The 72,089-nt window shown below is 45.6% G+C and overlaps 1 long non-coding RNA gene across 1 annotated transcript; it reads left to right on the top strand.

Moving 5' to 3' along the window:
- Window positions 1–37,056: 37,056 nt before the first annotated feature.
- LOC130360606 (uncharacterized) lies at window positions 37,057–63,535 on the top strand. The gene is made up of 3 exons (XR_008890728.1): window positions 37,057–37,195; window positions 55,458–55,542; window positions 63,443–63,535. It is a non-coding gene; the product is annotated as an uncharacterized LOC130360606 (long non-coding RNA).
- The last annotated feature ends 8,554 nt before the right edge of the window (window positions 63,536–72,089 follow it).

Below are 72,089 nucleotides of genomic sequence, written 5' to 3'. Positions count from 1 at the left end.
CCTTTAATATGATTTTTATTGTTTTGTTTAGATATTAGTACAGCAAATTAATGCAACAAATTAGCACTGCGAATCAAGGTGCCATATTTCATACACATCATATATCATCACATAGATACTTGTGTTACATGTGAATATAGTGTTAAAATATATATGCATGATTGAAATGTGATAGGCAGTAAGTATAATTTCTTTAATATCCATATTATTGCTTCTTGAATATGGCCACCTAGAAAAAACAAACAACTTTAAACATGTGTATTTCAATGGCAATCGGGAAAGTTCTCGGTAAGTTTTCTAAAACAAACAAAGAACTATAACCGTTTACAAAGGGTTTCTGTTGGTGATAAATAATTGAGTAGCAATAGAAATAGAAGTGAGCAATAATCACACTATCATGTTTAACATCTGTAAATATAAATTTCTTCGATCTTTCGATGTACACTGCCCCACAATTCATGCTGAAGCAGCGTACCATTCATCAGCAGGGGAAATCGGAAGAGAACTTGCAATTTTCACACAGACATGGGGGATTTCAGGGGAACAGAGCAGATGAGCTGGGTTAATTGCCAAGTTAATTGTTTTTAACATTATATTTTAATGGAAAATCCTTTTTTTTATTGGACAACCCCATTAATGATTGAATGTAATTTCTAAATATAAACATGTGAAAGAGCTTGAGATCTGCAAACATACCCTGCTGTTAAGGCAGTGACACTATTATGTAACGTAAGTGTAATATAGTGTAATAGATCCAGAGAAGGTAGAAACAGATCAGGCACTGCTCATAAAACGCTATCCCGGTTAGGGCTCCAGTTACACTGGTACACAATGCTAGTAGCTGTATTCTTGGGTGCAGACTTTGAAAAGTGAAATAGCATAAATGATACGTATTGGAAGAATGGAAAAGATGTCACACTCCCCCGAATATATCTACAGCATCACATAGTTATTTATTCCGAAACATAAAGCAGTAGAGAAAGGAAATCACAGTTCCATGGCAGGGAGCGAGAGCCAGTAAGCTCTCAGACGCGGGCACACCACTGATTCACGTCACCTGTGGACTTTTCTTCCGGAGTACACCTTGGCCGGAAGATGCGTCTGCAGGTGACGTGAAAATAGTGTGCCCTGCGTCTCAGAGCTTGCCGGCTCTCGCTCCCTGCAATGGAACTATGATTTCCTTTTTCTACTGCTTTATGTGTCGGAATAAATAACTACAGTATATACTCGAGTATAAGCTGAGTTTTTCAGCATGATTTTTCATGCTGAAAACACCCTCCTCGGCTTATACTCGAGTGAACTCTTGCGGAGAAGAGGCTCCCCAGTGAAGATGGACAGCCCGGAACGACTATCCCTCCCCACCGGATGGACCCTGCAACACAGATGGCCCGGACCAGTGCACCCTAATGTCCCGCCGAGCGGAGGTGAGTACAAAACTAAAGGGGGTGAGAGGGTGGGGGGGCTGCCCGGGCTTGCTGGGAGTTGTAGTTTTGAAACATCTGGAGGTCCGCAGGTTGAAGACCACTGTTAAATCAGACATTGACAAGCGGTGATGATGAAGGGGGGGGGTGGGCTGATGACATGTGGTGATGATGAAGGGGGATGGGATGATGACAAGGGGATGATGAAGGGGGGTGTGGGATGATGGCAAGGGGATGATGACAGGCGGTGATGATGAAGGGGGGTGTGGGATGATGACAGGCAGTGATGATGAGGGGGGGGATGATGACAGTCGGTGATGATGAAGGGGGGATGATGAAGGGGGGGATGATGACAGGCGGTGATGATGAAAGGGGGATGATGACAGGGTGGTGATGATGAGGGTGTTAATGACTGGGGTCTGAATGATGACAGGGGGGATGATGTATTTCCCACCCTAGGCTTATAGTCAAGTAAATAACTTTTCCAGGGTTTTTGGGGTAAAATTAGGGGCCTCGGCTTATATTCGGGTCGGCTTATACTAGAGTATATACGGTATGTGATGCTGAAGATATATACGGGTAAGTGCGACTTCTTTTCTATTCTTCCAATACGTAATATAGTGTAATACAGTAATATATATTGTTGGATCCTAAAGGATTTTAAATTGGTTTACACATTTTTTTAAAAACTTAGTTTTTTTTCAAGTATTTGCTGCCTTGTATATGTAGTACATTGAACAAAAGCAAAGCCTAAAGAATGCTGGCAAATAGCAGCACTCCACAGTGAAGAACAGGAAACACTTTTTTGTTGGAAACAAGTATACACTACCACTATATAAGAGCTAGTTCAACCAAAAATACGACCATATAGTGGTGAGAAACCAGTTCTACATAGGCAGTCTACAAATTATTTTAACAGTGCTGCTGACTATATAGCAATGATCACACCAAGTCACAGGCAGACTACATGAAATACGTATATGAAAATGAACCTCTTGATGTAAAACAAGCAGTACATCTATATGTTGATAGTACAGAGCACAGTACATGTATGGCACAGGGATGGTGCAGGCTTAGGCCCCTGTCACACAACATAATTACTCCGTTTTCGAAGTTCAGTCTGAAAATCAGCTGAAAACGGCAGTTACAAAATCCTATACAGCCGTTGGAAAATCCCATTATAGTCTATGGGATTTTTCTAATAACCGTTTTAACCTGTTATAGCCCGTTATTAATAACGGCTGTTATTTTGTGACGGAAGATTGTAACAGGAGAAATGGTTCATGAGTTATACCATCCTCTTGATTGGAGGATGGTATAACCTCAAATGCGGAGCCCAACTTTATTTTATCTCTTGTTTTGGAATAGGATGTCCAGTAAGCTAACATACTAGAGGTGTGACGTCAAGTGTCCACACACTATTGGTGTGTAAAATTTCAAATGCTATATAATCCATATCCCAGCAGGATTCAGACTACTTTATTTTATAGCTATTAGTGTTAATATGCTAAAAGATAATTCCATGAAAGGAAACAGAAAAATAAACCATAAAAAAGTCATGATACAGTAAAATAAAAGGAAAGATGATGTAATGTAAATTATAATACAGCTGCGCATGTAAGCCTGTAATCTTTAATACCACATCATTCAGTTACATTATAGAGTAGTATGTTATTTTTTTCCTAGGTCACTGTGCACTTATACAGTAAACCCACCAAAAATTAATGGCAATTATAAAAGTAACTTATATCTTGTAATGTCTTTGAAGCTTAGACCACCATAAGAGCTAAAGAAGTAGAAATGATATTATAGATGCTTTGTCAGCCATGGCACCAATATAACAAATGCAAAGCAAAATAAAATAAGATGAGTGCGTACTAACTCTGGACCAATACCTGGAGTTAGGCACAATGAACGCCAGCCATACTATCCTGGTTTTATCATTGCTTTTCCTCTATGAGCAATCATGTCATCATACATGACATGACCCTTTCATGGATCTAATGTAGGATTTTACACTTGTGTCCAGTGGCATAACTTAAAGATGCTGGGCTCCAATACAAAAACTTTTTCAGGGCCACCAGTTGTAAAGCTTCATTTATAGCACTGATCTACTCCAATGGAAAAAAAAAAAGACCTTATTGGCCCTTCAGGCTCCTAGTGCCCTCTGCTCCCACCATAATTACATCCATGCTTGTGTCTAGCATAAAGCAAAAATGCTGTGTTTATTTATATCTTAGGCTAAATTAACAATACATTAATAGAATGACATTTGGCAGACCCATGTAAGACTATTGAATTTGTAGGTAGACCAATCAATATTGAGTGTCATTAAATGAAAATATTGTGTAATGTATATTTTTTATGCAACTGTATTGAAAGTAAAAAAATGTGGAGGGTAGATAGAGAGATAGGAACGCACCGCGGTCACCCACAATATCCGGGAGTGTGTACACTGTGACAGGGGATGTCAGAGGTATGGAGCGGGGTGGTGCAAAAAAGCAGGAGAGAACAATGTCCAAAATAGCAAAATGAGAAAAAGGTTGCTTCTGCACTCACCCTTCTTGCGCTGCTTCACTGTGTCGCTGAGTTAATCCATGTACGGCCGGCCGCTGTACGGGAGATGATACGGAGAGATCGCTACAGCCGGAGCTGAGCGGTGACAGCTACGAGCTCGTTTCGAGGTTAAAACCGCTTCTTCGGGCCTCACCTCGTGTCTGTCCGAGCGCATCCTTTATCTGGGCGCTCCTATGACGTCATCCTCGGTAGGAGGAGACTAGTGTTACTTGTTCAGGTACGTGATTGACATTCATAAAAAATATTTTTAAAGTGAATAAAAACAATGAAGATGCAATATAAATATAGTAGTGTACAAGGGGGGAGTTAGATAAATTTAAACAAAGGGGGAAATTATATGTACACGTGGATTGCAGAATCAGTTCATGTCAGTGTACGGGGCATCATACACTTGAGCTCACAGAAATACTGTACGCTCATTGCGATCATTAAGCCCCAAAATGCCCATAGCATCGGTCTTAATGATCCAATGTGCCTCTCGCTGTCGGAGGACTTTCTCTCTGGCTGTACCCCCGGTGGCTATTTTTTCTAAGACGCAGAAAATCAGTGTTTTTTCATCACTGTTGTGTTGAGCCTTCATATGCTCGATTAGTCTGGCCGAGCCGATCCCTGTTTTAAGGGACCGTTTGTGCTCCCTGAATCTGGAAAAAAGGCAGCGTTTAGTAGACCCTATATAATACCTTTTACAGGGACATAGAATCGCATATATGACCCATTCTGATCTGCAGAAAATGAAGTCATGTATAGAAATGTCACAGTTTCCCAATTTGATGTAGGCGCCTCTGTACATCTGGGGGCAGTGAATACATGTCCCACATTTGCAGTTTCCTTTTAATTCATTTTTCGCCATCCAGTTCTCGCCAGGTTTTTTGCTGGAGAAAGAGGAGGAGACTAATTGGTTTTTCAGACTTTCGCTCCTGCGGAAAGTGACCAGCGGTTTTTTCATTGCGGCTTTTTGTAAGACAGGATTTCTTTCGAGAATGCGCCAATTATTGAGAAGAGCTTTTCTGATGACAGTGGCAAGAGGGTTATATTGAAAGGAAAAAACAAATCTTTGCTCTTCAATGTCTTTATCCGTTTTTGCAGACATGGCATGTTTTTTATTTTTCTTATATTTTTTGTTGATCAAGTCACTGCGGGGGATCTTTTTCACTCTCTCCAGAGCTTCTTTTAGTAACCTGGGAGGATAGCCTCTTTCTTGGAATCTGCTGGTGAGTTCATCAGCTTGTTTTATGAAACCTTCTTCTGTACTATTAATCTTTTTTATCCAGAGATATTGGCTGTATGGTAGAGCATTTTTTGTGTGCTGAGGATGATAACTTTGGTAGTGGAGATCCGAGTTGGTGGCTGTCTCCTTTCTGTATCCTGTGGTTGTTATTGTCACGATGCCGGCTGGCAGGTAGTGGATCCTCTGTGCCAGAGAGGGATTGGCGTGGACCGTGCTAGTGGACCGGTTCTAAGCCACTACTGGTTTTCACCAGAGCCCGCCGCAAAGCGGGATGGTCTTGCTGCGGCGGTAGTGACCAGGTCGTATCCACTAGCAACGGCTCACCTCTCTGGCTGCTGAAGATAGGCGCGGTACAAGGGAGTAGACAGAAGCAAGGTCGGACGTAGCAGAAGGTCGGGGCAGGCAGCAAGGATCGTAGTCAGGGGCAACGGCAGAAGGTCTGGAAACACAGGCAAGGAACACACAAGGAACGCTTTCACTGGCACTAAGGCAACAAGATCCGGCGAGGGAGTGAAGGGGAAGTGAGGTGATATAGGGAAGTGCACAGGTGTAAACACTAATTGGAACCACTGCGCCAATCAGCGGCGCAGTGGCCCTTTAAATCGCAGAGACCCGGCGCGCGCGCGCCCTAGGGAGCGGGGCCGCGCGCGCCGGGACAGAACAGACGGAGAGCGAGTCAGGTAGGGGAGCCGGGGTGCGCATCGCGAGCGGGCGCTACCCGCATCGCGAATCGCATCCCGGCTGGCAGCGGAATCGCAGCGCCCCGGGTCAGAGGACGTGACCGGAGCGCTGCCGCGGGGAGAGTGAAGCGAGCGCTCCGGGGAGGAGCGGGGACCCGGAGCGCTCGGCGTAACAGTACCCCCCCCCTTGGGTCTCCCCCTCTTCTTAGAGCCTGAGAACCTGAGGAGCAGACTTTTGTCTAGGATGTTGTCCTCAGGTTCCCAGGATCTCTCTTCAGGACCACAACCCTCCCAGTCCACTAAAAAAAAATTTTTCCCTCTGACCTTTTTGGCAGCTAAAATTTCTTTGACCGAGAAGATGTCCGAGGAGCCGGAAACAGGAGTGGGAGGAACAGACTTGGGAGAAAAACGGTTGAGGATGAGTGGTTTGAGAAGAGAGACGTGAAAGGCATTAGGGATACGAAGAGAGGGAGGAAGAAGAAGTTTATAAGAGACAGGATTAATTTGACACAAAATTTTGAAAGGGCCAAGATAGCGTGGTCCCAACTTGTAGCTAGGGACACGGAAGCGGACATATTTAGCGGAGAGCCATACCTTGTCTCCAGGGGAAAAAACGGGGGGAGCTCTTCTTTTCTTATCCGCGAACTTCTTCATGCGTGATGAAGCCTGTAAGAGAGAATTTTGGGTCTCTCTCCATATGATGGAAAGGTCACGAGAAATTTCATCCACAGCGGGCAGACCAGAGGGCAAGGGAGTAGGGAGGGGGGGAAGAGGGTGACGGCCGTACACCACGAAAAATGGGGATTTGGAGGAAGACTCAGAGACCCTGAAGTTATACGAGAATTCGGCCCATGGGAGGAGATCTGCCCAGTCATCCTGGCGGGAGGAAACAAAATGTCGCAAATAATCACCCAAGATCTGGTTAATCCTTTCTACTTGTCCATTGGACTGGGGATGATATGCAGAAGAAAAATGTAATTTAATCTTGAGTTGTTTACAGAGAGCCCTCCAGAATTTAGACACGAATTGGACACCTCTATCCGAGACAATATGCGTAGGCAATCCGTGAAGACGAAAAATGTGTACAAAAAATTGTTTAGCCAACTGAGGTGCAGAAGGAAGACCAGGAAGAGGGATGAAATGTGCCATTTTGGAGAATCGATCAACGACCACCCAAATAACAGTGTTGCCACGGGAAGGGGGTAAATCAGTAATAAAATCCATACCAATCAGAGACCAAGGCTGTTCGGGGACAGGCAGAGGATGAAGAAAACCAGCGGGCTTCTGGCGAGGAGTCTTATCCCGGGCACAGATAGTGCAGGCACGCACAAAGTCCACAACATCCGTCTCCAGAGTCGGCCACCAATAGAAGCGGGAGATGAGTTGCACAGATTTCTTGATACCCGCATGACCTGCGAGATGGGAGGAGTGACCCCATTTGAGGATTCCGAGGCGTTGGCGAGGAGAAACAAAGGTCTTTCCTGGAGGAGTCTGCCTGATGGAGGCAGGAGAAGTGGAGATCAGGCAGTCAGGTGGAATGATGTGTTGCGGAGAGAGTTCAACTTCTGAGGCATCCGAGGAACGAGAGAGAGCATCGGCCCTAATGTTCTTATCGGCAGGACGAAAGTGAATCTCAAAATTAAATCGGGCAAAGAACAGAGACCACCGGGCCTGGCGAGGATTCAGCCGTTGGGCAGACTGGAGGTAGGAGAGGTTCTTGTGGTCGGTGTAGATAATAACAGGAGAACTTGATCCCTCCAGCAGATGTCTCCATTCCTCAAGTGCTAATTTAATGGCTAGAAGCTCTCGATCCCCGATGGAGTAGTTCCTCTCCGCTGGAGAGAAGGTCCTAGAGAAAAAACCACAAGTGACAGCATGCCCGGAAGAATTTTTTTGTAGAAGAACAGCTCCAGCTCCCACTGAGGAGGCATCAACCTCCAATAGGAAGGGTTTGGAAGGGTCAGGTCTGGAGAGGACGGGAGCCGAAGAAAAGGCAGACTTGAGTCGTTTAAAGGCGTCTTCTGCTTGAGGAGGCCAGGACTTGGGATCAGCATTTTTTTTGGTTAAAGCCACGATAGGAGCCACAATGGTAGAAAAATGTGGAATAAATTGCCTGTAATAATTGGCGAACCCCAAAAAGCGTTGGATAGCACGGAGTCCGGAGGGGCGTGGCCAATCTAAGACGGCAGAGAGTTTGTCTGGATTCATCTGTAGTCCCTGGCCAGAGACCAAATATCCTAGAAAAGGAAGAGATTGGCATTCAAACAGACATTTCTCAATTTTGGCATAGAGTTGGTTGTCACGAAGTCTCTGAAGAACCATACGGACATGCTGGCGGTGTTCTTCTAGATTGGCAGAAAAAATTAGGATATCGTCCAGATATACAACAACACAGGAGTATAACAGATCACGAAAAATTTCATTGACAAAGTCTTGGAAGACGGCAGGGGCGTTGCACAGTCCAAAGGGCATGACCAGATACTCAAAGTGTCCATCTCTGGTGTTAAATGCCGTTTTCCACTCGTCCCCCTCTCTGATGCGGATGAGGTTATAGGCGCCTCTTAAGTCCAATTTAGTGAAGATGTGGGCACCTTGGAGGCGATCAAAGAGTTCAGAGATGAGGGGTAAGGGGTAGCGGTTCTTAACCGTGATTTTATTAAGACCGCGGTAGTCAATGCAAGGACGTAGGGAGCCATCCTTTTTGGACACAAAGAAAAAACCGGCTCCGGCAGGAGAGGAGGATTTACGGATAAAGCCCTTTTTTAGATTCTCCTGGACGTATTCGGACATGGCAAGAGTCTCTGGGGCAGAGAGAGGATAAATTCTGCCCCGGGGTGGAGTAGTGCCCGGGAGGAGGTCGATAGGGCAATCATAAGGCCTGTGAGGAGGTAGAGTCTCAGCTTGTTTTTTGCAGAAAACATCCGCGAAGTCCATATAGGCCTTAGGGAGACCGGTTACTGGAGGAACCACAGAGTTACGGCAAGGGTTACTGGGAACCGGTTTTAGACAGTTCTTGGAACAAGAGGACCCCCAACTCTTGATCTCCCCAGTGGACCAATCCAGGGTAGGGGAATGAAGTTGAAGCCAGGGAAGTCCAAGGAGAATTTCCGAGGTGCAATTGGGGAGGACCAAAAGTTCAATCCTCTCATGATGAGATCCGATGCTCATAAGAAGGGGCTCCGTGCGGAAACGTATGGTACAGTCCAATCTTTCATTATTTACACAATTGATGTAGAGGGGTCTGGCGAGACTGGTCACCGGGATGTTGAACCTGTTGACGAGAGAGGCCAAAATAAAATTTCCTGCAGATCCAGAATCCAAGAAGGCCACTGTAGAGAAGGAGAAGGCAGAGGCAGACATCCGCACAGGCACAGTAAGACGTGGAGAAGCTGAGTAGACATCAAGGACTGTCTCACCTTTGTGCGGAGTCAGCGTACGTCTTTCCAGGCGGGGAGGACGGATAGGACAATCTCTCAGGAAGTGTTCGGTACTAGCACAGTACAGGCAGAGGTTCTCCATACGGCGTCGTGTCCTCTCTTGAGGTGTCAGGCGAGACCGGTCGACCTGCATAGCCTCCACGGCGGGAGGCACAGGAACAGATTGCAGGGGACCAGAGGAGAGAGGAGCCGAGGAGAAGAAACGCCTCGTGCGAACAGAGTCCATATCTTGGCGGAGTTCCTGACGCCTTTCGGAAAAACGCATGTCAATGCGAGTGGCTAGGTGAATAAGTTCATGTAGATTAGCAGGAATTTCTCGTGCGGCCAGAACATCTTTAATGTTGCTGGATAGGCCTTTTTTGAAGGTCGCGCAGAGGGCCTCATTATTCCAGGACAATTCTGAAGCAAGAGTACGGAATTGTACGGCATACTCGCCAACGGAAGAATTACCCTGGACCAGGTTCAACAGGGCAGTCTCAGCAGAAGAGGCTCGGGCAGGTTCCTCAAAGACACTTCGGATTTCCGAGAAGAAGGAGTGTACAGAGGCAGTGACGGGGTCATTGCGGTCCCAGAGCGGTGTGGCCCATGACAGGGCTTTTCCGGACAGAAGGCTGACTACGAAAGCCACCTTAGACCTTTCAGTGGGAAACAGGTCCGACATCATCTCCAGATGCAGGGAACATTGGGAAAGAAAGCCACGGCAAAACTTAGAGTCCCCATCAAATTTATCCGGCAAGGATAAGCGTATCCCAGGAGCGGCCACTCGCTGCGGAGGAGGTGCAGGAGCTGGCGGAGGAGATGACTGCTGAAGCTGTGGTAGTAACTGTTGTAGCATAACGGTCAGTTGAGACAGCTGTTGGCCTTGTTGCGCTATCTGTTGTGACTGCTGGGCGACCACCGTGGTGAGGTCAGCGACAACTGGCAGAGGAACTTCAGCGGGATCCATGGCCGGATCTACTGTCACGATGCCGGCTGGCAGGTAGTGGATCCTCTGTGCCAGAGAGGGATTGGCGTGGACCGTGCTAGTGGACCGGTTCTAAGCCACTACTGGTTTTCACCAGAGCCCGCCGCAAAGCGGGATGGTCTTGCTGCGGCGGTAGTGACCAGGTCGTATCCACTAGCAACGGCTCACCTCTCTGGCTGCTGAAGATAGGCGCGGTACAAGGGAGTAGACAGAAGCAAGGTCGGACGTAGCAGAAGGTCGGGGCAGGCAGCAAGGATCGTAGTCAGGGGCAACGGCAGAAGGTCTGGAAACACAGGCAAGGAACACACAAGGAACGCTTTCACTGGCACTAAGGCAACAAGATCCGGCGAGGGAGTGAAGGGGAAGTGAGGTGATATAGGGAAGTGCACAGGTGTAAACACTAATTGGAACCACTGCGCCAATCAGCGGCGCAGTGGCCCTTTAAATCGCAGAGACCCGGCGCGCGCGCGCCCTAGGGAGCGGGGCCGCGCGCGCCGGGACAGAACAGACGGAGAGCGAGTCAGGTAGGGGAGCCGGGGTGCGCATCGCGAGCGGGCGCTACCCGCATCACGAATCGCATCCCGGCTGGCAGCGGAATCGCAGCGCCCCGGGTCAGAGGACGTGACCGGAGCGCTGCCGCGGGGAGAGTGAAGCGAGCGCTCCGGGGAGGAGCGGGGACCCGGAGCGCTCGGCGTAACAGTTATGTTGCCATCTCCAATGTGGATCTCTACGTCCAGAAATAAAAAAATTTCAGCTGAAAATTTACTGGTGAAGAACATGTTCATCCTGTTATGATTATTTAGGTACTGCACAAACTCGTTGAATTCGGATTCTTCGCCTTCCCATGCAATAAAAACATCATCCACAAAACGACTGTACATTTTAATATGCCCGATATAAGGATTTTGTGAACTGTAGATAATCTTCTGCTCAAGTGCTGCCAAAAAGAGGTTTGCGAAGGTACATGCGACCGGGGTTCCCATCGCCGTACCTGTACGCTGGGAGTACCAAACCCCATCAAATGTGAAGCAATTGTTGGTGAGAATTAATTCCAAACCCTCTTTCACAAAGTTAGTGTAGGCTTCACTTTTTCCGGCGGTGATCAGGAAATCACCTATTACCCGGATCCCCAATTCTTGTGGGATCCGGGTATAGAGGCTCTCTACATCAATGGTAGCCAGTCTGTAGAAGTCAGACCATTGGGTGCTGTCTAGAGTTTTGAGGAAGCTGTCTGTGTCCTTCAGGTAAGAAGGTACACTCTCCAGTAAAGGTCTCAGTAGCCAGTCTAAATACTGGGAGAGGTATTCCAAGGGTGCCCCAATTCCTGCAACAATGGGTGTCCCCGGGGGAGATTCCAGGCTTTTATGAACCTTAGGTAAAAAATACCAGTGTGGTTTTTTTGCGCATTCTGGTATAAGCTTTTCAGCCTTCTTCTTGTCTAGAAGTCCTTTCTCCACATTTTTGTGCAAATATGTTCTCAGCCTGGAAATTATTTTATTTGTAGGATCCGTGGCAAGGGGCAGGTATACCTCCTGGTTCTTTAGTTGACGGTGCGCTTCCTTCAGGTAATACTCTTTTGACATCACCACTACACTCACACCTTTGTCGGCTTTTTTGATGACCAGGTCTTGTCTGGTGCGGAGCCATTTAAGTGCTTTTTGTTCTTTCAGGGATAAATTACTTATGGTACTGGGGTAGATGAGGGATTTGACATCTTTCATCACCTGAGCAGAAAATATATCGAGGCTACTCCCTGGTTGTATTTGGGGGGTAAAAGTGGACGGTACCCCTCCTTTAAATGTGTCAGGTGGGGGTATAATTTCCTCCTGCGATATGGGGTTGCTGTCTCTGCCCATATTCACCAGATCAAGAAGGCATTCTTGCTCTAATGGTGAAAAGGTTCCTGGTGCAAAAAATCCTAAAGGGCCAATGCTGGCTTGTAATTCTCATTCTTTAACCACAATGGGTTTACTAGTTTTATTGGTGGCTGTCTCAAAGAATTTATGCAGATTTATTCTCCTGATTCCTTTGAACAGGTCCACTTCAAAAGAAACAGGATGAAGGGGGCGGGGATACAGTAATTAAGTCCTTTGGATAATAATGTCAAGCAGTCATCATCCAAAGGGATGTCGGAAAGATTAAGTACTGTGGAGGCTTTTATGTTTTCTTGTTCCAGGTCACTTGTCTTCTGGGTCTTTGTGTTCTTCCTTTTTCTGCCCCGCCTGATGCGTTTTCTGGCGGGGCTCTTGCGTTTTTTGAAACCTCTTTTGTCTTGTCCTCCTCTCTGGTAACATTCTCTTCTGCAGAGCTGGAATCGGTATCCGATGTCCAGTATTCTCTGTTTTTTGTCCGCGGTTTTGTATATTTCTTCCTCGGTGCTCTTTTTTTCTGTTCTCTGTCCTGTTTCCATTCGAAAATGCGGTCATTTTCATAGTCCATCTTATCCCGCAGAAATTTGTCTTTTTTTCTTTCCTTAATTTCTGCTTGTATGGGGATAAGTCTTTTTTCTAATTTCTGCAGGAACTGTTGCGATTGTCCTTCGGTAAGTCTTTTCCTTAGTTCTGTCTTGCATTTCAATAATTCTGTGGTTACAGAATTATATTCTTCCTCATTTCTTTTTAAGATTAAGTTCATCATTTTCTCAGCAGTATCTAGTTGGATTTGTTTCCATTCTGCTTGAAACTGGGGGTCGGATTGGTACTGTGATGCCTCTCTAAAATGACGTAATCCTCTTGGTACTCTTTTGCTGCTTTGATATGATTTCAGAGATTTCACGGTCCAGAAAAGTCTGACTCCTTTTTCTGCTAGGTTACTAATTCTGTATTCCAAGTTCCGTGTACTGATGACCTGCGTGTCATCTTTAGTATTGCATTCTTCAAAAAATTCCTCAATGTTTTCTCTCCCTAAACTTAGGGCTTCGGCCTGGTGATCCATACTTGTTTCCCCTTCTTCATGCACTTCCATGTGCGACATCATCATATGATGGAAGAAAAGATCCCGGAGTCCGTGGGTATGTGAGTAGCGTGCAAAGTCCAAAAATGGGTACAGTACAAAAAATGTGGAGGGTAGATAGAGAGATAGGACCGCACCGCGGTCACCCACAATATCCGGGAGTGTGTACACTGTGACAGGGGATGTCAGAGGTATGGAGCGGGGTGGTGCTAAAAAGCAGGAGAGAACAATGTCCAAAATAGCAAAATGAGAAAAAGGTTGCTTCTGCACTCACCCTTCTTGCGCTGCTTCACTGTGTCGCTGAGTTAATCCATGTACGGCCGGCCGATGGTAAGGGAGATGATACGGAGAGATCGCTACAGCCGGAGCTGAGCGGTGACAGCTATGAGCTTGTTTCGCGGTTAAAACCGCTTCTTCGGGCCTCACCTCGTGTCTGTCCGAGCGCATCCTTTATCTGGGCGCTCCTATGACGTCATCCTCGGTAGGAGGAGACTAGTGTTACCTGTTCAGGTACGTGATTGACATTCACAAAAAATATTTTTAAAGTGAATAAAAACAATGAAGATGCAATATAAATATAGTAGTGTACAAGGGGGGAGTTAGATAAATCAGAGAATACTGGACATAGGATACCGATTCCAGCTCTGCAGAAGAGAATGTTACCAGAGAGACAAGACAATAGAGGTTTCAAAAAACGCAAGAGCCCCGCCAGAAAACATATCAGGCGGGGCAAAAAAAGGAAGAACACAAAGACCCAGAAGACAAGTGACCTGGAACAAGAAAACATAAAAACCTCCACAGTACTTAATCTTTCCGACATCCCTTTGGATGATGACTGTTTGACATTATTATCCAAAGGACTTAATTATTGTATCCCCGCCCCCTTCAATCCTGTTTCTTTTGAAGTGGACCTGTTCAAAGGAATCAGGAGAATAAATCTGCATAAATTCTTTGAGACAGCCACCAATAAAACTAGTAAACCCATTGTGGTTAAAGAAGGAGAAGTACAAGCCAGCATTGGCCCTTTAGGATTTTTCGCACCAGGAACCTTTTCACCATTAGAGCAAGAATGCCTTCTTGATCTGGTGAATATGGACAGAGACAGCAACCCCATATCGCAGGAGGAAATTATACCCCCACCTGACACATTTAAAGGAGGGGTACCGTCCCCTTTTACCCCCCAAATACAACCAGGGAGTAGCCTCGATATATTTTCTGCTCAGGTGATGAAAGATGTCAAATCCCTCATCTACCCCAGTACCATAAGTAATTTATCCCTGAAAGAACAAAAAGCACTTAAATGGCTCCGCACCAGACAAGACCTGGTCATCAAAAAAGCCGACAAAGGTGGGAGTGTAGTGGTGATGTCAAAAGAGTATTACCTGAAGGAAGCGCACCGTCAACTAAAGAACCAGGAGGTATACCTGCCCCTTGCCACGGATCCTACAAATAAAATAATTTCCAGGCTGAGAACATATTTGCACAAAAATTTGGAGAAAGGACTTCTAGACAAGAAGAAGGCTGAAAAGCTTATACCAGAATGCGCAAAAAAACCGCACTGGTATTTTTTACCTAAAGTTCATAAAAGCCTGGAATCTCCCCCGGGGAGACCCATTGTTGCAGGAATTGGGGCACCCTTGGAATACCTCTCCCAGTATTTAGACTGGCTACTGAGACCTTTACTGGAGAGTGTACCTTCTTACCTGAAGGACACAGACAGCTTCCTCAAAACTCTAGACAGCACCCAATTGTCTGACTCCTACAGACTGGCTACCATTGATGTAGAGAGCCTCTATACCCGGATCCCACAAGAATTGGGGATCCGGGTAAAAGGTGATTTCCTGATCACCGCCGGAAAAAGTGAAGCTTACACTAACTTTGTGAAAGAGGGTTTGGAATTAATTCTCACCAACAATTGCTTCACATTTGATGGGGTTTGGTACTCCCAGCGTACAGGTATGGCGATGGGAACCCCGGTCGCATGTACCTTCGCAAACCTCTTTTTGGCAGCACTTGAGCAGAAGATTATCTACAGTTCACAAAATCCTTATATTGGGCATATTAAATTGTACAGTCGTTTTGTGGATGATGTTTTTATTGCATGGGAAGGCGAAGAATCCGAATTCAACGAGTTTGTGCAGTACCTAAATAATCATAACAGGATGAACATGTTCTTCACCAGAAAATTTTCAGCTGAAAAAATTGAATTTCTGGACGTAGAGATCCACATTGGAGATGGCAACATAACAACCACAGGATACAGAAAGGAGACAGCCACCAACTCGTATCTTCACTACCAAAGTTATCATCCTCAGCACACAAAAAAATGCTCTACCATACAGCCAATATCTCCGGATAAAAAAGATTAATAGTACAGAAGAAGGTTTCATAAAACAAGCTGATGAACTCACCAGCAGATTCCAAGAAAGAGGCTATCCTCCCAGGTTACTAAAAGAAGCTCTGGAGAGAGTGAAAAAGATCCCCCGCAGTGACTTGATCAACAAAAAATATAAGAAAAATAAAAAACATGCCACGTCTGCAAAAACGGATAAAGACATTGAAGAGCAAAGATTTGTTTTTTCCTTTCAATATAACCCTCTTGCCACTGTCATCAGAAAAGCTCTTCTCAATAATTGGCACATTCTCGAAAGAGATCCTGTCTTACAAAAAGCCGCAATGAAAAAACCGCTGGTCACTTTCCGCAGGAGCGAAAGTCTGAAAAACCAGTTAGTCTCCTCCTCTTTCTCCAGCAAAAAACCTGGCGAGAACTGGATGGCGAAAAATGAATTAAAAGGAAACTACAAATGTGGGACATGTATTCACTGCCCCCAGATGTACAGAGGCACCTACATCAAATTGGGAAACTGTGACATTTCTATACATGACTTTATTTTCTGCAGATCAGAATGGGTCATATATGCGATTCTATGTCCCTGTAAAAGTTATTATATAGGGTCTACTAAACGCTGCCTTTTTTCCAGATTCAGGGAGCACAAACGGCCCCTTAAAACAGGGATCGGCTCGGCCAGACTAATCGAGCATATGAAGGCTCAACACAACAGTGATGAAAAAACACTGATTTTCTGCGTCTTAGAAAAAATAGCCACCGGGGGTGCAGCCAGAGAGAAAGTCCTCCGACAGCGAGAGGCACATTGGATCATTAAGACCGATGCTATGGGCATTTTGGGGCTTAATGATCGCAATGAGCTTACAGTATTTCTGTGAGCTCAAGTGTATGATGCCCCGTACACTGACATGAACTGATTCTGCAATCCACGTGTACATATAATTTCCCCCTTTGTTTGAATTTATCTAACTCCCCCCTTGTACACTACTATATTTATATTGCATCTTCATTGTTTTTATTCACTTTAAAAATATTTTTTGTGAATGTCAATCACGTACCTGAACAGGTAACACTAGTCTCCTCCTACCGAGGATGACGTCATAGGAGCGCCCAGGTAAAGGATGCGCTCGGACAGACACGAGGTGAGGCCCGAAGAAGCGGTTTTGACCGCGAAACGAGCTCGTAGCTGTCACCGCTCAGCTCCGGCTGTAGCGATTTCTCCGTATCATCTCCCGTACAGCGGCCGGCCGTACATGGATTAACTCAGCGACACAGTGAAGCAGCGCAAGAAGGGTGAGTGCAGAAGCAACCTTTTTCTCATTTTGCTGTATTGAAAGTCAGTTGCTGTTTATTTAAATAAAGTTTAGACAATTTGATATTAATGAACAGTGGCCAAATGGCTAACCCCTTTTTGGCATACTTTTGGCAATCAAAATCTATGGAAATCTTGTCATAGCTGTATCCAGATGTTCCTGGTGCATTCACAAACATTGCACTAATGTTGCAATAAGCCTCTGTTGGGAATTTTTGTCACTTTTGACCACAACATTTGCACAGCATGGAGAGCTATTTTTGGCCTTTAGAATGCCAGACACCTTACTGAAAGCAGAACTGATGACATTATTTGTTTATGGTGTCCATCAGTCACACCTGGATCCATTAGATTTGTCACAGGGTCATGGGTTCTATTGTCAACCAAAGCCATGATGCTAATGTGAATGTAGTTTTAACCTTAGAAATGTGTCAGAGGAGCCTACACCCTATTTAGCATAGGGGAAACTCATTTTTATAAACTGAAAAAATACGGAATATGATCTATGTTCTGAATTTTAAGAACGATCGCCTATGCGACAATTCTATAGTGTAAGAAATATACAGTGAGTGGTCATTGCTCAGATCTCTAGTAGTACAGATAAATAGTGTGTGCTTACTGTTAGTACCTTTTCAATCAATTTGATTTTTATAATTTTGTTTTAGCCATGTCTCCTTACACAAATCCTAAATATTGTTTTAAACAATAAGTTGTTACAGTTATGGGTATCGTGTGCCCAATAACAACACTAAAGCTGTTAAGTATAGCCGTCAGGAGCACCTCATCGACTTCACTGGAGCTGTAAAGTAAAATGATTTTACGAGCCCTGTGACAATGCTAAAAGCTTGAACTGCTCCGCACTTTCTAGCTGTAACTTTTAATTGGTTTTGGCCTTTGGTAACACAATCTATTACAAATGATACACATTCTAACAGTAGAAATTATGTTTCCAGTGCACACAGGATTGTTCACAACAATCAACTATTGTAAGAGAGCATGAACATCTGGCAACTCTGTATATACAACTGTGCAAATACTCAACACCGTGTAAGGGAATTACAAACAAAATTACTTTTGAGAATTTGACAAGATTGGAGATGAGCTCATGCCCATCAATAAGTTCAGAAGGTCAGTAGTAGGTTTTTGTAGCTTTAGAGGTCTAGTCATAGCTCTAAGTGTCATTTGCCTATTCACATATTGTAGCCAATGAGCCTACAAAATTGTGGAAAAAAACCTATCTAATAAACTTATAAACTATTAACCTATAAAATTAAAGCCATGTATTTATTTTTGTTTTAAAAGTACCAAAAAGCACCAAAACACTGCTAGTCCTTTATGGAGCTCACATTTTTCTATTTAAAGGGGTACTCCACCAAAGGATAGGGGATAAGATGTCTGATCGCGGAGGTCCCACAGCTGCACAGAGCGAGGATCGCTCTTTGGCTGATGACAGGCGATGCAGGGGACGGAGTATCATGACATCACGGCTCTGCTCCCTTGTGACGACATGCCCCACCCCTGAATGCAAGTCTATGGGAGGGGGCGAGGCCCTTTGTATAGGGAATAAGATGTCTAAGGGCGGAGTACCCCTTTAAGGTACATACGAGGGCCAATCAGTATTTTTTCAGAGTTTTGGGGGGAAAGGGGCAGGAGAAAAGCCTGTGTAACCATTGGGAGAACATACTGTACAAACTCCATTCATGTATTGTTTTAAGCTAGACTTAAACCTAAGCCACTAAAGCAAAGGGGTAGTAGTGCTCAACTGGGCATTGCACCCCTTTGTTTCTGTTTGGCTCTGCTCTACTTTGCTTGGAAAGCCAAGCCAGTTTTATATGCATTAAATTCATATACCAATGGCTCATCTTTCCGAGGAGAGACGAGCAGAAACAAAGGGGCACAGTGCTCAGCTGAGCACCTCTGCCCCTTTGTTCTAGCAATCGGTGGGGATCATAACTTCTGATATACTACTAGGACATGTCAGAGGTTTGTTAAAATGGCAGGTACAGGTTTAACTTTGTTTGTAAGTAGAATCTTTTACCATTACCATAGTATTAAGACAAACTTGACAGGACATATGACCTTTATTATTGTTGTATTGATGACTAGATTGGCCAACTGCTTGCTTTATGTTTAATTACAATATGTTGTAATAAAGCTACATGCGGGTAAAGGCTACACTACTGCCAGATTGTGGGAAGTCTATTGATTTGCAATCATCCCTATTGGTGTGAATAACACAAAGGGTTGTTTACCCAGCTGCATACTGAGATCTCAACACCCAACAAATGAAACTTGCGCGTACTTTGCTTTTGGGCTGTTTTGTTTTGTAAATGATAGTGCTAACCGGCACAAGAATGTGTGATGTTGATGTGTGCAATAAAACCATGAACACATGAAAAAAAGACCCTGAAAGGTCACCAACATAGACCTCCATACCACTTGTCCAATCTATGAGCAAGATTGCATGAGACACTTTCTTAGAACAAAGGTTTCTTTTGTGTCTAGCTATATACTGTACAAAAATGTGAAATCATTCTGTATAACAAATAGTGAAATTTCTTATGACTTTAACAGTGCTTGCATCTAGTTTTATTTCTTCAATTTCTCATGGATCTGGCATTTTATGGAGCCTATATAATAACACTAGACGTGTTATGTTATGTAATTGAGAAGTGGTAATCATTGCAAAGTGATACTATTCAGCCAACTCAACAACAAAACATTTTTCAACCAATCTCACCGTAACAGCACAGCAAAACTATTGTTGTGTAACAAAATGCTTAATATACAAATAAGCAGTAGTCAGAGTAGTGTAAAATAATGCTGTAGTTAATAACAGTCATACTACATGGACCATGGATGACATCATGAATAAATACTGAAAATATAAATATTTACCGTTGTTACGTTGCTGTATCAGGGTTCAGAGTTCAAATCTCACCATGGGCAACCATTTTAATGACTGTATTTTATAATTATTTTCTTATACTCAAGAAAGGATAAAAAAGTTGAAAGGATAAATCAGGATCTAATCTATGTCCAGGACTTAATATTAGAGAAATATTAAGTCCTGGAAATATTAGAAACTGATGGTTAAAAAGATATGTTAAATGATGATGTTTAATCTTCCATTGGGACTATTCATGTAGATATCAATGGTGATAGTAAGTAGTAATTCGTAATGAACATTTTCTGAGTAGACTTCCCATTGAGGAAAACTGAAAAAAAGCATAAACCTAAAACTGAACAATGACTTATGTAGAAAGTATCCAGAAACACACACTCTTACACACACAACCATACACAGTGGCCCTGATTTACTATTGTAAATCCAACCCTTTTTTGTTAGGATGTTTGCCAGAATTTGTGACAAAAATGTAAACACCCAACCAACTCTCCATTTAACTCAGAAAATCCTAAAAAAGAGGTGTGGCTGACGATATTTAACCCCTTAAGGACACATGACGTACTGGAACGTCATGTGTCCACTCCCGATCTATAACGCGGGGCCACGGCGTGGCCCCGTGTCATAGCGGGTCGGGCCCGGCCTCTAACAACGGCCGGGACCCGTGGCTAATAGCGCGCGGCATTGATCGCTGTGCCGCGCGCTATTAACCCTTTAGACGCGACGTTCAAAGTTGAACGCCGCGTCTAAAGTGAAACCGAAAGCATCCCGGCTAGCTCAGTGGGCTGTTCGGGATAGCCGCGGTGAAATCGCGGCATCTCGAACAGCTGACAGGACAGCGGGAGGGCCCCTTCCTGCCTCCTCGCTGTCCGATCGCCGAATGACTGCTCAGTGCCTGAGATCCAGGCATGAGCAGTCATCCGGCAGAATCGTTGATCACTGGTTTCTTATGAGAAACCAGTGATCAACATAGAAGATCAGTGTGTGCAGTGTTATAGGTCCCTATGGGACCTATAACACTGCAAAAAAAAAGTGAAAAAAAAAGTGAATAAAGATCATTTAACTCCTCCCCTATTAAAAGTTTGAATCACCCCCCTTTTCCAATAAAAAAAAAAACACAGTGTAAATAAAAATAAAAATAAACATATGTGGTATCACCGCGTGCGGAAATGTCCGAATTATAAAAATATATCATTAATTAAACCGCTCGGTCAATGGCGTGCGCGCAAAAAAATTCCAAAGTCCAAAATAGTGCATTTTTGGTCACTTTTTATATCATTTAAAAATGAATAAAAAGTGATCAATAAGTCCTATCAATGCAAAAATGGTACCGTTAAAAACTTCAGATCACGGCGCAAAAAATGAGCCCTCATACCGCCCCATACACGGAAAAATAAAAAAGTTATAGGGGTCAGAAGATGACAATTTTAAACGTATTAATTTTCCTGCATGTAGTTATGATTTTTTCCAGAAGTCCGACAAAATCAAACCTATATAAGTAGGGTATCATTTTAATCGTATGGACCTACAGAATACATATCAGGTGTCATTTTTACCGAAAAATGTACTACGTAGAAACGGAAGCCCCCAAAAGTTACAAAACAGCGTTTTTTTTTTCAATTTTGTCGCACAATGATTTTTTTTCCCGCTTCACCATAGATTTTTGGGCAAAATGACTGACGTCATTACAAAGTAAAATTGGTGGCGCAAAAAATAAGCCATCATATGGATTTTTAGGTGTAAATTTGAAAGAGTTATGATTTTTTAAAGGCAAGGAGCAAAAAACGAAAATGCAAAAACGGAAAAACCTCCGGTCCTTAAGGGGTTAAAAAAAATCCCAACAAGGATTCCACAGCAAATGTGGTGGATTTGAGCTCTGGAAAACACCACAGCTCAGAGCAGTTGTAAAAAAAGAAAAATGTAGAAAAACATAAGGGAAACATTAGTTAACACCATGAAAAAGACTTGAGAATTGAAACCCCACAAAGAAAATTACACTCCACTCTTAGTAAATCAGGGCCAGTGTGTATACCTGACTGCCTCACATGCTACACCATACCACCCAAGCAATGCTATCCATGTCTCACAATACTATGCAAGAGTGTGTGCTCATTGTGCACACTTATTTGAGAAGATGGTGCATTAAGTGAAGAAATTGAAAACCTTGTTTAATGTGTCATTGTTATTTAGAACAACTTTTGACATGTTACTCGGACATGTCAAAAGTTTAGACTGCACTGGGTCTCAGTCCTGAGACCTGATGCAATCAAGAGTTACAGCTGGGTGAAGTCTGTGGAATTGTGCACATCACTCCCTGGCTGTCATTCAAACCAAACCTTAGGAGGAGTGAAAAGTGAGATCTGCTGGCCTGCCAGGGAGTGGGTCGTACTACCGTGTACTTCTCTGGCTTATAATTAGTGTTGCTCGTGAATATTCGCAATGCGAATTTTATTCGCGAATATCGCGAATATAGCACTATATATTCGTAATTACGAATGTTTTATTATTATTTTTTTTCACAGTACACATCACAGTGATCATCCCTCTCTGCTTCCAGCTTGTGTGGTGTAAAGAAGGCTCTAATACTACTGTGCGAGACTGGCGTGCGGATTTTCGCTTATGCGAAAATTTGCATATGCGAATTTTCGCTTATGCTAATTCTTGTATATGCTAATTTTCGCATATGTTAATTTTCGCATACGCGCATTTTAGCATATGCGAAAATAAAACGAGAATATTATGAATATGCGAATTTAGCGACTATATGACGAATATTCGTCCATATATTCGTGAATATTCGCGAATTCGAATATGGCCTATGCCGCTCAACACTACTTATAATCTATTATTATTTAAATTAAAATGTGATCATTAGTCTTGGAGTTATCGCTTATTTATCAGGGCTTCTAACAAATGGGACACTATATTTATCTATCTATCTATCCACCTAAGCTTAAACCATTTGTCACCATAATTGGTTGGTCTTTTGGAGATCTTTTCTTATATTTTTTTCAAGTGAGTTTATTATAAAATCTTTCATTACGTTTTATGTAATACTTTGCTATGCTATGGACTATTCTAACTTGGGGAAGGAAGAACATGCTATGCGTTTGATAGTCCTAATACTCAATGAAATCAATTTGGAATTCAGACACAATCTCTCAGGACATTTAGCCACTTGACTTCTAAAAGAGGACCATACAAGGCCAGTCTTGGAGACCATTATATATGTATTCTAAATGTGCTTAACCCCTTAAGGACTCAGGGTTTTTCCGTTTTTGCACTTTCGTTTTTTCCTCCTTACCTTTTAAAAATCATAACCCTTTCAATTTTCCACCTAAAAATCCATATTATGGCTTATTTTTTGCGTCGCCAATTCTACTTTGCAGTGACATTAGTCATTTTACGGGAAAATGCACGGCGAAACAGAAAAAAAAATCATTGTGCGACAAAATCGAAAAAAAAACGCCATTTTGTAACTTTTGGGGGCTTCCGTTTCTACGCAGTGCATATTTCGGTAAAAATTACACCTTATCATTATTCTGTAGGTCCATACGGTTAAAATGATACCCTAATTATATAGACTTGATTTTGTCGCACTTCTGGAAAAAATCATAACTACATGCAGGAAAATTTATACGTTTAAAAATGTCATCTTCTGACCCCTATAAGTTTTTTATTTTTCCACGTACAGGGCGGTATGAGGACTCATTTTTTGCGCCGTGATCTGAAGTTTTTATCGGTGTGATTTTTGTTTTGATCGGACTTTTTTTTATCACTTTTTATTCATTTTTTAATGGTATAAAAAGTGACCAAAATACGCTTTTTGGACTTTGGAATTTTTTTGCGCGTACGCCATTGACCGTACGGCTTAATTAATGATATATTTTTATAGTTAGGACATTTACGCACGCGGCGATACCACATATGTTTATTTATTATTTTTTTTACACTGTTTTATTTTTTTTATGGGAAAATGGAGTGATTCAAACTTTTATTAGGGAAGGGGTTAAATGACCTTTATTAACACTTTTTTTAACTTTTTTTTTCCAGTGTTATAGGTCCCATAGGGACCTATAACACTGCACACACTGATCTCTTACACAGATCACAGGCGTGTATTAACACGCCTGTGATCAGTGTTATCGGCGCTTGACTGCTCCTGCCTGGATCTCAGGCACGGAGCAGTCATTCGCCGATCGGACACGGGAGAGGCAGGTAAGGGCCCTCCCGGTGTCCGATCAGCTGTTCGGGACGCCGCGATTTCACCGCGGCGGTCCCGAACAGCCCGACTGAGCAGCCGGGTCACTTTCAGTTTCACTTTAGAAGCGGCGGTTCTAAAGGGTTAATACCGCACATCGCCGCGATCGGCGATGTGTGGTATTAGCCGCGGGTCCCGGCCGTTGATTAGCGCCGGGACCGACGCGATATGATGCGGGATCGCGGCGCGATCCCGCTTCATATCGCGAGAGCCGGCGCAGGACGTAAATATACGTCCTGCGTCGTTAAGGGGTTAAAGGGGTTGCACAAGCATAGAAATACTGTAATGTAGTGGACAGGGATATGCAGCCCTGATCTCTATCCACACCCCTGTACCCAACTACTTGGAGTTCTCACCCCAAGACAGTGGTCTCAAACTGTGGCCTTCCAGATGTTGCAGGACTTAAAGGGGTACTCCGGTGAAAACCTTTTTTTTTTTAAATCAACTGGTGCCAGAAAGTTAAACAGATTTGTAAATTACTTGTATTAAAAAATCTTAATCCTTCCTGTACTTATTAGCTGCTGAATACTAGAGAGGAAATTCTTTTCTTTTTGAAACACAGAACTGTCTGCTGACATCATGAGCACAGTGCTCTCTGCTGACATCTCTGTCCATTTTATGAACTGTCCAGAACAGCATATGTTTGCTATGGGGATTTCCTTTTACCCTGGACAGTTCCTAAAAATGGACAGAGATGTCAGCAGAGAGCACTGTGCTTGTGATTCCGCAGACAGCTCTGTGTTTCAAACGGAAAATAATTTCCACTGTAGTATTCAGCAGCTAATAAGTACAGGAAGGATTAAGATGTTTTAATAGAAGTAATTTACAAATCTGTTTAACTTTCTGGCACCAGTTGATTTAAAAAAAAAAAAAAGTTGTTCAATGGAGTAACCCTTGATAAAAAAAAAAAAAGTTTTTCACCGGAGTACCCCTTTAACCCCTTAAGGACCACGGACGTATGAGTACATCCCTGCGCCCTGGGTCTTAAGGACCAGGGACGTACTCATACGTTCCAGCGAATTTCGCATCCCGTCGCGCGCCGGGCGGTTTGCGAAACCGGAAGGCATCCCAGGCAAACGCCGAGGGGGGTCCTGGGACCCCCACATGTCGACAATCGCCACTGATCGTCTGCAAAATCGCGCGGGCGATCTGCGGTGATTCCGGTCATTCGGGTCAGTGATGACCCGATGACCTGGAAATAAATGGTGATCGGCAGTGTACAATACACCGCCAATCACCTACCATTGCTGGAGAACGGTGGCAATGCTGTCACTGCCCCAGCAACGCTGCTATTGGCCGGCGATCGTCCAGCCAATACCAGAGCGGCAGAGTAGGGGTTAACGGCTCCTTCCCACTGCTGTACCTGCTCTCTGCGTTCAGTCAGCGGGTGCCGCAGTGAGGAGAAGCCGTGGATTCCCCCTCAGAGCCGGAGCCCCCTCAGGAGCCGTTACAATAGGGAGAGCAGTGAATAGGGACAGATAGGAGTAATAAAGTGAAAAAAGTGAAAAAAAAAGAAAAAAAAGTACCCCTCCGACCCCCTAATAGGTCCTCAAGGGTCCTATTAGGGTCTGATCCCTGACCCCGGGTCCTATTAGGGGTTCAGGGAGCTGCGTGCGCCACCTTCTTTTTTTTTGGGCCGCATCGTTTCCACGTACACCAAGCACCACATACACATTCCCCCCCCCCCCCCCCGCACACACACCCAAAACCAAGTGCTCATCATTACTGGAGCGGGGACGTCCTCTAACAGACCCCGCTTTACAGTATGGCGATGACACTGAGGCTGTTCGAGGCTATTCGGAAATGCCTGCATTATGCAGATAATGCGGCATGTCCGCCCCGAGGTGATCCCGCCTATGACCGGCTTTACAAAGTGAGGCCGGTCATCGATCACTTTGGGGCCAAATTTTTGGAGGCCTACGTAGCGCTCAGGGACCTCTCGGTAGATGAGTCTCTCATCAGTTTTAAGGGGAGACTCATCTTCCGCCAGTATATTCCCTCGAAGCGGGTGCGGTATGGTGTGAAGCTCTATAAACTCTGCGAGAGTACCTCCGGGTACACTTGCAGGTTTAGAGTATATGAGGGACAAGATTCCCATATTGAACCCCCCAGATTGTTCCCCCACTCTGGGTGTTAGCGGGAAAATAGTTTGGGACCTTATGCACCCTTTGCTGGATAAGGGTTTCCACGTGTACGTGGACAACTTTTATACCAGCATCCCTCTCTTCACATCCCTTGCCGCCAGATCCACGTCCGCTTGTGGGACCGTGCGGAAAAAACAGAGAGGCCTCCCTCTAAATTTGGTCAAGATGCCTATTCCCAAGGGTGAGTCCCATGCCCTGACCCATGATAACCTGTTGTTGGTGAAGTATAAGGATAAGAGAGATGTCCTTATGCTCACCACTATTCATGGGAATGGCAGCACCCCTGTCCCTGTGCGAGGTACCATGGGACCGGTCCTCAAACCCGATTGTATTCTGGACTACAATCGGTATATGGGGGGGGAGTTTATCTCTCAGATGAAGTCCTCAAGCCATACAATGCCATGCGGAAAACATGGGCATGGTACAAAAAAGTTGCGGTCTACTTGGTACAGGTTGCCATGTACAACGCTTTTGTACTATCCCAGTACGCTGGCAGCACAGGGACATTTCTCCAGTACCAAGAAGAAGTCCTAAGGTTCCTGATCTTTGGCGACCGGGAAAGATCAGGCCAGACTTCCCAAGGGTCTGGAGTTATAGGTGCCAGGATCGTCCCCGGCCAGCACTTTCCATGTGTGATCCCCCCCCCCCCCCCCACTGGAAAGAAGGGATGAACCCAGAAAAAATGCAGAGTGTATTTCTGGAAGTGGATGTGCAAGGACACCACATATCAATGCGACACTTAAACAGATAATCCGGGCCTCTGCATAGGCTGCTTCAGGGAGTATCACACTTCCATGGAGCACTACATTTTCCCTTTTCATTTGAATTTTCCATAATTTGACCAATGTACCAAGTCCAGAGTACATTCCAAAATTTAACCCCCATAAATCACTAAATTGCCCCAAAAAAACTGAAAAAACTCTGGGGGTATTTTTTCAAAAATGGGTCATAGGTCACTGAGTCACTATCATCGGGGACTTTTTATGTTGCCTCAAATGTGCAGCGCTCTCTCTCCACCTGAGCGGGGGTGCGCATTTGAGGCAACAGGTTAGGGACGGCCACACACATCACATTTCCAGAATGATGACTCAGAACATAGGGTTTGGGGCGGGCATATTTTTTTTTAGTTTTGGCTATGCTCTGGGTCATCATTTTGGGAACATATCCTGTTTTATTATGTTTTATAATTTTCTGGCCCACTGTACCCAATATTATGTGCCTCTGTACCCCACCTGTCTACCCCAGTTACGGCCCGTTGTCCCCCATAGTGTTCCCCTATTTTAGGGCTCAGTGCTCCCCCCCATTAGCGCTCCTTGAGGGGGGGGGGTCCCATATCCTGGCTCCATATCAAGCTCAAGGTCCCTGACTGCGCTCCCACTCAAGCAAGACCTGCTGTGCACCCGCCAAGCCTAAATCATCAAAAAAATAAGGTATGTCCTTACTCCAAAGAAATGTATTTACAAATTGTGGGGTGTCTTTTTCTGCTATTAAACCTTGTAAAAATGTAAAATTTAGGGGGAAACACACACTTTAGTGAAAAAAAAAAAATGTTTTTTTACATATGCAAAAGTGGTGAAACCCCTGTGGGGTATTAAGGCTTACTTTACCCCTTGTTACATTCCTCAAGGGGTCTAGTTTCAAAAATGGTATGGCATGGGGGGGTATTTTGCTGTCCTGGCATCATAGGGGCTTCCTAAATGTGACATGTCCCCCCCATTTCAGCAAAGTTTGCAAATGTGACTCCTTCTCTTCTGAGCATTGTGGCGCTCCTGCAGTGCACTTGATGTCCACTTATGGGGTACCTCCATACTCAGAAGAGATGGGGTTACAAATTATTTTGGGGGGGTATATTCTACTATTAACCCTTGCAAAAATGTGAAATTTGTGGGGGAAACCCACATTTTAGTAAAAAAAAAAAATGTTTTTTTTTACATATGCAAAAGTCATGAAATCCCTGTGGGGTATTAAGGTTCACTTTACCTCTTGTTACGTTCCCCAAGGGGTCTAGTTTCCAAAATAGTATGCCATGTGTTTTTTTTTTTTGCTGTTCTGGCACCATAGGAGCTTCCTAAATGCGGCATGCCTCCAAAGCAAAATTTGCTTCCAAAAAGCCAAATGTGACTACTCCTCTTCTGAGACCTGTGTGCACCAGCAGAGCACTTTTCACCCCCATATGGGGTGTTTTCTGAATCGGGAGAAATTGGGCTTAAAATTTTGGGTGTTATTTTATGCTTTAACCCTTTGTAAAAATGTAACATTTTGGAGAAAACAAGCATTTTAGGTAATTATTATAATTTTTTTTTACATTTGCAAAAGTCGTGAAACCCCTGTGGGGTATTAAGGTTCACTTTACCCCTTGTTAGGTTCCCCAAAGGGTCTAGTTTCCAAAATGTGATGCCATGTGTTTTTTTTTTGCTGTCCTGGCACCATAGGGGCTTCCTAAATGCGGCATGCCCCCAGAGCAAAATTTGCTTCCAAAAAGCCAAATGTGACAACTCCTCTTCTGAGACCTGTAGTGCGCCAGCAGAGCACTTTTCACCCCCATATGGGGTGTTTTCTGAATCGGGAGAAATTGGGCTTAAAATTTTGGGGGGGTATTTTCTGCTTTAACCCTTTGTAAAAATGTAAAATTTTTGGGAAAACAAGCATTTTATGTACATTTTTTTTTTTTACATTTGCAAAAGTCATGAAACACATGTGGGGTATTAAGGCTCACTTAATTCCTTGTTACGTTCCCCGAGGGGTCTAGTTTCCAAAATGGTATGCCATGTGGTTTTTTTTCTGCTGTTTTGGCACCCTAGGGGCTTCCTAAAGGTGACGCCCCACAAAAACCATTTCAGAAAAATGTTCTCTCCAAAATCCCCTTGTCGCTCCTTCCCTTCTGAGCCCTCTACTGCGCCTGCTGAACAATTTATTTGTGCTTACTCGAGAGAAATTGGGCTACAAATACCAGTAAAAATTTTCTCCTTTTACCCCTTGCTAAAATTGGGTCTACAAGAACATGCAAGTGTAAAAAATGAAGATTTTGAATTTTCTCCTTCACTTTGCTGCTATTCCTGTGAAACACCTAAAGAGTTAAAACACTTACTGAATGTCATTTTGAATACATTGAGGGTGTAGTTTTGATAATGGGGTCATTTATGGGGTATTTCTAATATGAAGACCCTTCAAATCCACTTCAAAACTGAACTGGTCACTGAAAAATAGGGGGTTGGAAATTTTGTGAAAAATTGGAAAATTGCTGCTGAACTTTGAAGCCCTCTGGTGTCTTCCAAAAGTAAAAACTCATCAATTTTATGATGCAAACATAAAGTAGACATATTGTTTATGTGATCCAAAAAATTTTTTATTTTGAATATCCATTTTCCTTACAAGCAGAGAGCTTCAAAGTTAGAAAAATGCTAAATTTTCATTTTTTCATAAAATTTTGGGATTTTCACCATGAAAGGATGCAAGTTGCCACAAAATTTTACCACTGTGTTAAAGTAGAATATGTCACGAAAAAACAATCTCGGAATCAGAATGATAACTAAAAGCATTCCAGAGTTATTAATGTTTAAAGTGACAGTGGTCACTAACGCTCTGGTCCTAAGGTGTAAAAGGGCCTGGTCCTTAAGAGGTTAAAGGGGTGCTCAAGTGGAAAACATTTTTTTTTTAAATCAACTGGTGCCAGAAAGTTAAACAGATGTGTAAATTGCTTATATTTAAAATCTTAATCCTTTCAATATTTATCAGCTGCTCTATGCTCGACAGGAAGTTCTTTTTGTTTTGAATTTCCTTTTAGTCTGACCACAGTGCTCTCTGCTCACACCTCTGTCCATGTCAGGAACTGTCCAGAGCAGTAAAGGTTTGCTATGGGGATTTGTTCCTACTCTGGACAGTTCCTGACAAGGACAGAGGTGTCAGCAGAGAGCACTGTGGTCAGACAGAAAGGAAATCCCCCCCAAAAAAAGAACTTCCTGTGGAGCATACAGCAGCTGATACGTTCTGGAAGGATAAAGATTTTAAAATAGAAGTAATTTATAAATTTATAAGATCTGGCAACAGATCTTAAAAAATTGTTTTTCACCGGAGTACCCTTGTAAACTCCCGGCACGCCAGGACAGCTGTTGACTGCAGCCAACGGCTGTCCCGGCATGCTGGGAGTTGAAGTTTTGTAACATTTGGAGGGTCACAATTGGAGACCACTACCCTAAGAGGTGATGATCTCAACTGAGCAATGGTCCCTAGAATACCTAGCCTAATAGAAGGGAAGGACAGTGGCAAAGAGGCACATCAGGGACGGAGTGCAGGTCAGAAGTATGGTTAGTGTAGGAGCCAAGGTCAGATGCCATGAAGTTGCAATAGGGGCAAAGTCAGAAACTAGGAGAGGGTCAAAAGCCAAGCAAGGGGTCAGATTAGTCATAACTGCTGATCGGTGCTGTCAGCACTGCAGAAGCTGGGGAACCAAGATCGTTACTGGAGCACAGACGGGTAATTATGTTATAAATAAATGAATCTGCCTCTCCAAGGCCATGCTTAGTGTTGTAGCCCAGCTTGTCCAAAGCAAAAAGGGTTAAAGGGGTACTCCGGCCCTGAGACATCTTATCCCCTATCCAAAAGATAGAGGATAAGATGTCTCACCGCGGGGGTCCCTTCACTGGGGACCCCCGCAATCTTGGATACGCCACCCACCTGTTTGAGTTGCACAACGCGGTGCCAACTCACAAACAGCCGGGTGATGACCACGGGGCCTGGAGTATCGTGACGTCACGACTCCGCCCCCTGTGTCACGTCACCCCCTGCCCCCGCTATGCAAGTCTATGGGAGGGGGCGCTACCCGGCTGTTTGTGAGCTGGCACCGTGGCGTGCAGCTCAAACAGGTGGGTGGTGAATACAAGATTGCAGGGGTCCCCAGCAGCGGGACCCCCGCGGTGAGATATCTTATCCCCTATCCTTTGGATAGGGGATAAGATGTCTCAGGGCTGGAGTACCCCTTTAATTCAATTCTACACAAGACTCATAGACAGGTGTGGCGTGGTTTCTGGTAGAAAGCAATAAGCCTTTACAACCATTTTAACATTAACCAAAATAAAAATCTAAATGTTGTCCATGATAAGTAAATATTTTTCTCTTTTGATACAGACAAATGTATTCCTTTACTTTGTTTAAAACAACAGTAGCAGCCCATACACAATAAGAATGTGTACGAAATAACAATCAACCAATATTGTGTTACATGGGACAACTTGGAACCATTTCCTCTGTCAACCACTGTAGTCATTCCAGGTTTATTTCAGTCAATATATTAGGATTTTGCTAATATTTGTATAATAAATGAGGTCAGACATGCTAAAATTATTCATGAAGATAGGGCAGTTTTACAAAATACTATAACTAGTCCCATATGTGTGAATGGAAACTGGAAAAAATTACCTCAAAGGAAATGATATCTTGCTGACAGCTTAGCAGTTTTTTTTTTTTTTTTTTGCTTGTGTGCAAAAAGAGTAGGAAGCAAGTTAATGAGGTTATTGTTTATAACTCTGATATTAAATGTCATTATTTTAAAGGGATACTCTGGTGGAAAACAGGTGCTAGAAAGTTAAACAGATTTGTAAATTACTTCTATAAAAAAAATCTTAATCCTTCCAGTACTTATCAGTTGCTGTATGCTCCAAAGTAAGTTGCATAGTTCTTTCCAGTCTGACCACAGTGCTCTCTGCTGAAACCTCTGTCCATGTCAGGAACTGTTCAGAGCAAGAGCAAATCCCCATAGCAAATCTCTTTTGCTCCAGACAGTTCCTGACATGGACAGAGGTGTCAGCAGAGAGCACTGTGGTCAGACAGAAAATAACTTCCTCTGTAGAATACAGCAGCTGAAAAGTACTGGAAGGATTAAGATTTTTTCATGGAAGTAATTAACAAATTTGTTTAACTTTCCAGAACCAGTTGATTTGAAAACAAATCTGGTTTTCCACCAGAGTACCCGTTTAACTTATAAGTGAATAGTATGTTGCATCATACACTGCACAAAAAAATAAAGGGAACACTTAAACAACACAATGTAACTCCAAGTCAATCACACTTCTGTGAAATCACACTGTCCATTGACAATCAATTTCACATGCTGTTGTGCAAATGGAACAGACAACAGGTGTGGAGTGGTTCTGCAGGTGTTGACCACAGACCACTTCTCAGTTCCTATGCTTCCTGGCTGATGTTTTGGTCACTTTTGAATGCTGGCGGTGCTTTTACTCTAGTGGTAGCATGAGACGGAATCTACAACACACATAAGTGGCTTAGGTAGTGCAGCTCACCCAGGATGGCACATCAAAGCGAGCTATGGCAAGAAGGTTTGCTGTGTCTGTCAGCGTAGTGTCCAGAGCATGGAGGGGCTACCAGGAGACAGGCAGGTACATCAGGAGATGTGGAGGAGGCCATAGGAGGGCAACAACCCAGCAGCAGGACCGCTACCTCCACCTTTGTGCAAGGAGGAGCAGGAGGAGCACTGCCAGAGCCCTGCAAAATGACCTCCAGCAGGCCAAAAATGTTCATGTGTCCACTCAAGTGGTCAGAAACAGACTCCATGAGGGTGGTATGAGGGCCTGACGTCCACAGGTGGGGGTTGTGCTTACAGCCCAATATCGTGCAGGATGTTTGGCATTTGCCAGAGAACACCAAGATTGGTAAATTTGCCACTGGCACCCTGTGCTCTTCACAGATGAAAGCAGGTTCACACTGAGCACATGTGACAGACATGACACTCTGGAGACTCCGTGGAGAACGTTCTGCTGTCTGCAATATCCTCCAGCATGACCGGTTTGGCAGTGGGTCAGTAATGGTTTGGGGGGGCCGCACAGCCCTCTATATGGTTGCCAGAGGGAGCCTGACTGCCATTAGGTACCGAGATAAGATCCTCAGACCCCTTGTGAGACCATATGCTGGTGCGGTTGGCCCTGAGTTCCTCCTAATGCAAGACAATGCTAGACCTCAAGTGGCTGGAGTGTGTCAGCAGTTCCTGCAAGAGGAAGGCATTGATGCTATGGACAGTGTTATCTTAGTGTTCCCTTTATTTTTTTGAGCAGTGTATTTAAAACTTTCAGAAAAATTACATTAGGTTAAGTTTTATATACCTCATCCTAAGGCCTTTTGTACACAGTTTTATTGGGGCTAAAAACATATTTTTGAGTTGACTACAGCCAATATAGCACCCACAGTTGTCTATACACCAATACTGCACTTTCATATGACTCTATATGAATCTATTTTGAAACTAAGAGGGAAAAAAAGTATGTCATGTTCCATAAAAATGCCCTATTGCAGAGAGAAGAATCAATCCATAATATCAAGCTATACAGAGAGACCATAGAGGAGCACGGGGGATAACTCTGGCTTCTTCATATGGAACTGTAGGGACTCTGGGGGGCATTTACTAAAATGTGTGTGATTTAGTTAATTTATTAGTTCTTTTTTTGTGTGTGTGTTTTTTTGCGTGACTCTGCCAAATGTATTAAATGGTCCCAGGGCATGTGATAAATTTTGTGAAGGATACACATTTTCCGAAATTTCACTCTTCACATACACCAAAAAGCTACGCTAGATCTGGACTGCTGTAGAATTGTGCCTTATTAGTGCGTTTTGCGACTTTTTTGCGAAAGTCGCCGTTGATAAATTCATTACCACTGCACAAGACTAACCCTTAACATCTGGTTGGAACGCTCTTCTAAAAAAAAAAAAAAAGTGTAAATCGAAACGGAGCAATAAATTGCCTTAGGCGAAACGCTGCGCCTAAATAGAGACAAATCTACACACAAAAACAGCTCTAAAGACAATGATAAATGCCCCCATCTGTGTGCTGCCATATCCTAGTTCTCTGTACAAGGCTCTGCTGTATGTATGAGGCCTTACATTGTGATTGAAGAAAACCAAGTACTGATCTTAAGGTTAACCAACTCAAGAATGAAGCAGCTTCCCCATTCATAACCAGACACATTTTCCTTTTTGTTTTTTTAAGTACATATGGTTTTAAAAGCTATTTTTTTTTGTTAGTCAAATTATTTTACTTTTTTGATGCATATACCTTTTTATATTAGCTATTTAAATATCAATGAGAAAATATTTGCTAGCAGACTATTTTAAAAGTGCACATTTATCCATTATGGTCATTTTTATACAGTACATGCTTAGAGTGAGTGGGGTTAATGGTGATTTTTTTTTTCTTTTCTTTTTTTGTAAATTTTTTTTAAGTTTTCACATTGTGCCTCCTATAATTTAATGAATAAACTTTAGAGGAATTTTAACATTACAGAATTTTTTTTATTGATGATTTCCCTTGAAACTGAGGGTAACATATTAGTCTCAGTAATAAGGGCAAAACAGCAGCTGACATTCACTGGCGATCACATTATTGCTAGAAAGAAAGCGGGGGGTCTTTTGATCCCTCCTGCTGAGTGTTATGATAAAAACAATTGGAAAGGCAGGTATGGTAGTCAACCATCTCTGCCTTCTCTTCTTTCCTTCCACTGCGCATTCAGGAGCATCCTTGCTTGAGTCATATGTTAACCAGCTGGACATTGTAAGAGGTTTTGTGGTCTACAAGTGGTTAAAATATACAGCCTTTGGCTCATGTGTTGGACTAAGAACAAGAACCTGGAGCATAGTAATAGAATAAAAACCTTGAAGATTGGCAAGAGATTTTGAACCTAGTCATACAATATTTGCCAGATGTTATACTCAAAAATATATGAAAAGAGAACACAATATGAGATCAGAGTTTAAAGGGGTACTCCCCCATAGACATCTTATCCCCTACACTAAGGATAGGGGATAAGATGTCTGATTGCAGGGGTCCCGCCGCTGGGAACCCCAGTGATCTCTCCTGCAGCACCCCTGTCATCTGCTGCACAGAGCGAACTTCCCTCCGTGCCTGATAACGGGCGATACAGGGATAAAAAACTTTGTCACACAGACATGTCAAAGTTTTAATCGGTGTGGCGACTTATTGCTGAGAACCCCAGCGATCTCTAGCTATAGATAGTGCGGTAGTGGGCTTCACTCCGTGGCTTGTATCTTTTTTGACTAATTTAAGAAGATGCCACCTGTCTATGGAGCTCATTTCCTGCATTGAGGAAGTTCAAGTGGCAAGTCAGGGAGTGAAGCACAGAGCCACGTGCTGCTTTCTGCTATATCTATAGATTGCAGGATCTCAGCACAGAGGCCTCGACTGATCAAAAAACTTTTGACATGTCTATGTGACATATAATTAATTTTTTTTTTTAAATGACAGTAATACTTTAACTATCTTGCTATAGATCACCTTACACAAAAACACCAACCCTCCAAATAAAACAAAAGACAAAAAAACTATAACTATTCTTATTTCAAAGCTATTTCATAAAAATAAAAAAATCACTGTTAAGACATAAAGGTGAAAAAACTGTTACCAAAACAGTAGACACTAAGGGGGAGATTTATCAAAACCTGCCCAGAGGAAAAGTTGCCCAGTTGCCCATAGCAACCAATCAGATAGCTTCTTTCATTTTTGAAAAGGTCTCTGAAAAATGAAAGAAGCGATCTGATTGGTTGCCATGGGCAACTGCACCACTCTTCCTCTACACAGATTTTGATAAATCTCCCTCTAAGTGCATTAAGAAGTCAACTCATTTGCACAACTAATACACCAATAAAGTGCTAGTGCAAGAGATAAGTAAACATGTATCGCAGTGATTCTCAGCACAGTGCGCAGCACCTGTGGCGGTTGCTGGGCTTCTGACATCTTCTCTTATCACTGTCTTTACAGGGAGACATCATCACAGACAGCCCTGTCCCCCAAACCCCTCTTTTCCAGATCACAGTCCACCAGACTCTTGTCCTCAGACCTCTCTCCTCCAGACTCCTGTCCCCACACCCCTATCCTCCAGACCCCTGTCCTCCAGGCCCATGTCCCCAGAACCGTGTTCTACAAACCCCTCTCCTCCAGATTCCCCTCCTCCAGACCCCTCTCTGTCCTCTGGCCTTCACTCCTCCAGACCCCTGTCCCCAGAGCCCTCTCTGCAAGATCCTTGTCCGCAGACAGCGGGAAGAAGAGGGAAGGGGGATCAAATGTGATCAAAAATCCATGTATATGCAAAAGTGTTACCAAAAATCTACAGATCACGGCGCGAAAAGTGAGCCCTCATACAGCCCCGTATACCTAAAAATAAGAAAGTTACAGGTGGTCAAAATAGGGTAACTTTAAATGAGTACTGTGGTGTGTAATTTTTAATTATTCCTCTGTGTCCAGGCTGCCAAACGAAACAAAACAAACTTTAACTCACCTTCCTACATTCCCCCGTTGCCCCGATATCCGTGTCCCATTCTCCGGTCCCTGTCTTCTTCCACTTCCTGCGGGATGACGAGTCACCCTGCGCTCATCGTATCACCGCAGCAATGTCCCGCGTGAAAACGAAACCCTCCCAAATTTTCAACATTTCTGTTCTCTTTTCAATTTCCTAACACAAATAATATTTTTTGGGGGTCTGCCGTACATTTTATGGTAAAATGAGTGATGCAATTACACAGTACAATTGGTTATGCAAAAAAAAAGAAAAAAGAAAAAAGAAACCCTCACATGGGTCTGTGGATGGAAATATAAATAGGCTCTTAAAAGACGAGGAGGAAAAAACGTAAATGCTACAATAAAATTGGCTGTGTCCTTAAGGCCAAAATAGGCTGTGTCCTTAAGGGGTTAGAGTTCATTAAATTACTAGAGAAAAAAAGCAAAAAACAATAACGTATCGGGATACAAGAATGCAAAAAATTTACATCTAAACTACATCCGTTTTTCCATTTTTTTTTTCCAGAAAGCATTCTGTTTTGAAACCCCTTTAACAATGAAGTTACTCGTCTCTGGCTAGATCTTCTGATGTGTGGCATTTTTCCAGAATTCCTCGAGGTAAATGAAGCACAGACACCGACATTGTAGGCCCTCGCCCACTGCTCTATAAACTGTAAGTATAAGTCTCATAGACCCGCTGCATCTGGCTGGTTACTAGGCAATAATCAAAACATACAAGAAGTCATTGAACTACATTTGAGGGAAAGGAGTCTCACACTTTATAATTCCTGTAAAGTTATAAGGTTCATGTGAAAGCCAGACTTGTATGAATAAAAAAGTAAATCAGCTATCCAGCTGCCTTAAAGGCAATCAGTTCCACTATGTTAAACATTGGGAAAAGTTAATCCTTTTGATCCTTAGGAATGTGAAGATTAAACCTTAAAAATAAACATATTATAGGGGAGATTTTTCAAAACCTGTCCAGAGGAAAAGTTGTCCAGTTGCCCATAACAACCAATCAGATCGCTTCTTTCATTTTTAACAAGGCCTCTGCAAAATGAAAGAAGTGACCTGATTGGTTGCTATGGGCAACTGGGCAACTTTTCCACTGGGCAGGTTTTGATTAATATCCCCTAATGATGTTCACACTCAATATTGAGAACCCCTAAAGGATCTAGATGTTATAGATCGGTGATCTCAAACTGTGGTCCTCCAGATGTTGCAAAACTTCAACTCCCAGCATGCCCGGACAGCCAACGGCTGTCCGGGCATGCTGGGAATTGAAGTTTTGCAACATCTGGAGGGCCACAGTTTGAGACCACTGTTATAGATATTCTGTCTAAAATGGGAAAGGTACTGCACATTTCCAAATGTATTTACTTTATTATAGTGAAAATAAAAGTGTTTGGGAGCTTAAAGGGGTACTCCGCTGCTAGACATGTTATCCCCTATCCAAAGGATAGGGAATAACATGTTTGATTGCGGGGGGTTCCCAATCTCTGCCACGGCACCCCAGTCATTCAATGCATGGAACAAACTCCTCACACCCCTCCCATAGACATGAATGGAGGTGACATCACGGTCACGAAAACACCAGGCTTCTGTAATCGTAACGCCACAGCACCGGCCCTGAGATCGCGCGGGGTTAGTTTATGGCATGCTAGTTTACGATGCCCCGTGTTAGTGTACGGCGCATGCGCCGCTTCCTGGGTACTACCGGAGGTGGCACATAAGCTGTACACTAGTAACATAATAACACAGTTCATTAGGTTGAAAAAAGACCAGAGTCCATCAAGTTCAACCTATAACCCTAATGAGTCCCTATTGAGTTGATCCAGAGGAAGGCAAAAAAAAAAACTCATACTAGAGGTAAAAATTCCTTCCCGACTCCAAATATGGTGTCAGAATAAATCCCTGGATCCCTATAAATTTAGTATACATAACCAGCGAGGTTATTACTCTCCAAAAATGCATCCAGACCCTTTTTGAATTCTTTTACAGAGTTCACCATGACCACCTCCTCAGGGAGAGAATTCCACAGTCTCACTGCTCTTACAGTAAAGAATCCCCATCTGTGCTGGTGTAGAAGCCTTCTTTCCTCTAGACGTAGAGGATGCCCCTTGTTATATATACAGTCCTGGGTATAAATAGATCATGGGAGAGATCTCTGTATGGTCCCCTGATATATTAATACATAGTTATTGGGCCACCCTTATGCCTTCTTTTTTCTAAACTAAATAACTTCAATTTTGATAATCTTTCTGTGTACTGTAGTCCTCCCATTCTCCATGTTACCTTTATTACCCATCTTTGAACCCTCTCCAGCTCCACTATATCTTTCTTGTACACTGGTGCCCAGTACTGTACACAATATTCCATGTGTGGTCTGACTAGTGATTTGTACAGCGGTAGAATTATTTCCTTGTCGTGGGCATCTATGCCCCTATTGATTCACCCCATGATTTTATTTGCCTTGGCAGCAGCTGCCCGACACTGGTCACAACAGCTAAATTTACTGGTAACTAAGACCCCTAAATCCTTTTCCACGTCAGTCGTCCCAAGTGTTCTCCCATTTAATACATAATCCCAGCCTTGATTATTCTTTCCCATGTGCATCACCTTACATTTATCCAGATCCATTTGTAACAGTGCACTGTCCTCTATAGAGCTTAGTGTCATCTGCAAAGATTGCTACTTTACTCTTCAACCCCTCTACAAGTTCATTAATAAATATATTAAACAGAACAGGACCCAAGACTGACCCCTGTTGTACCCCACTAGTAAGAGTCACCCAATCAGAATAAGTACCATTAATAACAACCCTCTGTTTCCTATCACTGAGCCAGTTACTTACCCACTTACACACATTCTCCCCCAGCCCCATCCTTCTCATTTTATGCACCAACCTTTTATGTGGTACTGTATCAAATGCTTTGGAAAAATCCAGATATACGACATCCAGCGATTCCCCCTGGTCCAGTCTGTAGCTCATCTCCTCATAAAAGCTGATCAGGTTAGTTTGACAGGACGGATCCCTCATAAATCCATGCTGATATGGAGTCATACATTTATTTTTATCAAGATATTCCAAAATAGCATCTCTTAGAAAATCCCCAAACAATTTACATACAACCGAGGTTAAACTAACAGGCCTATAATTCCTGGGGTCACCTTTTGACACCTTTTTAAATATTGGCACCACATTTGCCATGCGCCAGTGCTGGGGAACAGTGTCTGTCACTATAGAGTCCCTGAATATAAAAAATAGGGGTCTGTCTATTACATTACTTAATTCCTTTAGAACACGGGGGGTGAAGAGCAGGGAGGGAAGTGGCGCATGCGCCGTACACTAACACGGGGTGCAAGAGCAGGGAGGGGGGTTATGAATATTGATATGCTGGGCGAAGATGACATCAGCGTGCCCCTAGCTCAGTTTGGAGCTCCACCTATGCCCCAAGGCCCTTATTTGCATAAAAAGATAAAGGGGATTTGCGGCAGGGCGAATCTGGAGCCTGTGAGTTTTGATCAGCATCACCCACACTACAAGCCTGTGTGACAGGTTTAGTGCAGGTGATACTGCTGACAGATTTTCTTTAAAGATGCCATGGTCTTAGTCCTTGTGTCTGATGCATTATAGGTGTTATTCGGTAGAAGTTTTTTTTTTTTCTTTAGAAAGATGCCCAGGCTGAATGTAGTAAAAAAAAAAAAAAAAAAACAGAAAAATGGGACAAAAAAAAATTAAAATCACAGAAAAAAGGCTGCACCTACTGGTTACTGGTACATGGGCAGGTTAGACACCTATTCCTACTATGATGTAGATCAACCACAATGCTATATAAGGGGAGGTCCTACAGGTGCAAAATACTGATAAACAACCACTCACATGCCTTCTGTTCATGAGGGGGGTAGTTGCTTAGCATTATAGTTGCAAACAGATAAGGCATACACAGGGTGTCAGTTACATGATAATGTGTAGTGCACCATGCTGGTTGGCTTACAACCTATTAGTGACACCCATACTATTCAATCAGGCGGGCTGCCCCGCATCCTATATGTGCACCCTACAAAGCACTGACACCCCGGGCTGCCCTAGCATCACAAGGCCAGACCACATGATAAAAAATATATATTCCATATGCCAAACATGAGTTATTAGTTGATATTTTGTCCAAAATACGTCAAGGGTGCTCTTGAGAGTTCCTACACTAACATTATAGAAAAAAATCACAGAAAAATGGGATAAAAATACCTAAAAATATTACAGAAAAAAGACCACACTTACTGGGTACTGTTACAAGGGCAGATAAGACACCTATTTCCAATGCGATGCAGTATAGTTGTCTAACATGCCCTAGTACAAAAAAAAAAAAAAAAATCAGCCATATAACCCCTTTAAAGGTGTACTCAAGTGGAAAAATGAATTTCAAATCCACTGGTGCCAAAAAGTTAAACACATTTGTAAATTACTTCTAGTTAAAAATCTTAATCCTTCCAGTACTTATCAGCTGTTGTATGCTCTAGAGGAAGTTGTGTAGTTCTTTTAAGTCTGACCACAGAGCTATCTGCTGACACTCTTTTTTATTATAAAAGTACAAAACACAAAACAAGTTCATTTCACTGTAACAAAATTAACAAAACTGAACATAAAAACAAACTATCCGTCTCAAAATAACAACTTAAACCTTCCTAACCGGCCAGCCCAGATAAGCCAAAAATAAATGAATAAATAAATCATTACCTACTATAGTCCAACACACACACACACACACACACACACACACACATACACATACCTAATGAACATAAATAAAGCTTTCCTTGCTGGGATCAAAAACTAAAAATATCCAAACTAGGAAACATAACCACACTGCCCCCCTAATAACAAAACAAAAATATGGCTAGCTGCTGTAACAAAAATAATACAACTTGGATAACAAAATATATATATTTTTTATACACATATATATATATATACATATATATATATATATATATATATACACAAACATATATATATATATATATATATATATATATATATATATATATATATATACACGCATACATACACACATACATACATACACACATTTTTTTTTTTATTTAACCTCCCCTATCCCCCCCCCCGGAACACACACACACACATACATATACCCACAAACAAAAACTAATCCACACTGGGACATAAACACAAACACAGACATAAATATAGTGTACTCTTAACACTATGCTATAATAACTGAAAACTGGTCCAACTGCCATTCTCTCAAAATTATTATGACATTATATAAATAATAAAAAATAAAAAAATAAAAAATTAAAAATAAATTATACATAAAACCATACAGAATTTACATAACAAACAACTCAATAACACAGAAAAACAACCTATACTAAACTATCCCATCACCCACCACCCCCTCTGGACATGGGTCAGAGTCCATAGGTCACAGTTTTTGTCCACAACTGACCCATACCAGACCCCCAAAATAGTACCCACTGCAACAGTCCAGTCCTGGGTACACACCACCACCACCCCCCAAAAAAACCCCACTCAATCTAAAATACGCCCCTACCCACCTAATGTAAACAGAACAATATATACAAAACAATATATACATACTCTACAACAAAGCAATATTAACAATACAATACACCAAAACCAAAAGGCCCAAGTTTGGTTGCCTGCAAGCCCTTTATAATCCATCCATAGAAAACAAAACAAAAGGCTAAGGTGACATGCATAGCCCCCCACCAGGAAGAAGGATGGCAATCCTGATAAAATTAAATGTAAATTCCTCTCCCTATCAACCTCTAACCCTATCACTATCCCTTCATGAAACTCACCCTATACTCACCATAAGATATATACACTATCCCTGGCCAAAATAAGGTACTTCACCTTAAGGGCCTAGTACCTAGGGCACATCAAAAGAAAACCTCTCCATAGGAGAGAAGCCCTACTGGTACCAAGACTGCCATACTCCAAAGACCTGATCTTCCCAAGGTCACCGGTGATGTTCCTACAGACCTCCACCTCGGAGAGGATTTTCTGTTGGGTCGACACTAAACACCGTGCACTCCACGTATAGTACCTAACCACTAAACTAACAAGGAATAAAGTGCCCCGGTCTCGGCCACCCAGGGACCTGAATGCCCCATAAGCCCACTCCAGATAGGTAAGGCCGGCAAGTTAACTCCAGCCGATGGAAGCGCCCACCCATCCTGGAGCTTACCATCCCAGTTTTTGGTGGCATAATCATCCTGGCCGAATGTGATGCCTAAGACTTTTGCTGATTCTTGGGGCCCTGGAAGGGTGTCCGGGAGATCAAACGTGGGATCCCCCCTCCCAGCCAGAGACTCTCACACTTATCCCGGTTGATCTTAGACCCGGATGCCTCCGAGTAGTGGTCCACCTCCGACATCACCACATCGACCTCCTCTCTCTCGAGACGAAAATAGTGACATCGTCAGCGTACGCCACCACTCTCTGGGTGACAGCGGGCTCCGCCAGACTCATCCCGACTCCCGCCAACGGCCCAAAATCTACCCTCCGGATGAAGGGATCGATTGCGAACACGTATAAAAGCGGGCTCAAAGGACAACCCTGACGGACTCCGGACCCCACCTCAAAAGAGCGGCCAGACCACCCGTTCACCAGCAGGAAACTCTCTGCCCCTGCATACAAGATCTTAAGCCAATTAACAAAAGTAGTTGGTTAGCCATATCTCAGGAGGACGGACCATAGGTACTCGTGGTTCACCCGATCAAATGCTTTGGCCTGATCCAAGGACAGCAAGTACCCCTTCCAAAGACCTGCACTACTCCGCTCCACTGCCTCCCTGACACTAAGGACAGCACTTAAGGTGCTTCGGCCTGGAACAGAGCAGTGCTGAGCCCCCGAAAGGAGCCAGGGTGCAAACTTCACCAGACGATTAAACAATATCTTAGCCAGAAGCTTCCTGTCCGTATTGAGAAGAGCTATGGGCCTCCAATACTCAACATGGCTAGGATCTTTACCCTTTGACAGAAGAATCAGGGCTGACCTCCTCATTGACTTCGGCAGAGTCCCCGAGGAGAGACACTCATTGAATACCTCAGTCAAGAGGGGAGCTAAAGACTCCTTAAAGGTCCTGTACCACTCGGATGTTAAGCCATCCGGACCTGGCGACTTCTTAGGGGCAAGCCCCTCGATCGCCAGTCTCACTTCCTCTTCCCTGATTTCTTGTGCCAAAACATCAAGAGAGGGGTCTACCCCTGGCTCAGGAATGGTTTCAGCCAGGAAAACCGACATCCTGTCTCGATCTAGATCCTTCCTCCCCAAGAGGTGCGAGTAGAAGGATCTGACAACCTCCAAGATCCCTGATCTGGACCGATTCAGAGATCATGTACTATCAATCAGTCCAGAAATGACTTTACTACTCACTGACATCTTACAGTTTCTGTAAGGGTCGGGCGAGCGGTACTTCCCGAAATCCCTCTCAAAAACCAAAGATGCGTGCCTATCGTACTGACACCTCATCAGCAAGGACTTCACTCTGGAGATATCCTCTCGGCTACCTCCAGTCGAGACGAGAAGCTCAAGTTTCCTCCTCAGACCCTGATACAAGCGATACCTGTTCAGGGACCTGAGGCTCGAGAGCTGGCAGAAGAACCCAGCAACCCGCTTCTTGAATATCTCCCACCACTCTGACTTACTACTACATAGGTCCAGTAAAGGTACCTGACTCTGAAGAAACTCCTCAAAGGACTGTCTTATTTCCGCTTCCTCCAGGAGGAACAAATTCAGCTTCCAATAACCTTTTCCCATACGGGGGGTCTCTGAAACATTCAGGGAAAACAAAATCATACAGTGATCGGAGAACTCCACCTCAACCACGGACACTGCATAAGAGACGGCTTCCTCCTTTAAATAAAACCTATCTATCCTAGACCTGCGACTACCTTGATGATAGGTGAAACCCGCTTGGCCCGAGGGGCTCCGGATGTGGGCGTCCTCTAGGCGAGCTTCTCTAGTTATGCTAATCAGTGCCACACTATCACAAGTCAGCGGACCATTGGAGCCTCTCCGATCTTGGGACCTCGTGACATTATTGAAGTCCCCTCCAAAGATCACTTGCCTACTCGTAAAAAGAAAGGGCTTAATCCTCATAAAGAGATCTTTACGGCCCCGCTTAGTTTGCGGGGCGTAGATGTTAATGAGCCGAAGCTCTTGTCCCTTCATGAAGACATCTAAGATCAGGCACCTCCCCATTTCTAATTCAATAACCCGTCGGCATTCAACAGAAGCGGTAAAAAGGACCGCTGTCACGATGCCGGCTGGCAGGTAGTGGATCCTCTGTGCCAGAGAGGGATTGGCGTGGACCGTGCTAGTGGATCGGTTCTAAGTCACTACTGGTTTTCACCAGAGCCCGCCGCAAAGCGGGATGGTCTTGCTGCGGCGGTAGTGACCAGGTCGTATCCACTAGCAACGGCTCAACCTCTCTGACTGCTGAAGATAGGCGCGGTACAAGGGAGTAGACAGAAGCAAGGTCGGACGTAGCAGAAGGTCGGGGCAGGCAGCAAGGATCGTAGTCAGGGGCAACGGCAGGAGGTCTGGAACACAGGCTAGGAACACACAAGGAAACGCTTTCACTGGCACAATGGCAACAAGATCCGGCGAGGGAGTGCAGGGGGAGTGAGGTATAAATAAGGAGTGCACAGGTGAACACACTAATTGGAACCACTGCGCCAATCAGCGGCGCAGTGGCCCTTTAAATCGCAAAGACCCGGCGCGCGCGCGCCCTAGGGAGCGGGGCCGCGCGCGCCGGGACAGGACCGACGGAGAGCGAGTCAGGTACGGGAGCCGGGGTGCGCATCGCGAGCGGGCGTTACCCGCATCGCGAATCGCATCCCGGCTGGAGGCGGTATCGCAGCGCCCCGGGTCAGTGGATCTGACCGGAGCGCTGCAGTGAGGAGATTGTAGCGAGCGCTCCGGGGAGGAGCGGGGACCCGGAGCGCTCGGCGTAACAGTACCCCCCCCCTTGGGTCTCCCCCTCTTCTTAGAGCCTGAGAACCTGAGGACCAGACTTTTGTCTAGAATATTGTCCTCAGGTTCCCAGGATCTCTCTTCTGGACCACAACCCTCCCAATCAACTAAAAAAAAAGTTTTCCCTCTGACCTTCTTGGATGCCAGAATCTCTTTGACGGAGAAGATGTCCGAGGAGCCGGAAACAGGAGTGGGGGAAACAAATTTGGGAGAGAAACGGTTGATGATAAGTGGTTTAAGAAGAGAAACGTGAAAGGCATTAGGAATACGGAGAGAAGGAGGAAGAAGAAGTTTGTAAGAGACAGGATTAATCTGGCACAAAATTTTGAAAGGACCAAGATAGCGTGGTCCCAACTTGTAGCTGGGGACACGGAAGCGGACATATTTAGCGGAGAGCCATACCTTGTCTCCAGGAGAAAAAATGGGAGGAGCTCTTCTTTTCTTATCCGCAAACTTCTTCATGCGTGATGAAGCCTGTAAGAGAGAATTTTGGGTCTCTCTCCATATGGTGGAAAGATCACGAGAAATTTCATCCACAGCGGGCAGACCAGAGGGCAAGGGGGTAGGGAGGGGGGGAAGAGGGTGACGGCCGTACACCACGAAAAATGGGGATTTGGAGGAAGATTCAGAGACTCTGAAGTTATACGAGAATTCGGCCCATGGTAGAAGATCTGCCCAATCATCCTGGCGGGAGGAAACAAAATGTCGTAAATAATCACCCAAGACCTGGTTAATTCTTTCTACTTGTCCATTGGACTGAGGATGATATGCAGAAGAAAAGTTTAATTTAATCTTGAGTTGTTTACAGAGAGCCCTCCAGAATTTTGACACGAATTGGACGCCTCTATCCGAGACGATCTGTGTGGGCAACCCGTGAAGACAAAAAATGTGTACAAAAAATTGTTTAGCCAACTGAGGCGCTGAAGGAAGACCAGGAAGAGGGATGAAATGTGCCATTTTGGAGAATCGATCAACGACCACCCAAACAACAGTGTTGCCACGGGATGGGGGTAAGTCAGTAATAAAATCCATACCAATCAGAGACCAAGGCTGTTCGGGGACAGGCAGAGGATGAAGAAAACCAGCGGGCTTCTGGCGAGGAGTCTTATCCCGGGCACAGACAGTGCAGGCTCGCACAAAGTCCACGACATCCGTCTCCAGAGTCGGCCACCAATAGAAGCGAGAGATGAGTTGCACAGATTTCTTGATGCCTGCATGACCTGCGAGATGGGAGGAGTGACCCCATTTGAGGATTCCGAGGCGTTGGCGTGGAGAGACGAAGGTCTTTCCTGGAGGAGTTTGCCTGATGGAGGCTGGAGAAGTGGAAATCAGGCAGTCAGGAGGAATGATGTGTTGCGGAGAGAGTTCAACTTCCGAAGCATCCGAGGAACGAGAGAGAGCATCGGCCCTAATGTTCTTATCGGCAGGCCGAAAGTGAATTTCAAAATTAAATCGGGCAAAGAACAGAGACCACCTGGCCTGGCGAGGATTCAGCCGTTGGGCAGACTGGAGATAGGAGAGGTTCTTGTGATCGGTGTAAATAATAACTGGAAATCTTGATCCCTCCAGCAGATGCCTCCATTCCTCAAGTGCTAATTTAATGGCTAGAAGCTCTCGATCCCCGATGGAGTAGTTCCTCTCCGCTGGAGAGAAGGTCCTAGAAAAAAAACCACAAGTAACAGCATGCCCGGAAGAATTTTTTTGTAGAAGGACCGCTCCAGCTCCTACAGAGGAGGCATCAACCTCCAATAGGAAGGGTTTATATGGGTCAGGTCTGGAGAGCACGGGAGCCGAAGAAAAGGCAGACTTGAGCCGTTTAAAGGCGTCTTCCGCTTGAGGAGGCCAAGACTTGGGATCGGCATTTTTTTTGGTTAAAGCCACGATAGGAGCCACAACGGTAGAAAAATGTGGAATAAATTGCCTGTAATAATTGGCGAACCCCAAAAAACGTTGGATAGCACGGAGTCCGGAGGGGCGTGGCCAATCTAAGACGGCAGAGAGTTTGTCTGGATCCATTTGTAGTCCCTGGCCAGAGACCAAGTATCCTAGGAAAGGAAGAGATTGGCATTCAAACAGACATTTCTCTATCTTGGCATAAAGTTGATTGTCACGAAGTCTCTGAAGAACCATACGGACATGCTGGCGGTGTTCTTCTAGATTGGCAGAAAAAATCAGGATATCGTCCAGATATACAACAACACAGGAGTATAAGAGATCACAAAAAATTTCATTAACAAAGTCTTGGAAGACGGCAGGGGCGTTGCACAGGCCAAAGGGCATGACCAGATACTCAAAGTGTCCATCTCTAGTGTTAAATGCCGTTTTCCATTCATCCCCCTCTCTGATGCGGATGAGATTATAAGCACCTCTTAAGTCCAGTTTGGTAAAGATGTGGGCACCTTGGAGGCGATCAAAGAGTTCAGAGATGAGGGGTAGGGGGTAGCGGTTCTTTACCGTGATTTTATTAAGACCGCGGTAGTCAATGCAAGGACGTAGAGAGCCATCTTTTTTGGACACAAAGAAAAATCCGGCTCCGGCAGGAGAGGAGGATTTACGGATAAAGCCCTTTTTTAAATTTTCCTGGATGTATTCAGACATGGCAAGAGTCTCTGGGGCGGACAGAGGATAAATTCTGCCCCGGGGTGGAGTAGTGCCCGGGAGGAGGTCAATAGGACAATCATAAGGCCTGTGAGGAGGTAGAGTCTCAGCTTGTTTTTTGCAAAAAACATCCGCAAAGTCCATATAGGCCTTAGGGAGACCGGTTACAGGGGGAACCACAGAGTCACGGCAAGGGGTACTGGGAACCGGTTTTAGGCAGTCCTTGAAACAAGAGGGCCCCCAACTCTTGATCTCCCCAGTGGACCAATCCAGGGTTGGGGAATGAAGTTGAAGCCAGGGTAGTCCAAGGAGAATTTCGGAAGTGCAATTGGGGAGGACCAAAAATTCAATCTTCTCGTGATGAGGTCCGATGCACATTAGAAGGGGCTCCGTGCGGAAACGTATGGTACAGTCCAATCTTTCATTGTTTACACAATTGATGTAGAGGGGTCTGGCGAGACTGGTCACCGGGATGTTGAACCTGTTGACGAGAGAGGCCAAAATAAAATTTCCTGCAGATCCGGAATCCAAGAAGGCCATAGTAGAGAAGGAGAAGGCAGAGGCAGATATCCGCACAGGCACAGTAAGACGTGGAGAAGCAGAGTAGACATCAAGGACTGTCTCACCCTTGTGCGGAGTCAGCGTACATCTTTCCAGGCGGGGAGGACGGATAGGACAATCCTTCAGGAAGTGTTCGGTACTGGCACAGTACAGGCAGAGATTCTCCATGCGGCGTCGTGTCCTCTCTTGAGGTGTCAGGCGAGACCGGTCGACCTGCATAGCCTCCACGGCGGGAGGCACAGGAACGGATTGCAGTGGACCAGAGGAGAGAGGAGCCGGGGAGAAAAAACGCCTCGTGCGAACAAAGTCCATATCCTGGCGGAGCTCCTGACGCCTTTCGGAAAAACGCATGTCAATGCGAGTGGCTAGATGAATGAGTTCATGTAGGTTAGCAGGAATTTCTCGTGCGGCCAGAACATCTTTAATGTTGCTGGATAGGCCTTTTTTAAAGGTCGCGCAGAGGGCCTCATTATTCCAGGATAATTCTGAAGCAAGAGTACGGAATTGTACGGCGTACTCGCCAACGGAAGAATTACCCTGGACCAGGTTCAACAGGGCAGTCTCAGCAGAAGAGGCTCGGGCAGGTTCCTCAAAGACACTTCGAATTTCCGAGAAGAAGGAGTGTATAGAGGCAGTGACGGGGTCATTGCGGTCCCAGAGCGGTGTGGCCCATGACAGGGCTTTTCCAGACAGAAGGCTGACTACGAAAGCCACCTTAGACCTTTCAGTAGGAAACTGGTCCGACATCATCTCCAAGTGCAGGGAACATTGGGAAAGAAAGCCACGGCAAAACTTAGAGTCCCCATCAAATTTATCCGGCAAGGATAGTCGTAGACCAGAAGCGGCCACTCGCTGCGGAGGAGGTGCAGGAGCTGGCGGAGGAGATGATTGCTGAAGCTGTGGTAGTAGCTGCTGTAGCATCACGGTCAGTTGAGACAGCTGTTGGCCTTGTTGCGCTATCTGTTGTGACTGCTGGGCGACCACCGTGGTGAGGTCAGTGACAACTGGCAGAGGAACTTCAGCGGGATCCATGGCCGGATCTACCGTCACGATGCCGGCTGGCAGGTAGTGGATCCTCTGTGCCAGAGAGGGATTGGCGTGGACCGTGCTAGTGGATCGGTTCTAAGTCACTACTGGTTTTCACCAGAGCCCGCCGCAAAGCGGGATGGTCTTGCTGCGGCGGTAGTGACCAGGTCGTATCCACTAGCAACGGCTCAACCTCTCTGACTGCTGAAGATAGGCGCGGTACAAGGGAGTAGACAGAAGCAAGGTCGGACGTAGCAGAAGGTCGGGGCAGGCAGCAAGGATCGTAGTCAGGGGCAACGGCAGGAGGTCTGGAACACAGGCTAGGAACACACAAGGAAACGCTTTCACTGGCACAATGGCAACAAGATCCGGCGAGGGAGTGCAGGGGGAGTGAGGTATAAATAAGGAGTGCACAGGTGAACACACTAATTGGAACCACTGCGCCAATCAGCGGCGCAGTGGCCCTTTAAATCGCAAAGACCCGGCGCGCGCGCGCCCTAGGGAGCGGGGCCGCGCGCGCCGGGACAGGACCGACGGAGAGCGAGTCAGGTACGGGAGCCGGGGTGCGCATCGCGAGCGGGCGCTACCCGCATCGCGGATCGCATCCCGGCTGGAGGCGGTATCGCAGCGCCCCGGGTCAGTGGATCTGACCGGAGCGCTGCAGTGAGGAGATTGTAGCGAGCGCTCCGGGGAGGAGCGGGGACCCGGAGCGCTCGGCGTAACAACCGCCACCCCACTATACGGCTCAGCCGCAAGAGACCAGTGGGAGGGACCACGCCTCCACTCTCTTCTGGCTTTTACCAGAGAGGCTAGATCTGACAACCTGGTCTCCTGTAAAAAGAAAATGTCGGCTTCAACGCGGCCGAGAAAATCAAAGGCTGCGAATCTAGCCGTATCTGACTTTATGCTGGCACAGTTAATAGATGCCAGCGTCAATGGGGTGAGTGCCGCCATACAGGGTGATTAAATTAGACGGCCACACCCTTTACTTTTTCTTTCCCTTCTTTTTAGCCCCCTCATTCCCCGAAGAAGATGAGAGGGCAGGACCACTCTTAGTTCTTTTTTTTAATTCAGTTTGGTCCATTTGATCCCCGTCTATGTCCGGCCCCCGGTCTAGCCCTACCCTCCAAGGAAGGAGCCTCAATAGGACTGGGCCCAGTTCCCCCCAGAGGCTCCTTCTCCCTAGGCACCCCGCCCTCACCTTCCCCCTCCAAGGAGGGGGAGGAGATGGTACTGAGGACGAGGTACCGGTTTGACAGGTCAATCAGAGGGGGGGCAATCAGGCTTCCGTTTTGGACCTGGCCCGTAGTACAGGGAACAGAGGGCTCTGACCTCTTCTTTCTCCCTTTCCTTTTGCCCTTGTCTTTCTTTTTAGGCCTCTCTCCACTCTCCTCATCCACACTTTCATAGTGGGAGGAATCGGAAGTGTCGGCCATATTGCCCTCCTCTTTGCGCAGCCTCCTGACCTCCTCATCCAGCACGTCCTCCTCCAGGGCTTCAGTGGTTACAGGGCCAGCTTCAGGAGCAGGGGCTGGAGCTACCCCCACCACCTGGGCACTCTCCAGCTCCCTACTCCTCCTCCGATTTTCCTCCCGCCTTAGTTTGGCGGGGCCCTCACTAGCCCTGTTGCGCCCCCATCCCTGCCCGTGCCCTCCCCAGCCGAGGCAACTTCACAGCTCTCCTCAGCCGGAGCGGCCGCTGCACGGGCGAAGGCGCTAGGACAACGGCTGAAAGGGTGTATGAGGACACCACACAGGTGGCATCGGATCTGCCTACAGGATGCGGCCAGATGACCCACCCCACCACACAAAGCGCAGACCTGCACAGTACAGGCTGCGCTAAAGTGGGTGGGGCTGCCACACCTGTGACAGACCTTAGGCTGCCACTGGTAGAAGACCTGGATCCTATAACATCCCAGGAAGGCGGCTGACGGAATGTGGGCAACTGTACTCCCTGAATGCTTGAGTTTGACGGAAAACACCCAGGCCCCGGACCAGATCCTGTGCTCATCAAAGTTTCTCTTGGGCATGTCCGTCACATCTCCATACCGTCCGAGCCAGGTCATGATGTCATAACAAGAAAGCGACTCGTTACGGGTCAAAACGGTCACTTTCCTGACGCCAAGTTTTTCACTAAACTGGATTTGAGAGGGGCCTATAATCTTATCCGGATTCGAAAGGGTGACGAGTGGAAGACTGCCTTCAATACCCGTGAGGGGCATTTTGAGTACCTAGTAATGCCCTTCGGACTCTGCAATGCACCTGCCGTCTTTCAGGAGTTCGTCAATGACATTTTCAGAGACCTGCTCTACACGTGTGTGGTGGTTTATTTGGATGATATCCTTATATTCTCCACCAATCTGGAACAACACCATGCGCATGTCCGCCAAATGCTTTCCCGTCTGAGGGAAAATCGCCTTTATGCTAAATTTGAGAAGTGTGTATTTGATCAAACCAGTCTGCCCTTCCTGGGGTACATCATTTCCGCTAAAGATCTTCAAATGGATCCTGCTAAACTCTCAGCAGTTCTGGACTGGCCTCGTCCTACCGATCTACGGGCCATACAGAGATTCTTGGGTTTCGCCAATTACTATAGACAATTTATCCCTCACTACTCTACTCTTGTGGCACCCATCATGGCTTTAAGGGGGATAATCCTAAGTCCTGGCCTCCTCAGGCCGAAGAGTCCTTTCGCTTTCTCAAGTCAGCCTTTGCCTCCACTCCGCTCCTTACCAGGCCCGATCCATCTAAGCCCTTCTTCCTGGAGGTAGACACATCCTCTGTGGGTGCTGGAGCCGTGCTCACTCAAAAGACCCCGAAGGGTAAATTTGTTTCCTGTGGCTTCTTTGCCAAGACTTTCTCCCCAGCGGAGAGAAATTATTCCATCGGCGACAGGGAACTTCTGGCCATAAAACTGGCTCTAGAGGAGTGGAGGCATCTTCTAGAAGGGTCTGCTCACCCAGTGATCATTTACACTGACCACAAGAATCTTTCTTACTTCCAAACTGCACAGAGACTCAATCCGCGCCAAGCCCGTTGGTCATTATTCTTTGCCCGTTTTAACTACTTGATTCATTTCAGCCCTGCAAGCAAGAACGTCCGTGCAGATGCTTTTTCCCGTTCCTCTGATGCTGCTGGGGTTGAAGTCACTCCACAACACATCATTCCACCAGAACGCCTGGTTACCGTGGCTCCTGCAGATCTGCGTAGTCTTCCTCCCGGGAATACTTATGTCTCCCCCCGTCTCCGTTTTAAAGTGCTTAAATGGGGACATTCTCCCTTGGTTGCTGGCCATCCAGGAGTGCGTAAAACTTCTCAGCTGATCTCCAGAAGATACTGGTGGCCTTCCTTGGAGAAAGATGTGGCTGACTTCGTCCAGGCTTGCTCAGTCTGTGCTCGAGACAAGACCCCACGTTAAAGGCCTGCAGGGTTGCTTCGACTTCTCCCAGTTCCAGAGTCTCCATGGTCCCATATCGCCATGCATTTTATTACTGACCTGCCTCCATCCCACGGCAAGACCGTAATCTGGGTGATTGTGGACTGCTTCTCTAAAATGGCGCATTTTGTTCCATTACAGTCTCTTCCTTCTGCACCCCTGTTGGCTAAGCAATTCTTGCGCCATATCTTCCGCTTGCATGGACTCCCTTCTCATATTGTGTCCGATAGAGGGGTACAATTCGTTTCCAAATTCTGGAGAGCCCTCTGCTGAATACTAAGAATCAAATTGGACTCCTCTTCGTCATACCACCCTCAATCCAACGGACAAGTGGAACGTGTGAACCAAATCCTGGGAAACTATCTCCATCAATTTGTCTCCTCTCGTCATGACGACTGGGTCGACCTTCTTCCGTGGGCAGAATTCTCGTATAATCATAAGGAATCATCTGCTACCAATAAATCTCCTTTCTATGTGGTCTACGGGCGTCACCCCTTGCCACCCTTGCCTTTGTCTTCCGCTTCTGGAGTGCCTGCGGTAGATGAGCTTGTCCAGGACTTTGCCACCATCTGGCGCGAGTTTCGTCTTTCTCTTCTATAGGCCTCCTCCCGCATGAAGACCCAGGCGGATAAGAGACGTCGGGCTCCACCAGTTTTCGCCCCCCGGGGACAAAGTGTGGCTCTCCTCTAAGTATATTCACTTCAGAGTCCCTAGCTATAAATTGGGACCTCGCTTTTTGGGACCTTTCAAGATCAAGAAGAGGATTAATCCGGTTTGTTACCAGCTCCATCTTCCCTCCTCTCTGAAGATACCAAACAGCTTCCATGTCTCCCTTATCATGTCTCCCTACCCCAGTATCTGGCACCTCTGACATTTTCTCTGTCAAGGAGATTTTGGCGACCAAAGTGGTCAGGGGGAGAAGGTTTTTTTTGTTTGACTGGGAGGGCTGTGGTCCTAAGGAGAGATCTTGGGAGCCGGAGGAGAACATCTTTGACCGCAGCCTCATCCTCAGGTTCCTAGGTACCAAGAAGAGGGGGAGACCAAAGGGGGGGGGGTACTGTAACGCTGAACGCTCCGGTCTCCGTTCCTGGACCGGAGCGCTTACGGCGTGTGTCCCCAGGCTGCGCTCCGGCGTCTCAGCATGTGTGCCCCCGCTCTCTTGGGCCCGGGACTCTTAGATCTAAAGGGCCAGTGCACCGGTAATTGGTGCCTGGTCCAATGTGGTTAATTAAGGGTTAAGGTTTGTGAGAGGCAGTGCTGCTTGGACTTAATTAGGCCTCACCTGTGCACTGCCTATAAGTACCATCTCCTCCCAGCCTCCTGATGGATCTTTGTTGCCTTGTGCCTGAGTGAAAGCGTTCTTTGTTCCTGTGTTCCCTGCCTGTTGCCGTACCCGTTGCTACTGACTACCGCCTGTGAACCGTTGCTGCCTGCCCTGACCATTTGCTTCGTCCGACTACGCCTTTGCCTGATCCTCTTGTACCTTGCCTTATCTCAGCAGCCAGAGAGGTTGAGTCGCTACTGGGGGGAATGACCTGGGGGTTACCTGCCGCAGCAAGTCCATCCCGCTTTGAGGCGAGCTCTGGTGAAAACCAGTAACTCCTTAGACTCCGTTCCCATGGTACGGCCCACGTCTTCACCTCTCTGGCACAGCAGATCCACCACTAGCCTCCGCTACCAGCCCAGATCCTGACAAGAGGTTTGCTATGGGGATTTTTTCCTGCTCTGGTCAGTTCCTGACACTGACAAAGGTGTCAGTAGAGAGCACTGTGGTCAGATTTAAAAGAACTACACAACTTCCTCTGGAGCATACAGCAGCTGATAAGTACTGAAAGGGTTAAGATTTTTAATAGAAGTAATTTACAAATCTGTTTAACTTTCTGGCACCAGTTGATTTGAAAAAAAAAAATTCCACCGGAGTTCCTCCTGCAAGGTTCTTTGCAGGGAATTTGCTGTGGTATGTGAGTTGTCCATTTTAATGGCCGTTTGTTAGAATGATCTCCTCATAATAGGTTGAATATTGCAATTCCCTCTGCTGATACCTAAAGCAATAAACTATGATTTTTGTGTTGCAGTCTGTATGGCCAGCATCAGTGGGAGAAAACTGGACAATTGCCCTACATCCCTTATCCCCAATTCTCTACTACAATATAGCGCTAATAGATTTCTACGTGGTGTAGTGTAAGTCTGTGACTAGACAGAATATGTGGATATTGATGAGGTGAAGCATGCCTATTGGCCCAGATCTGTCCAGTCTTACGGCAGATGTTTTTTTTTTTTTTTTAAGTAATTCAGCTTTAACTCATGAACAGGAAATTAGATACAAGAGAAAGATGCCGGTTCATGATTTCTCAGCATTCCAGTCTATACAGGTATTTCATTTTAATTTGTATATTGCTTGGGACTCACATTGTTGGTGCACTGCTTAGGGGGATGACATTGGTCATTCAGCAGTATAAGCTTCTGCCGTGCTCTTCAGTACATCTCTCATCTATATTCAACATTTCTATACCACTGTGTCCCTGTATGAACTGGTTGGCCTATGTTTAGTTTGATACTTGCACTGGTTACTTTTAGTGTATCTTGATGATGAATATGGAAATTTTATCTGTTTGTGCATCTTCTACCTACCTTTTTTTTATGAAAAAAGATAGGTTTAAAAATCAAGCATTTTTTCTTTTGTTTCTACTTTACTTTTTCAAAAAGAGTAAACTCATGTAAGCAGGGCTCTCGCTTCTCTTGAGTCACCCCTATTCTTATACCACTAGTCACATGTGCGTATTTTCTGCTGCAGATTTGCTGTAGCAGATTTTGCAACTCATTGAAGTGAATGGAAAGCAAAATCTGGAGCAGATTTGCAGTAAAAATACACACGTGTGAACGTACCCTTAAGTTGTAAAATCTTGTGAGCAGAGTCCTAAATTATGTGTCACCCCTATTCCCTGATAGATTGTAAAATCTTACACGTAGAGCCCCTAAAACAAGACTGCAATAGCCACAAAATATAGCAATAGCTATGAGTGGTAAAGTGTACCTGTCCTTAGCAAAAATGTTTTATATAATGTAGATAATACCATTATATGTATGTTTATAATAGGCATTGTGGATGAAAAAACTGCTGTCCCTGCAGCTATTGCCTGTGGGTCTCTATGAGGAGACCAAATACAGGAAGTTAGGACAAGAAAAGCAGGGCTTTGTGCACTGAGGACAAGCAGGGCTCTGTGCAGACTCCTGGCTTGTCAATCATCCTGCTGTGAGAGCCTGAAATGCTTCACAGAGCCTCAGTGCACAGAGACCTACTTTTTCTCAGTGTACAGAGCCCTGCTTGTCCTCAGTGCCCTGCTTGTTCTCAGTGCAAAGAGCCTTGCTTTTCCTCAGTGTACAGAACCCTGCTTATTCTCAGTGCACAGAGCCCTTCTTTCCCACAGTGTACAGAGCCCTGCTTTTCCTCAGTGTACAGAACCCTGCTTGTCCTCAGTGCACAGAGCCCTGCTTGTCCTCAGTGCACAGAGCCCTGCTTGTCCTCAGTGCACAGAGCCCTGCTTGTCCTCAGTGTACAGACCCCTGCTTGTCCTCAGTGCACAGAGCCCTGCATGTTCTAAATGAACAGTGCGTTGCATGTCCTCAATGCACAGTGCCCTGCTTGTCCTCAGTGTACAGAGCCCTGCTTTTCCCCAATGTACAGATCTCTGCTTGTCCCCAGTGTACAGAGCCCTGCTTTTCCCCAGTGTACAGATCCCTGCTTGTCCTCAGTCAACAGAGCACTGCTTGTCCTCAGTGCACAAAGCCCTGCTTGCCCTCGGTGTACAGAGCCCTGCTTGTCCTCACTGCACAATGCCCTGCTTGTCCTCAGTGTACAGAGCCCTGCTTGTCCTGTGTGTACAGAGCCCTGCTTGTCCTCAGTGTACAGATCCCTGCTTGTCCTCAGTGTACAGAGCCCTGCTTGATCTCGCTGCACAAAACCCTGCTTGTCCTCAGTGTACAGAGCCCTGCTTGTTCTCAGTGCACCGAGCCCTGCTTGTCCTCAGTGAACAGAGCCCTGCTTGTCCTCAGTCAACAGAGCCCTGCTTGTCCTCAGTCAACAGAGCCCTGCTTGTCCTCAGTGCACAAAGCCCTGCTTGTTCTCAGTGCACCGAGCCCTGCTTGTCCTCAGTGAACAGAGCCCTGCTTGTCCTCAGTCAACAGAGCCCTGCTTGTTCTCAGTCAACAGAGCCCTGCTTGTCCTCAGTGCACAAAGCCCTGCTTGTTGTCAGTGTACAGAGCCCTGTTTGTCCTTACTGCACAAAGCCCTGCTTGTCCTCAGTGTACAGAGCCCTGCTTGTCCTCAGTCAACAGAGCCTTGCTTGTCCTCAGTCAACAGAGCCCTGCTTGTCCTCAGTCAACAGAGCCCTGCTTGTCCTCACTGCACAAAGCCCTGCTTGTTCTCAGTGCACAGAGCCCTGCTTGTCCTCAGTGTAGCGAGCCCTGCTTGTCCTCAGTGTACAGAGCCCTGCATGTTCTAAATGAACAAAGCCTTGCATGTCCTCAGTGCACAGTGCCCTGCTTGTCCTCAGTGTACAGAGCCCTGCTTGTCCTCAGTGAACAGAGTCCTGCATGTCCTCAGTCAACAGAGCCCTGCTTGTCCTCAGTGTACAAAGCCCTGCTTGTTGTCAGTGTACAGAGCCCTGCTTTTCCTCACTGCACAAAGCCCTGCTTGTCCTCAGTGTACAGAGACCTGCTTGTCCTCAGTCAACAGAGCCCTGCTTGTCCTCAGTCAACAGAGCCTTGCTTGTCCTCAGTCAACAGAGCCCTGTTTGTCCTCAATCAACAGAGTCCTGCTTGTCCTCACTACACAAAGCCCTGCTTGTCCTTAGTGTACAGTGCCCTGCTTTTCCCCAGTGTACAGATCCCTGCTTGTCCTCAGTCAACAGAGCCCTGCTTGTCCTCAGTCAACAGAGCCCTGCTTGTCCTCAGTGCCCAAAGCCCTGCCTGTCCTCAGTGAACAGAGCCCTGCCTGTCCTCAGTGAACAGAGCCCTGCCTGTCCTCAGTGAACAGAGCCCTGCCTGTCCTCAGTGAACAGAGCCCTGCCTGTCCTCAGTGAACAGAGCCCTGCCTGTCTACAGTGAACAGAGCCCTGCCTGTCTTCAGTGAACAGAGCCCTGTATGTCCTCAGTGAACAGAGCCCTGCTTGTCCTCAGTGTACAGAAACTTGCTTGCCCTCAGTGTACAGGGCCCTGCTTGTTTTCATTGCACAAAACCCTGCTTGTCCTCAGTGCACAGAGACCTGCTTTTTCTCAGTGTACAGAGCCCTGCTTGTCCTCAGTGCCCTGCTTGTTCTCAGTGCAAAGAGCCCTGCTTTTCCTCAGTGTACAGAACCCTGCTTTTCCACAATGCACAGAGCCCTGCTTTTCCACAGTGCACAGAGCCCTGCTTTTCCTCAGTGTACAGAACCCTGCTTGTTCTCAGTGCACAGAGCCCTGCTTTTCTTCAGTGTACAGAGCCCTGATTTTCCTCAGTGCACAGTGCCCTGCTTGTCCTCAGTGTACAGAGCCCTGCTTGTTCTCAGTCAACAGAGCCCTGCTTGTCCTCAGTGCCCAAAGCCCTGCTTGTCCTCAGTGTACAGAGCCCTGCTTGTCCTCAGTGAACAGAGCCCTGCATGTCCTCAGTCAACAGAGCCCTGCTTGTCGTCATTGCACAAAGCCCTGCTTGTCCTCAGTGTACAGAGCCCTGCATGTCCTCAGTGAACAGAGCCCTACATGTCCTCAGTGAACAGAGCCCTGCATTTCCTCAGTGCACAGAGCCCTGCTTGTCCTCAGTGTACAGAAACCTGCTTGTCCTCAGTGTACAGAGCCCTGCTTGTCCTCAGTGTACAGAGCCCTGCTTGTTCTCACTGCACAAAACCCTGCTTGTCCTCAGTGTACAGAGTCCTGCTTGTTCTCAGTGCACAGAGCCCTGCTTGTCCTCAGTGTAGCGAGCCCTGCTTGTCCTCAGTGTACAGAGCCCTGCATGTCCTCAGTGTACAGTGCCCTGCTTGTCCTCAGTGAACAGAGCCCTGCATGTCCTCAGTCAACAGAGCCCTGCTTGTCCTCATTGCACAAAGCCCTGCTTGTCCTCAGTGTACAGAGCCCTGCTTGTCCTCAGTGTACAGAGCCCTGCTTGTCCTCAGTCAACAGAGCCCTGCTTGTCCTCAGTCAACAGAGCCCTGCTTGTCCTCACTGCACAAAGCCCTGCTTGTCCTCAGTGTACAGTGCCCTGCTTTTCTCCAGTGTACAGATCCCTGCTTTTCCTCAGTGAACAGAGCCCTGCATGCCCTCAGTGAACAGAGCCCTGCATGTCCTCAGTGAACAGAGCCCTGCATGTCCTCAGTGAACAGAGCCTTGCATGTCCTCAGTGAACAGAGCCCTGCATGTCCTCAGTGAACAGAGCCCTGCTTGTCCTCAGTGTACAGAAACCTGCTTGTCCTCAGTGTACAGAGCCCTGCTTGTTCTCACTGCACAAAATCCTGCTTGTCCTCAGTGTAAAGAGCCCTGCTTGTCCTCAGTGTAGAGAGCCCTGCTTGTCCTCAGTGTACAGAGCCCTGCTTGTCCTCAGTGTACAGAGCCCTGCTTGTCCTCATTGTACAGAGCCCTGCTTGTCCTCAGTGTACAGAGCCCTGCTTGTCCTCAGTGTACAGAGCCCTGTTTGTCCTCAGTGTACAGAGCCCTGCTTGTCCTCAGTGTACAGAGCCCTGCTTGTCCTCAGTGCACAGAGCCCTGCTTGTCCTCAGTGCACAGAGCCCTGCTTGTCCTCAGTGTACAGAGCCCTGCTTGTCCTCAGTCAACAGAGCCCTGCTTGTCCTCACTGCACAAAGCCCTGCTTGTCCGCAGTGTACAGAGCCCTGCTTGTCCACAGTGAACAGAGCCCTGCATGTCCTCAGTGAACAGAGCCCTGCTTGTCCTCAGTGTACAGAAACCTGTTTGTCCTCAGTGTACAGAGTCCTGCTTGTTCTCACTGCACAAAACCCTGCTTGTCCTCAGTGTACAGAGCCCTGCTTGTTCTCAATGCACAGAGCCCTGTTTGTTCTAAATGAACAAAGCCTTGCATGTCCTCAGTGCACAGTGCCCTGCTTGTCCTCAGAGTAGGGAGCCCTGCTTGTCCTCAGTGTACAGAGCCCTGCTTGTTCTAAATGAACAAAGCCTTGCATGTCCTCAGTGCACAGTGCCCTGCTTGTCCTCAGTGTACAGAGTCCTGTTTGTCCTCAGTGAACAGAGCCCTGCATATCCTCAGTCAACAGAGCCCTGCTTGTCCTCAGTGTACAGAGCCCTGCTTGTCCTCACTGCCCAAAGCCCTGCTTGTCCTCAGTGTACAGAGCCCTGCTTTTCCTCAGTGTAAAGAGCCCTGCTTGTCCTCAGTGTACAGAGCCCTGCATGTTCTAAATGAACAAAGCCTTGCATGTCCTCAGGGCACAGTGCCCTGCTTGTCCTCAGTGTACAGAGTCCTGCTTGTCCTCAGTGAAAAGATCCTTGCATGTCCACAGTCAACAGAGCCCTGCTTGTCCTCAGTGTACAGAGCCCTGTTTGTCCTCACTGCACAAAGCCCTGCCTGTCCTCAGTGTACAGAGCCCTGCTTGTCCTCAGTGTCCAGAGCCCTGTTTGTCCTCAGTGTACAGAGCCCTGCTTGTCCTCAGTGTACAGAGTCCTGCTTGTCCTCAGTGTACAGAGCCCTGCTTGTCCTCAGTGTACAGAGCCCTGCTTGTCCTCAGTGTACATAGCCCTGCTTGTCCTCAGTGTACAGAGCCCTGCTTGTCCTCAGTGTACAGAGCCCTGCTTGTCCTCAGTGTACAGAGTCCTGCTTGTCCTCAATGTACAGAGCCCTGCTTGCCCTCACTGCACAAAGCCCTGCTTGTCCTCAGTTTACAGAGCCCTGTTTGTCCTCGGTGTACAGAACCCTGCTTGTCCTCAGTCCAAAATGTTTTTGCTAATGACAGGTGTGCTTTAAAAGCTGCATATCAGTGCAGATGGCAGCTGTCACCTGTAAGTATACATCACGGGTCAGAAAGGTGTTCATTTCCAACCTAACGTTAACTATTTCATATTTCATAAAATAAAGGCAAGTTTGATAGCTAGAATAGAGGCATAATGACATGTAAATCATGAGCGATTCTGCACAGTAAATATCACTCCAACAAATGAACCTAGACACAGGAGATATACTGTAAATGACAGCACAGAGCAATGCAATACATTTTTAACTTGCATGGAGTCCGAGTCGTGACAGCTACACCTGTTATTATTTGGTGCTATACTTAGAACGGTATTTAAGGATTACGGAGCTACTACCGTAAACAGCAAAGATTAAAAACATCCATGTTTCCTAGTGTCTAGACGTCCACTCCAAATGTAAAGTGCTTAGCTTAAATACTGTTCAAATAAAGGGCTGGCTCGCAAATTACATTTGGTATAAATTACTGATACAGTTCTTAACAAAACCCTATAATTTAAAGAAGCGCTGAATAGAACTGATGTTAAATCTTATTCAGTGAGGAGAACAAACATTTAACAAACATTTAAGCCATTATATGCACAATAAAGAGACATTTCCTTTCCTAATGTAGTTAAATACCTTATTTAAAGGGATATTCCTGCCTAAAACGTTTATGGAACATAGGACTGTCCTCTTCTGGGACCTGCATCTATCTCTAGAATGGGGTTTTCTTGGCCCACACCTGGTGATTTGTGCTGAGCTTTTGCATCTCTCTGGGCTTGACAGGGCTTGTGAGCTCTCTTTTGTTTTCATAGAATGAGAAAAGTATATATTTAGCTTGGGAGGGTGCGATGTCTGCTAGGGTTGCCTAGATGACTTTTTGGCTTCAAGGCAAAAATTGACCTTATCCCCTTGGGGACGGAGAGTTTTCCAGTTTTTGCACTTTCGTTTTTTCCTCCTTACCTTTTAAAAATCATAACCCTTTCAATTTTGCAGCTAAAAATCCATATGATGGCTTATTTTTTGCGCCACCAATTCTACTTTGTAATGACATCACTTATTTTACCAAAAAATCTACGGCATAATGGGGGAAAAAATCATTATGCGACAAAAGTGAAGAAAAAATGTCATTTTGTTTCTATGCAGTAAATTTTTCGGTAAAATTGACACCTTATCTTTATTCTGTAGGACCATATGATTAAAATGATACCCTACCCAAGATCAAAATAGGTTTGATTTTGTCGTACTTATGGAAAAAATCATAACTACATGCAGTATAATTTATAAGTTTAAAATTGTCATTTTCTGACCCCTGTAACTTTTTTATTTTTCTGCATATGAGGGCTATTTTTTTGCGCCATGATCAGAAGTTTTTAGCAGTACCATTTATGTATAGATCAGACTTTTTGATCACTTTTTATTCATTTTTACATGATATAAAAAGTGACCAAAAATACGCAATTTTGGACTTTGGAATTTTTTGGCGCGTACACCATTGACCATGTGGGGTTTCATTAACAATATATTTTTATAATTCGGACATTTACGCACACGGAGATACCACATATGATTATTTTTATTTACACAGGTTTTTTTTAAGTGCTTCAAACATTTATTAGGGAAGGGGTTAAATAATCTTTATTCACTTTTCTTTTCTCCTTTTTTTTTTTTTGCAATGTTATAGCTCCCATAGGGGGCTATAACCCTGCACACACTGATCTTTTACATTGATCAATGGGTTCTCATTGGAAACCATTGATCAATGATTCTGCCACTTGACTGCTCATGCCTGGATCTCAGGCACTGAGCAGTCATTCGGCAATCGGACAGCATGGAGGAAGGTAGGGATCCTCCTGCTGTCTTTACAGCTGTTCGGGATGCTGCGATTTCCCTGCGGACATCCTGAACAGCACCCTGTGCTAACTGGCAGTGCTTTACTTTCACTTTAGACGTTGCGTTCAACTTTGAACGCTGTGTCTAAAGGGTTAATAGTGTGTGGCACCGCGATCAATGCCGCGCGCTATTAGCCACGGTTCCCGGACGATGTTAGAGGCCGGGCCCAACCCGCTATGACGCGGGGCCACGGCATGGCCCAGTGTTATAGACAGGGAGCGTCCTGAGGGCGTATAGCTACGCCCTCTGTCCCCAAGGAGTTATGCTGGTACAACCAGAAAATCCATCATAAATCTTGATGGAGATACCTTCATTCTGATTCATCTTCATCAAGAGTTTTGTTGAAATCTCTATTTGTACCACTATAAGGTCCATTTTTGCTTTGAAGCCACTCTACATCTCTAATTGTCTAATCTGGGGTTATTCTTGAACCGTAGTAAGGGAATACAGACTGCATATTCCAGACGTGAACCAAGATCAATCCTGGTTGTATACCATCAGAGGGATTGTGTACCTAGCATAACACAGGTAAGGTCACTTGTTATAGTTAGAAACACATGATTTTCACACATGCTGCTCTCCTTTTTCTCTTTTCCTAGGAAGGTGAATTTGGGCCCAACTGGTTTTTAAACTATTAATATTTCTATGAAATGCTATAGTAAATCATATTGTTTGTTTTAAAAGAATCTGTCCCTGTTTCATGCTGCCCGTGGTCCAAGCTGTATGAAACTGATGACAGGTTCTCTTTAAGGGAGGTAGAATGATATACAGTACAATAGATCAGACAACACATTCATTTCTGATCTGATGGTTACCATTTACTTGTACTCCTAGACTCTCCTGTCTCCCTGTACATATAAATTTCCTTTTAATATCAATATTTTCATGTCTTTGATATTGTGGTTAGGGCTTCAATAATGTTTTCTGCAGGTAGATCTCTTCTTTTTATTTTTATTGTGAGATTAAAGTTCTGCCAATAAAAAATAAATTGTTTGACGTGTCATAGGGTCAGGTTCTGTGTCAATCATGAGAACAAGCAGCTGCACACTTCTCTCCCTTCTCTGTGTCTACAAGACCAGGATAGCCCCATAAACTTGCATAATGAGTATGTCCTAGTCACATGACACAAAACCAGAAGAAAACACTTTTCTCAGCTCATTCTTGTGATTGGTTGGGTTCTGAACACTCCAACCCTGACTGATGAAAACTTTTGATGTGTCTCTTTTTTATGACAGTGCCCATGGAAAATTCTGCCCAGTTTAATTTACACAGAGACCCCTAGTAATACTTTTTATACATACAGCTAAGCAGACCACCTTTGAGCTAAAGCCAGAAGTGAATCCAGCAAGAAAGAGAAGTAGAAGGCCTTCTTTTATATTTCTCATTCCTAATGTGTGGCTTTGATATTACTGCCTTTATTCCATTGGTATCTCTGGTATTTTAACAGTGACAGTGGTGCTGGGGGATGTTTGTATTGAAATGTTATTTTTAACAGTGCAGTTCTTGCTGTCAAAACTACTGGAACCAATGAGGACCTCAATAAAGTCAATAGAGGTATCATGGATCCATTATTTACTGAAGCCGTGACTTTAGCTCCAGCTTGGCTCTAGTTTTATTATTTACAGCTTGGTATTGTTTTTACTTGTTTAGTCAAATGATTTTACAAATAGGTTGATGGCTGACTAGTCAATACATTTTGGGAGAATGTACTTTCGTGGTAATAGGTGCATTCAAGCTGAAAACTGTACCTCGCCCATAGCAGTGCATTCCAACTCTCTTTATTGGGTGTTTACAAAGAGAGCTAGACTGTGGCTATGGCTAAAAGCAACTTGGCAAATAAAGCACCAAACCCTTACTTTTGTCTCTTGTCTGAAGTGAAATACAAATTCCAGTACTAGAAATGGTTCAACCAAATGTATTAAGAGATTTGCACTTTTATCTATTGGCTTCTTTTTTTAAAACATTTTTATCTCTTTATTAACAGGTTTTACATACAAGGCTCAAGAGAATATACATCAAAGAATTTAAAAAAAATGACACAGTCTCAATGAGCACTTATCAGAATTACAAAGATTTCATAATTTTTCCATTATTTTTTTATTTCCCCTTATCCCACCCTAGTGCTGCAGGGAAGGGGAAAAAAGAACAACACATTTTAACAATTTTATTTTTCAATCCAATATACCCATTGGCCTCTATCAGGCTCATTACTACTACATGTATAGGCTCTGAGCTATGGTACACAAGTACAGCTTCAAGTCCAGCAGCACAATTATAGCCACTATCGGTTGACCTGGATGTTCTCCTCTGTGAACTGAAGCTGGCCCTTATGACTGTGGATTTACTAGCCAATAGTGGAGAGCCAAATGAGCAAGGATCCTTCTGTGAACACTAACTAATCTCTTTGTGGGCCTCCAAGCCGTAGTTAGTGTTGCGTAGGTTGTGTATATATCCTCAACTGCATCTAAATCTGAGTTTTCACATCACTACTAGCAAACAAAGTGTGAGTAGCAGAGTAGAGACTTTTAGTCAGTATATCTGCAACCAAAGCATCCTAGGGCCATGTTCACATGGCAGAATGTGCGGAATTCTGCATGAACCTTCCACATGGGCATTCTGCAGCAGCAGTGTCCTATTGATTTCAATAGGATTACGGTGCTCTGTTCACATGGCAGAATTTCTGCGGCAGCAACATCTCCTGCGGAAATCCTGATTCCAGCATCCGCAAAAACATTGCACCACTCTTCCTCTACACAGGTTTTGATACATCTTCCCTATTGTCAATTTTACCACTACATAATGCCTAAATAACACTGCCACACCATGACTGCTGCACACCATACACAGTAAGTGATTGCAGTGCGGGTAACATCTAGTGACTTATAGGTGACATCTTCCATGATAAGAGTCGTTTAATTTACTCTTCTCCATCTGGTCAGACCATCGTGACAACTTCCTCCAGCCACAATTAATTTCTGAAGGGCCTTTCGGACAAAACATTATAAGCTGCACACTTTTCCAGCACCCTCCATGCCTTTATATAAACTCCCCACAAATAGTGCCCCAATTAGGAATAATTGCCTCCTTTGTGTCCTGTACAGTAAAGCAGTTAGGTAAATGAATGAGTAGGGTGAGGAGACGTAGGTAGATATTCCCCAAAAGTAGCCCCCTCAGCAGTTTCCCCCTTTAAGTAGCCAGGTCCACTCAGTAGTTTCCCCCTGTAGGTAGCCAGGCCCCCTCAGTAGTTTCCCCCTTTAGGTAGCCAGGCCCCCTCAGCAGATTCCCCCTTTAGGTAGCCAGGCCCCTTCAGTAGTTTCCCCCTTTAGGTAGCCAGGCCCCTCAGTAGTTTCCCCCTTTAGGTATCCAGGCCCCCTCAGTAGTTTCCCCCTTTAGGTAGCCAGGCCCCCTCAGTAATTTCCCCCTTTAGGTAGCGAGGCCCCCTCAGAAGATTCCCCCTTTAGGTAGCCAGGCCCATTCAGTAGTTTCCCCCTTTTGGTATCCAGGCCCCCTCAGCAGTTTCCCCCTTTAGGTAGCCAGGCCTCCTCAGTAGTTTCCCCCTTTTGGTATCCAGGCCCCCTCAGCAGTTTCCCCCTTTAGGTAGCCAGGCCCCCTCAGTAGTTTCCCCCTTTAAGTAGCCAGACCCCCTCAGCAGTTTCCCCCTTTAGGTAGCCAGGCCCCCTCAGCAGATTCCCCCTTTAGGTAGCCAGGCCCCCTCAGTAGTTTCCCCCTTAAGGTAGCCAGGCCCCCTCAGTAGTTTCCCCCTTTAGGTAGCCAGGCCCCCTCAGTAGTTTCCCCCTTTTGGTAGCCAGGTCCCTAATTATTTTCCCTTTTAGGTAGCCTTTTTTCTCTCCTAAGCTTTATTACAAAGTTTCTTATATATAGTTTTTAATCTATTTATGTATGTAACTTTAACTTTTGTTGAAACAACACTGACCATTATGAAAATTAATTGATTTAGATAGAGATATAAGTCTATTAAATGTAAACTCACATATTATAGATGTAGCAGTACTGGTGTGTACATTTCCCTAGTGCTGCTGTCTGTGACACAGTGAGGCTGGAAGCTTTCTCCAAGTCTTTACAGAAGTTACAAAAGCATCAGTTCCATCTGTAATATACAACACTTAGTTTTGCACTGCAGACTGTATGTTCCAAACAGCTGTATAAATAATCTGATAGTCTGTACCACAAATTCTCAAAAAACTATGGTGGAGTTGATTTCACTGTCTTCAGGGCAAGCACGCTCCAGACATGATAACATAACAAAGGTGGGTGCGGAATGACAGATTGTGGGGGTCCCCAGTGACGGACCATATCCTTTGGAAAGGGGATAAGATGTGTTAGGTCCACAGTACCCCTTTAAGACTGAGGCCCTGTTCTCCTTTATGCGCCTGGCTTACCTCACATGAACCTAGTGCACACAGTATGCAGGAGTGTTTAATCTGTCACATGATATATATGTTAACAGGAAATATACTCAGTGGGGCATTGTAACTTTGTACTCTAACAAATATAAAGAAAGTGGCAGCACAAATACTGGATGGCTGCCTGTTGGTGGACACTGATCTACTGGTAGAGGAGACATACAACATGCTTGTCCAGCCCCAGTCTTGCTACCTGTTACTACCAGTTTTAAGAAAACTACAGTTTTCTCATAGTGCATGGGAAACCTACACATTGCAGATCCATAGGAGAAAAGTACACTGCTCAAAAAAATAAAGGGAACACAACACAATGTAACTCCAAGTCAATCACACTTCTGTGAAATCACACTGTCCACTCAGGAAGCAACACTGATTGACAATCAATTTCACATGCTGTTGTGCAAATGGAACAGACAACAGGTGGAAATTATTGGTAATTAGCAAGACACCCCCCAATAAAGGAGCAGTGCTACAGGTGGTGACCACAGACCACTTCTCATTTCCTTTGCTTCCTGGCTGATGTTTTGGTCACTTTTGAATGCTGGAGGTGCTTTCACTCTAGTGGTAGCATAAGACAGAGTCTACAACCCACACAAGTGGCTCGGGTAGTGCAGCTCACCCAGGATGGCACATCAATGCCAGCTGTGGAAAGAAGGTTTGCTGTGTCTGTTATCGTAGTTTCCAGAGCATGGAGGGGCTACCAGGAGACAGGCCAGTACATCAGGAGGCGTGGAGGAGGCCGTAGGAGGGTAACAACCCAGCAGCAGGACCGCTATCTCCTCCTTTGTGCAAGAAGTAGCAGGAGGAGCACTGCCAGAGCCCTGCAAAATGACCACCAGCAGGCCACAAATATGCATGTGTCCACTCAAACGGTCAGAAACAGACTCCATGAGGGTGGTATGAGGGCCTGACGTCCACAGGTGGGGGTTGTGCTTACAGCCCAACACCGTGCAGGACATTTGGCATTTGACAGAGAACACTAAGATTGGTAAATTCGCCACTGGTGCCCTGTGCTCTTCACAGATAAAAACAGGTTTACACTGAGCACATGTGACAGACGTGACAGACTCTGAAGATACTGTGGAGAACATTCCGCTGCCTGCAACATCCTCCAGCATGACTGGTTTGGCGGTGGGTCAGTAATGGTGTGGGGTGGCATTTCTTTGGGGGGCCGCACAGCCATCCATGTGCTTGCCAGAGGTAGCCTGACTGCCATTAGGTACCGAGATGAGATCCTCAGACCCCTTGTGAGACCATATGCTGGTGCGGTTGGCCCTGGGTTCCTCCTAATTCAAGACAATGCTAGACCTCATGTGGCTGGTGTGTGTCATCAGTTCCTGCAAGAGGAAGGCATTGATGCTATGGACTGGCCCACTTGTTCCACAGACCTGAGTCCGATTGAGCACATCTTGGACATCATGTCTCACTCCATGCACCAACGGCACGTTGCACCACACACTGTCCAGGAGTTGGCGGATGCTTTAGTCCAGGTCTGAGAGGACATCTCTCAGGAGACCATCCACCACCTCATCAGGGGCATGCCCAGGCATTGTAGGGAGGTCATACGGGTACGTGGAGGCCACACACACTACTGAGCCTCATTTTGACTTGTCATAAGGACATTAAATCAAAGTTGGATCAGCCTGTAGTGTGGTTTTCCACTTTGATTTTGAGTGTGACTAAATATCCAGATCTCCATGGGTTGATAAATTTGATTTCCATTGATAATTTTTGTGTGATTTTGTTGTCAGCACATTCAACTATGTAAAGATGAAAGTATTTCATATGATTACCGTATTTATCGGCGTATAACACGCACTTTTTAGGCTAAAATTTTTAGCCTAAAGTCTATGTGCGTGTTATACGCCGATACCGCCCCAGGAAAGGCAGGGGGAGAGAGGCCGTCGCTGGCCGCTTCTCTCCCCCTGCCTTCCCTGGGGTCTAGAGCCCTGCTGCCGGCCCTTCTCACCCCCTGGCTATCGGCGCCGCTGCCCGTTCTGTCCCCCTGACTATCGGTACCGGCCCCGATAGCCAGGGGGAGAGAAGGGGCAGCGGCACCCATTGCCGGCGCCGCTGCCCCGTTGCCTCCCCCCATCCCCGGTGGCATAATTACCTGAGTCGGGTCCGCGCTGCTGCAGGCCTCCGGCGTGCGTCCCCTTTGTCATTGCTATGCGCTGCACGGCCCGGCGCATGACGTCAGTGCGCCGCGCCGTGCATAGCAACGACGCAGGGGACGCACGCCGGAGGCCTGCAGCAGCGCGGACCCGACCCAGGTAATTATGCCACCGAGGATGGGGGGAGGCAACGGGGCAGCGGCGCCGGCAATGGGTGCCGCTGCCCCTTCTCTCCCCCTGGCTGTCGGCGCCGCTTCTCTCCCTCTGGCTATCGGTGCCGGCAGTGGGGCGCCGGTACCGATAGTCAGGGGGACAGAACGGGCAGCGGCGCCGATAGCCAGGGGGAGAGAAGGGCCGGCAGCACGGCTCTAGACCCCAGGAAAGGCAGGGGGAGAGAAGCGGGCAGCGACGGCCTCTCTCCCCCTGCCTTTCCTGGGGATGTATCGGGGTATACACGCGCACACACGCACCCTCATTTTACCATGGATATTTGGGTAAAAAACTTTTTTTACCCAAATATCCATGGTAAAATGAGGGTGCAGGTTATAGGCCGGTGCATGGTATACCCCGATAAATACGGTAGTTCATTCATTCAGATCTAGGATGTGTTATCTTAGTGTTCCCTTTATTTTTTTGAGCAGTGTATAATTGTGGCAGCCCCCTCTTCAAAATTGTACTGTAGATTGGAAAATGCTGCCCACCTGATGGCACCAGAGACATCTGGAGACTTATCTAAGTCCTTATCTATTGACCCCCTATACACCTCAAACCCCCCCCCCCCCCCTCAGATTCGCAGGATAGGACCACTTTTAAGTGTATATGTATCTTCAAAACACAGATTCAGTTGGATACTACAGTGGAGCAATGAGCACCAGCTTCCTGTGCCATCATTCATTCTGTGATGTCAGGAGCTTGGTGCTAGAAGACAAGATAGCTACAACTGGGGTCCATTCCCCGTGTCTTGTAAGCTGATTGGTTGCACAATGTTTGAGAAATCTCCTCCAAAGAGAACACTTGTATTGTGTGTGGGGATTGTTATTGTGTAGGGTCACTATTACATTTTCAGGGCACTAATGGGGCACCAATACAGGAGACAAAGTGGGGCACTATACTGATATACAGGCAAGTGTAGAACTGATGTGTGAACACTGTGGGGGGAATTTATCATTAGAGCAGAATTATGCACAATGTGAAACATGTTGCTCTAGTTGGTCTATTTCCAGTTTGTGCACAAAATGTATTATGCAGTGCACGTCACTTTATAAAGTTGCACAAATGAAAGAAAGCCCTCGGTGGTGCAAAAAAAGCGTGAAAAGCTCACATACATTACCACCCAAGCTGATCACTACAGTACATTTAAAAAATATATAATAATTTTTATTTGCACAGGTGATAAATTCTGCACATCCAGTACATCCAGCACATCCAGTACATTTGCTAACCACGCTCCCTGGAAGCGCACAACAACAAAAAAAATGATGAAGCCAGCACAGACAAGATGATAAAAAAAAAAAAAACACAAAATATAATGATAAATTTAATGTGCAAAAAAAAAGTAAAAGCACACTGCACATGCAATTTTACAGGTGCATGCTCCTTGATATATTCCCTTCGTATGCCACTTTATGGTCCCTATGGTCATGGTGTATTGATAACATTTGGCCTTTATACAGTGGTAGTATTTGCTAAGTGTATGACTAAATTATTTAGATGAATAGTATTGTGGTAGCTTGGGAGGTGTAGGGTATGGGGAGTGTAGCTGTGCAGGTAATAAAGGGTGTTTGTTAACCCTTGCTATTCGTGACGCCAGGGTGAGGGCTCCTCAATAAAGCTTTTCCCACCGCCGCCCTTCCCAGGAACGATAGGGAGGTAGATGATACTGATTTTAAGTAGATAGTAATAATGGATTGTCCACAACCGGAAAGCTTCTGTAAACAGCGTTAACTTTACTGAAGATTTTCGGTATACTTCAACAACATAACAGTCTCTCATCAATACAGCTGTTACGCCGAGCGCTCCGGGTCCCTGCTCCTCCCCGGAGCGCTCGTGGCTTTCTCCTCTCTGCAGCGCCCCGGTCAGACCCGCTGACCGGGAGCGCTGCACTGACACTGACGACGGGGATGCGATTCGCACAGTGGGACGCGCCCGCTCGCGAATCGCATCCCAAGCCACTTACCCGTCCCGGTCCCCGGCTGTCACGTTCTGGCGCGCACGGCTCCGCTCTCTAGGGCGTGCGCGCGCCAGCTCTCTAAGATTTAACCCCTTAAGGACATAGGGCGTATCCATACGCCCCCGTTTCCAAGTCCTTAAGGACCGAGAGCGTATGGATACGCCCTGAGCATTTCCGGCCCCCGCTGCTAGCCAGAGGGGAGCCAGGGCCGGATGCCTGCTGAAATCGTTCAGCAGGTATCCCGGCATATCGCCCAGGGGGGTCATTATGTCCCCCCATGTCGGTGATTGCCGCAGATCGCTGGACAATTCAGTCCAGCGATCTGCTGCGGATTCCGGGTCAATCGGGTCTCCAGTGACCGGATGACCCGGAATTG

Source organism: Hyla sarda, chromosome 3, assembly GCF_029499605.1.
Source record: "Hyla sarda isolate aHylSar1 chromosome 3, aHylSar1.hap1, whole genome shotgun sequence".
Classification (NCBI taxonomy): Eukaryota; Metazoa; Chordata; class Amphibia; order Anura; family Hylidae; genus Hyla; species Hyla sarda.
Note: the sequence above shows the minus strand (reverse complement) of the source record. Positions and strands in the feature narration are given on the sequence as shown.